General features: G+C 41.9%; 1 protein-coding gene across 3 annotated transcripts; it reads right to left on the reverse strand.

Annotated features, from left to right (window-relative positions):
* Positions 1–1,691: 1,691 nt before the first annotated feature.
* Positions 1,692–38,892, reverse strand: LOC121284456 (Krueppel-like factor 5). 3 transcript variants are annotated; one of them, XM_041199931.1, is made up of 4 exons: positions 38,533–38,892; positions 25,437–26,304; positions 19,450–19,509; positions 1,692–4,088 (listed from the first exon to the last, which is right to left on the reverse strand). In XM_041199931.1, exons 1-4 carry the CDS (start codon positions 38,710–38,712, stop codon positions 3,910–3,912), a joined length of 1,287 nt encoding a protein of 428 aa, XP_041055865.1. In that variant the 5' UTR covers positions 38,713–38,892; the 3' UTR covers positions 1,692–3,909. The 3 variants fall into 3 exon arrangements, with proteins under 3 accessions (XP_041055865.1, XP_041055867.1, XP_041055866.1); XM_041199933.1 differs by having other exon boundaries at positions 25,437–26,299; positions 38,533–38,670; XM_041199932.1 differs by lacking the exon at positions 38,533–38,892 and adding an exon at positions 37,070–37,203.
* Positions 38,893–72,089: the final 33,197 nt, after the last annotated feature.

Genomic DNA, 72,089 nt, shown 5'->3' on the forward strand with positions numbered 1-72,089 from the left:
CCTGGTCAACTTGAAGTCTCACTTACAAACATCCTTGTATCGCAGGCATGGGCGAGCTGTTGGTCTCCTGGCGATAGCAAGCTCACCTTAGAGCAGATTTCTGGGGATGCGGTCATTATGCATTCAGCTCACATCATCCAGCCATGGGAGTCGCTGCTAGATGGCTAACATGCTGTTTTGAATCTGCAAGTACACTTCCTATCCCCATAATCACCAAGCTTTAGGGGATGTATTCACTTTTTAAGGAGGCTACAGTTGGCCAGAAATGGCTAGTCCTCAACTACTGGCTGCTTTTAAAAACAATTTGCACTCTTATTTTTGGTTCCATTGCTCAAAAGACTGAACAGATTGGAAAACTACATGGGTGGGCCGGAGAAATTAGTCATTCACAGATCCAGGATACTTTGTGTTAAAAATCCCCCAGACTGACTTGCAGCAGCACGGTCCACTCCAGTGATCCTTCTTCCAACCATGCCGTGGTGAATCTTCCAGTGTTCTGAAATCTTTACGAAACCCAAGTCTTCAACCAGAGAACAAGCTCCCACCTGCATTCTGCCTGATGGCTGACAGAGAAAGTCTTTTCCTCTGCTATTTTCCTCTCTCTTTCTCTGGGACCCCCTCTCACTCACTCTGTCTGCCCAGGGTTTCTGAACCGGACTGCCTGAGGGTCTGTTAGTTTGCAAGCAGCAAGAAAGCTGCTCTTTCCTGTATTCAGGTGTGAAAGTTGGCACTTGGGTTTCAACAGGACTTGGCCTGGGCCCCCCATGTCCATGGCAATGAGTCACATCAGCCTATCGTTGTGCAGGGGGAGATCACATGCTCCATTTTACCTTGAATTAAAAGAGATAGTTTAAAACATAACCATTTTAGAAAACCTCACACTAGTAATATTATGAATGTGTCAAAGTACAAAGCTCCATTTCCTTTTGGATGCTTTTTTGACCAATTATTTTCCCCAATCAACCAGGACACACAAAAAGCAGCTCTGAGTTGCCTCCAGAAATCTTCGACTATTGGTCTTTAGCTGGCCATCAGGAGGAAGTTGGCAAGTGCCTAGTGACAACATTCTCTTCTGAATTCTGCCGTGAGAAGGTCAAGCAATGCTGCATCGTTCCACAGCGAGGTTCAGCAGTTCATGGGGAAATCATCCATTTCAGTGTGTCACTCCACCACCACTTTTCAATGAACTTGCAATCAGCATCGTTGGAACAGTAGTCCATTTAGCCCATTACACCTGTTCTGCCATTCAATAAAATAATGGTTGACCTGTGCTTTAAATCTATTAACCCACCTTTGACCAGTATCCCACTTTACCCTTACCTAACAAAAACTTATCAATCTCGGTCTTGAAAATTTCAATTCAACATACTACTCCTCTCACTGAGAAATAGATGGCATTGGACTAAAAACGTTAGCATTGTAACTAATTTCTTCTATGAGACAAAAAACAGTCATTATGCCAACTGAACATTGTATTTAAGGACCATGAAGGAAGGTAGACAAAAATCCTTAGTTCTTAGTTTGGCAGATGCACATGTAGCAAACTGGTTGTAGTGACCTGAACACCAGGGTTATAAAAAGACTTCCATTTCTATAGCCATTCCCAACTCCAAAGTGCTTTATAGCCAACTGCTTCAAGTTCTTTTTGAAGTGTATTTACTGTTGTAATGTAGGAAACATTGACAATGGTCTTTTTTGAAAAACATTTTATTACTGAAGTTTTTTTTTATTTACATTTAACCCCCTCAAACACAAACCTTCTCATTCTATTTAATGCAGGTTGTAGAAAGTAATATACAGCCACAACAACTTAAGGGAAATACAACATAACAAAGAAGGAAATCAAGCAGAAGCAAAAATGACGCAGCCACATTTGCCCCTTTGTTCAAAGTATAAACTTTGCAGCATCTTATAAAATTATATACATCTTTTAATGCTATTTACACATTCTTGCTGCCTTTTCTTGCCAAGCCATCACATTGAAGAACACTATAATTTAACAGGTTTGTAAACGATCCGGTTAGAAAGCCATTTTACGATTAGAAATAAATAAAACAAAATGATAATTATCTTAAACAGCATTTTCTCATCACAAAGTCAGACCCAAGTGGAGATTAGCTTTTGACTTCAAACACCTTCTTTAAATCAGCCAGCCCAAGCTTACACAGCCCATTATTAATAATTTCCACACCTCATAAATGCATAATATTCCCATTCAGCTAGAAAAGCACTTTATCAATTTGACAATACACATCAAGAATTACAGCATTATAGCACAACAGTTGAAATACAAATCGATGTCTTCTCCTCTCCAGTTTTCCCCCCAACCCCAGGAAATGGGGGGGGAAAAGGACCTTTGATCTGAGATCTGGAGCTCCTTGCAACAGAAAAATCGAAGGTTCCTTTAGATAGAACTGCCCACGTATGCAAACAAGAGATAACTGTTGCTTTGAAGCTTTCAGCATACAATGCTGATCCTGTGGCTAAGTGTGGTCAAACTACATCCTCAGCTTCCTGATCAGGCTTAATACACAATAAAGAGGTGCATCAGAAATAGAGTCATGTCAAATTGTTTTTAAAAAAGAAAAAAAATTATAAAAATCAAAAGAAGAATAATTCCACTATTTTTGAGTGCTGAATGAGACGTTCTACTCAGCAGCAGTGCCACTGTCTGTACAGTATATATATATCTATATATTTATATAAATATCTTTATTGCAGCAGTAGTTTCAAACTTGAATGGAGTGTTAAAACAACTATAAAAACTTTAAGAGTCAGCCTTTTGGAGAATTAATCCAATTCCACAGGGCACTGGGAATTTCCAGTACACGTAGAGGCTATTTTTGGCCACATTTACACACCAGCTTTAGCCTCACAGCGACGCTAAAACTGAAGTGTAAATATCAAGTCAGATAAGAAATTGCATTCCTAGTCGCACTTGGAATTGGAAGTGAAACCTCCAGTAACTTGGGGCTTCAACCCGTTAACTGCAGTTTCCTGACTGCAGCCCAAGTATGTTCTCCAGCAAACAGGGCCAAACCCCTCTTCCCTACTGCAGGCAGCCTTGTAACATCATGTCAGAATGTCACAGGGATGGAAAGCTAACTTCAGACACAGGACACAACAACAAGATTGGGCAAAGTCAGAGTAAATCAGCTTGCCAAAATCTCAAAAGTAATTTTGTTTCTGTTCACTAAATATAGAAAAGCACCCCAATTGTATGCTGATTCTGCAATATTGTCTTGTTAACTTCAGGTTAGCTGCCTTAGCCCAAGTAACCTTTTGTAGCTGTACAGTTAAATTCAACACCCGACATCCTGCTGATGAGATGAGAACTTCCATAAAGTGATTCGGTAACCTCAAGTATTAAGTAGGCTGAATTCCCTTTGTCTTCAGTAGAAAGAATTATCTGCATTAGTCCACACTGTGCCCTTTGTGGGATTTTTTTTCAATGTCTTTGGCTACATTTACTAAACACTGTCAAGACCATACAGTGCTTTGGTCAAAACATTAGAAAAAAGTTTAACCATGTGAACTCGGCAGATGTGAATGCCAGTACTAACCAACTACACTGTAGTGCAAGTGTGTCTATGAAATGGACTTGAGCTTAGTTTATACATAAAGCAAACCTAAAATAACCAAGAAAAATCCAAATCCCATTATAAATTTCATAAAGCTTCTCCATTAAACATAGCTCTTAATTCCCAGTGAATATGTACAAAATATAGGGTTCCAGTTTTAAAACCTTAAGTCAAGGTTATGTGTTTCATCAAAACTTCTTTGCTCTATACAGAGGTACAGAAGCCCTGGCAGCAAGGTTACCATATACACAATGGTCGTCTGGTATTTTGTTTGGGCAACAACGTCTTGTTTGCATAATGAACATCAGCCTCGGAGAGGATCCAGGTTCTAGTTCTGGTGTCTTTTCATGTGCAGGGCTAAATGATCGGAACGTGAAAAGCTGCGGCTACACACCGTGCACTGGAAGGGTTTTGCCCCGGTGTGTTTCCGGAAATGGCGAGTCAGTTCGTCGGAACGTGCAAATCTCCAGTCACAGCCTTCCCAGGTGCACTTGTAAGGCTTCTCTCCTAGAATGAAAGGATGCAGGCATTAATTACTTGATAGCAATGTTACCAATATTTTGCTTGGACAGCATCAAGATGCATACAGTCTCCATTTACACCACTTTATTAAAGGCAAGTCGACAGACCTAGATCACATCCATAAAAAGGCATTACTTGTCAAAAGCAAGTTCATGTCAAACAGCCTGGAGTTGAGGCAATAGGGAGTGATTTTAACTAGGAAACAAGTAATGCCTTCACCTTGAGATAAAACAGTCTGTGTGTACACAATTTAATGTTCTACAAAAACTGCATATGGGACTGTAAGCAAACCAACAGATCTAAAAGTGTACCAATGAGAGGACATGGCCAATTTCTTGGATCCCATTCCACAAAGAGCCACCCCTGCAAAATTATTAGCATTGCTGTCACTAATAGTTGGCCAAGAACCAAGGAGTGATCAATTGTTCAACAGTGTGTTAACAAAAGAAAATACAATCCAGTATTTATAGAGATGAAAAATAACGCTTTGAAACGGGTTCATCCTAGTTTATGGCATTTCTTTCCACACTTTGGAACATTCCCAAATGTGTTGTTCTTGCAATTTTCTCTACAAATTTAATGCAGAAATATAATCAAGTTTGCTTCTGGCTCAATTTACACACAAGATCACAGTTTCTTTTATAAACATGTCCAGTTACTTTGTGTTTACTCCCCTTTCGTCTTCAGGTCTCACCATGTCAACTGTAGACAAATTCATTAAGAGGGCAAGGAGCCACTTTACTTTTACCAATACCACTCTAAACTCAATACAGAAGAACAGCGTGGAGTGATTTTCCCACACTTCTCTTCAAGGATAAGGCAATGACCTTGGGACAGGTGAGTGAGATCCCTTGTTCTGTATTCAAGTATTAATACACAATGTCACCCAAATACCCCTAAATTTCCTTTCAAAAATAAACACTTAGTAACAAAATTGTGCTGCATAGTGTTACTTATGTTTCCTTTGTGGCTTTGAAGTACAAAGAAAGGGTGCATTGTTACTATAGTTTTACAGCACTTTGATAGGCAAATTATCATAACTTATTAAGGCAACCTAGTAACACATAATTGGATTGAAATCATGAAGTGCATACAATATTAGGAAGAAAGAATTGTATTTATACAGCATCTTATCATGAGCTTAAGACACTCCAAAGCTCTGCACAATCAACTAATTACTTTGGAAGTGAAGCCATTGTTATGTAGGCAAACACAGATGCCACTTACAGCAAATTAGCTGAATAATCAATAAATCCATTTTTGATGGTGTTGATCAAAGGCTGACCAAGTTACAAGGATAACTCCCTGCTCTTTAAATAGTGGCTTGAGATCCTTAGCCACCTGTTCAGATGAACGTATGAGTTTCAGCTTAAAAACTCTCAGACAAGAGAAGAACATCTCAGGAAAAGACCAAATGTTTCCCCACCATCCACAACCTGTCCCAATCAGAAACTCCTTTAATGTTAATCATTTTGGTGAATGCCAATGGAGAGAATTCTGGCTTTATTTTAAAAAATCTCAGAGGATGCAATGATCTCCCAGTGTTTCACATTTTTCAGCTACTAAATTATAGGCAATAACTTCTGTGGAAATCTTGAGATCGTAATTCATTCCAAGCGGAGTCACAAATCTAGGATAATGGGTCAGATTAGGGCAGTATGCTAAAGCTTGAAGTGTTCAATTGAATTGTTTATGCTTCACATTTGAAGGGTCCCAACTTAATAAGGCGAACAGATAACCTGCATAAACCGGCTGCAAACAAGACTGATTTTGAAGGTAGCATCCTTGAGTCACACTAAAAGTTTGTCACCAGGCAGACTTTTAGGGCTGGAGTTTTATCCTACAAATCAGAACAATGAGGCATCATTCTGAAAATGGAATGAGAATTGCTTCCATTTTAAGTGGCCAAGCAATCCCTATAAAATTATTTAGGATACCAATTTATCTCTGTCATCTGCTAAATTAGAAAAATAGTTTCATTTACAAAACTAAACAAATGTAAACAATAGAAGGTTTGGTTAATCTCACTGATGCGCAAAATGTCGTAAATACTTATAAATCATACAGAGAGAAGAAAAGTTACAGGTGAAGGGGATCATTGAGTCAATCTTGGTTCAATCACTCAAAGATTCAAAGTCTTAGAGTATCCAATTGCTTCATTAAAAAGCTGGGCTTATTGCTTCTAGTAATTTTCCTGGAATTTTTAATCCCCATTGAATGATCTCCCCTCCTGTAAAGAAAAGATTTGGCTAGTTCTACTGTTATCAGTCGACTCCAATGGAAATAAAAATCAGGAGATGTGAAAGATTTGCTATCACCCATTTTACACAATCATACAATGGGAAAATGGCAGAGGTCAAAAAATACAATTAAAGACAAAATGGTTTCTATAGATCATAATCTATTAATTTGCATGCTGGTTGACTAAAAGGACAGAATAGAAATACTTAATCCACAGTACACACACATTAGTCATGTGTTAACGAGATGGGGTAGGGACGGAAGATAACTTCCCTGCAAGAGGGCTGTTGTAGGGAGGCCAAATTGTACTATTAATGATAGAGCTGATCTGCCGACACTTCTTGGGTGGAAACATTAAGTTTAGTTACGATATACTATATTGTACTAGTACACTATACTAGTAGCAGCAACCACATGTGTACTTTCAACTCAAACTCTATCTCGACATTAACTGCTGAGGTAGCCTATGCTACTCTCCTATTGGTTACTACAGATCATGTGATCTGCCTTAACAAGAATTATTAAAAGGTACATTACAACTAAATAAAACCATACATTCACCCCACTCTCCCCTCTCCTTAACTCGGCTATACATATTATATTTACAAATGCTTTTTTCTCAAGACAACATAATATTTACACTGGGTAAGGAATTTACAAGTTCAAGTCTTTCAGGTGGTTTCCTGGTACATGTGGAATGTCGCAGCTCCAAAACTTCAGATTCTTTGTCAGGAACCTCCCTTTCTGACGTTGCCTGAACATCAGGTGCTTCGGTGGGCACTTGCAGCTTTGTATCCTCAACTCTTACAGGAACATCAGACATGTCAGTCCTGGGTTGGTGTATCCTCAACAGGAAATGCAGACCCAGTCTTGGTCACTGGTGGAACCAAATCTTGGCGATTTGTCTCTCTCTTCCTTAAATGGTCCACATGTTTATGGATGATCCAGTCTTCCACCTCCAAGTGGTATGATAGAGGTCCAGTCACTGCTCTTATTTCACCTGGTAACCACTTTGGTCCTTCCCCGAAGTTTATCACGTGCACTGGCTCTCCCACGGTAAATTTCCTCTCATGGCAATGCCAGTCACGTTTAGTTTTCTGGCTTCCCTGACTTCTTTCCACCTTCCCCCCCACCCCGCACCTCTGCTAAATTCAGCATTATTAAGCTCAATCTCATCCTGAGATGGGGTTTCAACAATAACTCGACAGCTGTGCAAGAGGTAGCTCTGTAATGAAAAAGAATGCATGCTAGTTTGATTACCAAGGAATCACCAGTTAGCATTTTCATGCCTGCCTTGAACATTTCAACCGCCCTTTTGGCCAGTCCATTTGAGGAAGGGTGGTATGGTGCAGCTTTCACATGAGTGATAACGTTCAGGCTGATAAACCGTTGAAACTCAGCACTCAAAGATGCCATGCCGTTATCGAAAACAAATACCTCTGATAGTTGGTGAATGGCAAAACTCTGAGTGGTTTCACAATTGTGGCGCCCAACGTCGGTGACTTCATCTCATGTACATCCAACCATTTTGAATGAGCACTGGCAACGTTTCTGCTCATTGTTCCCAGAAAAAGGTCCAACGTAGTCAAGGTGTAACCAGACCCAGGGTCCATCTGGCCCCTCCCATGGGTGTAACGGAGCTGTCACTGACAACTTTTGCAGTTGCTAACATTGCACAGTGCTTTACTAAACTCTCTATTTCGCCATCCATCCCAGGCCACCGTAGATAAGCTGCATGCTATGGTCTTCATTCGGGAAACTCCTGGTGGGCACTGTGTAGTTCAATTAAAAGCGACTCCCTTCCCTTTGGAAGAACTATCACTCGTGCTCCCCACAATAAGATGCCAGCCTGGCTCGTTATTTCAGGTCTTCTGTTGAAGTAGGTTTCTTTGCGTAAGATACAGGCTCCTGTGACTAAGCATGTAACACTTGTTCTCATACTTGTAACAGGACTGGGTCCCGACTTGTCCAGTCTCTGATCTTTCGAACACACACTGGCGAGGAATCTAAGAAATTTAATAACAAAACAAGTTGCTGTGGAACTGGGACATGCTTATCGTTTTCTGTAAAGGCAAACGACTAAGGGCATCGGCATTTGCGATTTGATCGCCAGGCCTATGTACAAAAGTGTATTCTTATGCTGCCAGAATTAAAGCCCATCATTTTATTCTTTGAGGTTATGGGTGGTAAAGCCTTGTCCTCACTAAACAATCCTAGCAATGGTTTGTGGTCAGAAACAATTGTAAGATGGTGGCCATGTATATACTGGTGAAATTTCTTGACACCAGAGATGATGGACAGGCCTTCTTTCTCTATCCCTTTTCTGCTGTGGTGAACTTTCTTGATACGTAACCTATTGGCTGTTCTGTGCTGTCGTCCATCCAATGAGAGAGCACTGCTCCCACTCCGTAGGGAGATGCATCACATGTCAGCGCCAATTCTTTTGTCTGGTCATAATGCACTAATAGATTGGACGAGTGCAACAATTGTTTCACCTTTATGAAAGCTTCTTTCTGGGATGCCTCCCAAGACCAACATTGGTTCTTTTTGAATAGAGAATGCAGGGGGGCCAGCACTGTAGACAAATTGGTTAAGAACTGCCCACAATAGTTGATCGTTCCTAGGAATGATTTGAGCTTTGAGGCATACTTTGACGCAGGTGCCACTCTTATGGCTCTCACTTTCTTCTCAACCGGGTGGAGGCCCTGTGAATCTACCCGGTGACCCATATAGATTACCTCCCTCGCTTGGAACTGCACTTTTTTTTAAAATGCACTCCAGCTTGCAAGCAACATTTTAAGACCTATTCCAAGTTTGCCAAATGCTCCTTTTTCAGTAAATCCTTTCACCAATACATCACCTAAATAGACTACAACCTGGGGCAGTCCCTGCAGTAAGCTTTCCATTGTTCTGTGAAAGATAGCCCAAACGGAGGAGGCAAAAGGTAATCATGTATATTGGTACAACCCTTTAATTAATTGAGACAAATTTCCAGGAGGCATTATCCAACTCTAGTTGTTGATAAGCATGACTCTCCTGCCAGCTTGGCATACAGGCCATCGATTTTTGGAAAGGAATGCCTGTCGAGCTTAACTACTTTATTAACAGCCAGTTTGTAGTCTCCACAAATTCAGATGCTTCGGTTGGGTTTAAGGACGGGGATTATGGGTGCTGCCCATTCTAAGAACTGAACAGTTTCTCTAGTCCATTCAGCTCAATGTCGATTTTTTCCTTGCAGAGCATATGGCACCGGTCTCACCTTCATGAAGCAAGGGGCTACTTCCGGATCCTCGTGAATCTTGGCCTATAGGCCCTGGAGTTTTCCCATTTTGTCCAAGATGGTAGCGTACTTTCTAAGTAGCTCAGGTAGCCCACTTGCTCTCAACTGGAAAATTTTAGACTATTCTATCTTAAATCTCCTTTAACCAATTTCAGCCCAGGAGGCTTGGCCCTTCATCTGTTACCACCATCAAGGGTAGCTTTGCCGATTGGCTTCCATAATGGACAGTTACTCTGCTTGTGCCTTTTACTTGAATGCCTTCCCCTGTATATGTATTTAGCTTAGCGGCTGTTTCTTCCAAATTTAGTTGATGTCCACCGTTATTCAAATATCTGAAGGCATGTTCCCCAATTACTGTAGTGGAAGCTCCTGTGTCCATTTCCATTCTCACAGGTTTGCTTTCACTGAGACAAATATTGGTTCTGTCTTTCCAACTTTCAGACTAAACAACGAATAAATGTCAGAATTTGTTTCAAGCTCGTCCACATTGTAGATTTCATTGGGCTTCTTCTTTTGTTCACAAGCCTGCTTGAATCTTTCCTTGCATCGCCTCATTATACCTCCATGTTTGTGACAATAGTAGCATTCGAATTCTCTAAACCGCCAAACGCTATCAGACTTATAAAAAACAAAAATACCTGGAAAAACTCAGCAGGTCTGGCAGCATCTGCGGAGAGGAACACAGTTAACGTTTCGAGTCTGTATGACTCTTCAACAAAACTAAGTGAAAATAGAAGAGAGGTGTGTTCGTTAACTGTGTTCCTCTCTGCAGATGCTGCCAGACCTGCTGAGTTTTTCCAGGTATTTTTATTTTTGTTTTGGATTTCCAGCATCCACAGTTTATTGCTTGTTACTATAAGACTGATTGTTTCCACCTCTTTTAAAATTATGCTTCAATTTCACTGCTAATTTATTTTTCTTTATTCTTCAGCTAGCAGGGGCTGTTCCCCACTTCTTGGCAGAGTCTTGTTTTTTGGGCCACTTTTGGCTGAGGTTTCCCGCCCAATGTGGAGGGCTGTGCCAATTTGCGCAACCTGTATTGCTTTTGAATTTCTTACTGTGCTTTCCATGGCCAATACTATGTCTAGCGCCTTTTTGAAATCCAGATTCACTTCAGACAATCTTTTCTGAATAGTGTCCTCTTTCACACCACACACTAAACGATCTCTGAGCATGTCATTCAGAGTCGTACCGAACTCTCAACATTCAGTTAGCGGTTTCAAATTTGCCACGCAGCATGCAATTGTCTCACCCGAGGTTCTATTTCACAAATTAAACCTGAACATCTGCATCATGACTGAGGGCTTTGGTTGAAAATGACCACACGGTCCACCAATTCATTGAAATTTTTCAAATCTGGGGCACTGCTTACCATCAAACTTAGAACCAAATCATAGGTTTTGCTCCCACAAATACTCAAGAGGATCACTTGCCTCTCTTCCACTGGAATCTCATTCACTTGAAAAAAGAATGTGAGGCATTCTATGTATTGAGGCTAATCGTCTGTGGCTGGCTCAAAAGGATCAATACTCTCAAATTGTGGCATTTTGAGGGGGGATAACTTCTTCAATTATAACGGAGCTTGCTACTTACAATCACGGGGTGAGGTACAGTGCTGATTTCTCTTTAACTCTATTTCCTTTGTTCAGTCCTGTTCTATCCTCGTCACCAGTTTGTTATAGGGTGGCCAAGCTGTACTATTAATGATAAAGTTGATCTGCAGACACTTCTTGGGTGGAAACATTGAATTTATTTACAAAATACTCAGCAGCATCTGCACGTGCTTTCAACACCAACTCTATCTCTACACTGGCTGCTGTGATAGCCCACATTACTCTCCTATTGGTTACTACAGATCATGTGATCTTCCTTAACAAGTATTATTCTTAAAGGTACATCACAACTAAATAAACCATAATTACTACAAGGGCCATTAGTAAAACAGTCACTATTCATTTTATTTTTCTGTGCTAGCCTAGAAATGACTGGTTTGGTAGAGTTCCATCCCCCAACTTGGTGGAGTTTCAACTTCCTACTCCTGAGTTGCAAAGACAGTATCGTAACCTATGTTATGGGACCTCTATGTGAAGCATCACAAACAAATGTAAGGATGACCACATTTCTTGTTGAAGCCTGGATGATTTTATGATTATATTGGCTGGAAGGAGCACCTGTAGCATTGTGAATACAAAACTCATGATTCAATAGCCACAGAAATACTCACCACACAACCTTGCCCCAATCCATTTATATGAGACTTCAGTCGAGAACAGATGTTCTCACCACAAATGGTAATGGGAGATAACCCAGTATCAGTAAACAAGAATGCTACAGAAGTTAGTTTATTAGATATTTTTAGATAAAACATTGTTTTTATTTGATGTCATTTTAAACCTCCATAAAGGAAACTCTGCAAGAACAAAAATTCCTGCCCAATCTTTCCTGGCCCTGCCAGAACTGTTTTGATTGATAAAAATGGTTTGCAACTCTAAAATCCCTGTACGATTTTCTAACAAAATGGATGAAACACTCCCATGACATTTCTGCACCATGTGATATCAGCTTTAGACATTGGCTTTCATTGCGCACACAGTCAGATCAGGTGGTGTTTTGTAAAACTCCTGTCAGAAGCCCCTTTAAATGTTATTCATTTTGGTGAATTCCAATGGATTGATTGAGAGAATTCTGGCTTTGTTTAAAAAAAAACTCATACCTTGCAATGACCTCCCAACACTTCATGTGATGATTTTTATGCTACTAAATTATAGGCAAACACTTCCAGTGGAAATCTCGCTACTCATTACAAACTGAGTCACAAATCTATACTGATGGAATCAGATTAGGGCAGTATGCTAAGGATTGAAGTGTTCAATTGAATTGCATATGCTTCACTTCATGTGCAACCACAAATGGTATTTCAGGAAAAATAAATTAATAGGTGTAACATGATGTAATCCGATAGGGCCGGATGGCAGTGCACTCACTGCAGGTGCTTTGCGCCTTGTAGAATATGGAAAGTGCCTTTGTTGTTTTAAACAGCAAACACCAAGAGGGAAATGTCTGACTTTGGAGTCGCCTCCTTCAATATCTCGCTGAAAACACACTACCCCCACAACCAAAATGTCAACTACTGCAGAGTCCAAGTTGCTGAGCACCAGCAGTGCTACTTGATTTTATTTAAACCCCAGATTTATTTAATTAACTGAATTTAAGTTTCCCAGAAGCTGTGGCAAGATTTGAATTCATTGCTTGTATAAAGCTAGTTACCCACATGTTGTGCTCCATTGCTTTCAATTTCTTACACTGAAGAGATTGAGAGTACAACCACAAGCATGCTTTTAAAAAAATACCACTATAGAAAGAATACAAATATAAAAGTAAAATCTATATTTAGCACATGTCCCATGGCATAGTGAGTCAGAGATTTTAGTTTTGTACTAATAGGAGCATTAGCAATAAAGTGTGAGGAGCATAGTATGTACTATAGCCAAGATTAGATACCGACGCACATAAATAAGACTATCCTACATTCTTATCATAGGATATTCCTTCAAGTATGAGGTTTAGTGTTGCTCTACAACATATTTAGAATTTGCAGAACAGAAAAGGCCATTTGACTTAACTGGTCGCTGCCAGTGCCTATGCTCCACACAAGCTTCCTCCAACCCTACTTCATTTTACTGTGGAAATTGTCACTGTTCCCAAAGCCTGTTGCTGCTCCATTAATAGTTAGGATGCCATCTGCCCAGTAAGTGAGGTAGCAGAAGCTGCTGGAAGCTATAGGTAGAGTGTTAAAGACAATCAGCTTCAGGAACGTGGCAGCAGCAATGTCCTGAAAGGATGTTAAGAGTAAGGTCTCCAAGAACATTGAACACCTATTGTGTTCCCGTTTAACATATTTAGATGCATCCATATTGTGAGCAAATACTTTTTCAAAGTGATAATGCCAAATTGTTGCCGAATCAGAGCCAATTTTGTGCTGTTAGCACACTCCTGCTGACAACTGGACTTACTGCTCATTTTGTAATCGGTGATTAGCACTGCTCATCTTTAATTATTCCTTGGGAAAACAGACCTCCCTAACATCTCTCTGTGCAATAATGGTTGAGTTTTTGGACTCACCATTAGGAGAACTGGTTATCTGACAGTATCCAAACACGGCCACACCATGCTACCCGACACATTGCATATTGCCTCGGAATTTCTTCTGCCGAGCATCATTTATTCCAAAAAAAATGAATTGGAGGAGCATACATCAACTTGGAATGATAGTGTAGTTTAAAATAAAAACAAAAACAAAAAGTGGCGTTGCAATCATTCAATATTAAGAAATATCACTCATGGCTTGACATGGTTGCATACTCTGGCAAACAAACACTGAACTAAATTTTTTTGTTGAAAGACAAATGCACTATTTCAAGTTTGTACTGACAGGTGAGTTATGGTTAAAGGTTACGTGAAACTATTACTTTTCTCTATGTGGAGAGGATGGAATGCAAAAACCAGATACTTAACAACACATATTAAAGACTGCTGACCTAACATACCTGCACGTAACTACCACCACAGAAACTCTTAAGTTGTCACGCACCCTCTCCATTTTCTACACCACCCTTTTAAAAGGTTTTGACAAGTTTTAAAAGTCTCTGTAAACCAAACATTAACAAGAGATTAGAAACTGCACCGGTCATTTTAAGTTCAGACTCATGTGACAGGACTCTATTTCCTCAAATGGACATCCACCACGCAAAAATATGCACTCAAGCTTTCCAATGAAATTAACCTGACCTTGTTCTCTAGATTTCAATCCCCTCCCTCAAAGTTGTGTGTCGCGCCTGTGATTCAGGCTGATTCATCAGCACTGTAAGAGCACCTGCCATGGAAGAGCACCACAGCATTCTTCTGCCTCTTGCTTCACAATCGGTTCCAGTCCAACATTCACTGTTGACCAGGTAATTCTAGAGAAGCTCCTATCTTGACAATGCCAAAGCTAAAAACCTGTCTGAACACTTTCAGAGACAAAAGCAGAGGCACGCAGACTGTTTAGACTGCCAGCAACTGCCTTAATGCCTTTTTCACAATACTATGAAAAACACGGCTCATCTCAGAAGACTCACAACACCACTTCAATAAAGACCTTCCAATGCTTACTTGCACTAAGAGCCTTAATTACTAGTGAACTGGTTTATATATAGAGGCTGTGCAGTGATTCCCAGAAATGGCTTGGCTTCAAATCCTCTGATGTATAAACTTGAGTTACAGTTTTAGCCACCTTACATTTTATGCTGAGGATAATATATCACCAAGGTTGAAAAGCATAGGCATTATAAAATGTCTCTATTGCAAGTATTATTTCCTCCCTGCCTCACTCCCAACATGATCAAAAAGCTGTACGTATCCTGACAGTTACTGAAGATTTCATGCTGGTGATCAGAGACTTTAGTTTTTTGTTTTAAAGACACTTTTCTCCTTTTCATTTCGCTAAGTTCGATTCAAAATTACTTCTAGCTGAAGGGCGTATCCTCCACCTTGTTTTTCTGGTTGCTACAAATCAAATGAAAGCCATAAACATGCCAGCAGGACCACACATGCCTTTCAAACCTACACAACAACATTTTCTCTTACACACTGCAGCTTTGTAGTAGAGGTAAAAAGGACAGCAAATAAAAATCAGATAGAAACAGGGAGAGAAATAAAAGGCCTTTTAAGTTGCAATGGTTAAACATGATACCCCGAGACTTGGCAATAAAAAAAAAGATCCCCCCCGCATTGATCTGAAAAAGCTTTTTTTTCCCCTACATTTTTCCACAAGGCCAGGTCATTTTCAGTATTTTATTGAGAATAAAAATTGTAGCCTCTCACAAGTCACTATGTGGACAGTGGACTTTGTGCAGAGCTGAAATTACATATAAGTTGGCATTTGTTTGAACTGAAGATTTTAAAAAGGTATGACAGGTAAGTTGCCTGTACTTATTTTGGACTTCAGCCAAGGTGCACAAAAAAGTGCTTCTCTTAGTATCATTAATAGAAATAAAAGCCAAACCTGCACAACACCAGCATGTGGATTTGTACGAAAGTTAAAAGTTGCCTAATGAAGTTACATGAGAGTCACAATAGGATTTTATTTACTCGCCCTCACTCAAGACACCAAACATGCACATATCAGTATGGAAGCTGGGTGCATGTCCATACCATAGACAACTTATTGTCCTACGCTTCAACAAGCAATGACTGGCTTTGTACAGACAATTCTAAATCCACCTGTCTTTTGTACTATTAACTTGCAGACCAGGTTACATAACTAATAACTACCCTATTTACCTGAACTTACATTTCCATAGTAATATCTACCCTAAGATGAAACACTCCACCATAATTCACCACTTCAAAGCACCACTAAAAGTTTTCAAATATTCATTCTACAGCTGGTCTCCCAGTTGCTTGCGCAACATATTGCATAATTCATTCCCATATATTCACCAAGTTTATTTTTGAATCTTCATTTTACAAAATGTGACAGGTATTTCCAGCAAATTGAGAAATAACTTCTTAATGCTGTTAAATCCCATAGCGACAATATAGACGTGAAAGTTGAAAATAAACTCTGCACCTTAGAGAAGCATGAAAACTGAAATTTAACGTTATAATTCGAAGTTGAAGGGTTTTACTATTTCAAATAATGACAAAAACTTACAAATTGAGCTTTTGTTTGGAGTTGAGCAGCTGCCGTTGCACTATGGCATTAAAAAGGACTGTTTTTCAGTCATCACTCAATTCAGTTCTTGTGCTTATTTCAAAATGTCAACATTTCAAGAGCATTAAAGTTGACAGTACTAATTTTTGCACATTAAATAAAAATGTTCAACGTGTGCACACCGTTTTAATTTTAGAAAGAATATCTCAAGTCATTTGCTGTCTCCATTGGTTTTGCGTTTCTATTATCCTAATTTCCTTATTTTCTTCTCCAGCGTATGGACAAGAGCAATACCCCATCCCATTGTGTAAGTCGTTTGGAAAAGCATGCTGTTTGGGCACCAATTCTGTATGAACATTTTGCATGAAGCAGAGGAGTGGTCAATCGCAGCAGTATGCAATCTCACAATTAATATAAAGTTGAATTTACTTTAAATTAACTTACAAGTTATTTACACCCACCCAGCCTGTAAACCAGTATCATACTAAGGGTAAAAGTACTTAAGTTGAACATTAAAATATCAGATTGTAGAAGCAAAATCAGGCCATGATAGCCATTTGATACTTGATCGTAATGATTGAAAAGAAATGTTTACACCTATGATTATTTTGTCGCTGTTTGTTCACAGCATCTACATCATTTTTTCGCTGCATGGCTCATGATGTTTTAGCTACAAAAGCTGTGGTTTATACAAATGCTCATGGCTACAGATAAACACACTACTGGGGCAAAAAAAAACTTAAGTCACTTCAATTTGTATTTGAGGTCAAGATCTTATGCAGAGGTATAGTTAATATACCGCAGATCTGATCCCAAGTTGATCAGGAACCTGGGGAGTTCATTTTTCACTTGCATCGACTTGGACTGTCATGTCAAGTTGAAACAATTATTCAGAGACAAGTGTAGTCGTCTATATTTGTGAATTAGCTAGGCGATTTGTTAACCGTTTTCCAATTTCGAGCATAATTGTTGAAAATGGGTTCAGCAACAATGTAACGTTTATCTGCAGACAAGCGTGTGGCTAATGTCATGTAGCAGTGGTTCAATGTCACCTCAGTGTGGTTGGGATAATAAGGTTTGCCACTGTCAATGGAAAGGAAAATCGGGCAGATTGTTAAAAAAAGGTTGTTGATTCACTATCGCCCATTTCACATTATGTCCAAAGCTACCCCATTCAGTATCATGGCAAAAGGTAAAAACATCAGTCGACCTTGAGCCAACGCTATTAATCTGCGCCAGTTACAGAAGGGACTGTCACTCATGAATTGGCCTTTACAGCCACAACAGACTATTCTCAATCCAGAAGTAACAGTCCATTGTCGAGACAGAAAGATGCCTACAATAGTTAAGGGTTGGACGGGGTCAATTTTAACTCTGCCCTTCAGCTTACCCACTCCTTCCCCGCCTGAATCTGACCAATGGCACTTTTAATTGCAGGTGACAAACAAAAAGAAACCTTTTTAAAAACTACAGATCGGACTCAGATGATGCGATTGGAACCAGACGGGCATTTTGGCCGGAGACCTGAGTGAGGGAGCAGCAATGGCTTACCTGCCAGGCAAAAATCAGGAACAGCAGCCTCTACCAGGGGAGGCTTACTGTCATTACATTTTTTTATTTACAGCTTTCCTTGTGCAGCAGGAAGAGCAGGAATTCAAGAGGTTCTCCCACCGTCAACTCTCCTCCTGGAGCCAGAGGCCTTCTACCACACGATTTGCAAGGCAGCTTTATTTTTCCTTTTATGGGATGTGGGCATCGCTGGCAAGCCCAGCATTTGTTGCCCATCCCCAATTGCCGAGTGACTTGTTAGGCAGTTAAGAGTCAACCACACTGCTGTGGATCTGGAGTCACATGTAGGCCAGGCCAAGTAAGGATGGCAGATCTCCTTCGCTAAAAGGACATTAGTGAACCTAATGGGTTTTTAAAACTTCATGGCTACCATTACTGAAACTAGCTTTATAATTCCAGATTTTATTAACTGACTTTAAAATTCTACCAGTTGCCATGGCGGGATTTGAACCAGTGCCCCAGAGCATTAGCCTGGGCCTCTGCATTACTAGTTACTACAATGGCATTACCACTATGCCACCATTACTAGTTACTACAATGGCATTACCACTATGTCACCATCACTAGTTACTACAATGGCATTACCACTATGCCACCATTACTAGTTACTACAATGGCATTACCACTATGCCACCATTACTAGTTACTACAATGGCATTACCACTATGCCACCATTACTAGTTACTACAATGGCATTACCACTATGCCACCATCACCCCAAAGATGCTTCATGCCAAATTCCCTGAAACGAGATTGGGCTCTTTACTCTAGAAAGGAAACAGCTGAGAGCGATCTGATAGAGGTCTTTAAAATTATGAAGGTGTTTGATAGGGTAGACGTAGAGAAATCAAGTCCAGTAGGTCATTCAGATCAGCCGTGATAAGAAACAACTGTATTAAAGCTTTCACTGAACCAAGAGAATTTAATAAACACACTTTCAATTGGTGAAAGTTGAATCTTTCAGCGAGATCCTTGCTGTTAAAAACAGCCAGGCTACACGCATACATTTCTCATGAACCATGCAGGTCTGGTGCTGTTTTCACTGCTTCCTCAACACTCTTGATATTGAAAATGCAGCATTATTAGATATTAATACCCGATGGAGTGCTATAAACAGAAACAGTCACAGTTGCTTTTTATTGCAAGTGCTTTCAGTTTAATTTGAGTTCAGACTACATTCTGTTAAATCTGCCACTTCATCCAATTTGTTCATTTCTTTATCTCCTCCCCACTCCCACCTAACACAATGAAATTCTGGGTAATGTGCATCCAACCAAAACCTTAAGAATTTCGTCTTACCACTAGCTACAAAAGGCCAATTCCAAAACAAAGTGAACTGCTGCTTCGATTACAGGCCTATACAGATCACACACATCAACATTTCTGGCATTGCTTCCAATTTCCTACTGTCACACTGGTGTCTATGAGTTCTGCCCTTAAATAACGTGCCAAACAAAATCAAAGCAATGTGCGTTCAGTTGTCAACTATTTCTATTTTAAACCCAAATACCCTTATTGAACATGTTAAAAACAGTAAACAGTATTGTAAAAAATGTTCTTACCAGTGTGAGTTCTCAGGTGTGCTTTTAAGTGGGAGCTTTTGGTGTATACTTTAGAGCAACCTAGAAAACAGAATGGCAGAAGGTTAAATGCATGTTTCAGATACATGCTAAAAATATGATGTACTTTTAACTATTAGAGCACCATCTTGATCACACAGCACCTGTTAACTTTCATCATGCACATCTATTGACTGCCCATTAACATTGTGTACATGAGCACCAAACAATATCCTTTCAGCGCTTTGATGGTGACCTACTGCATATATTCAAACAGTCTACTCTCCACGCATGCTAAATAGCACTCCATGGCCTGGTACAGTAAAATTACCAGAAACTCAACATAAAGTTTTTTTTGAGAGATTTTACCACATATCCCAACTAGGAAATATGGGAGAAACCACTTTTTAAAATTAAATTATGTGATTTTCTTCTTCACTGCAAGCACTAAGAATAAAAGAACAAGTTTGCATTTAAATAGTACCTTTCAAGACTTCAGGTGTCACCACTGTTTAATGCAGGCAAATGAAACAGACATTTACAAAGAATCTCTCACAACCTCAATGTCCCAAAGCACTTTACAGAGATATATGCTGGTCAGTGCACAAGTAAGAACTCCACTGTTCTTCTTTAAACAGTTCCATTGGATCTCTTACGATCTCCTATGAGGAGGGATGGATCAATAGCTTAATGTCTCACCTGAAAGATGGCACTTCCAACAGTGCAGCATTCTCTCAGTACTACTCTGAAATGTCAGCCTGGATTATGTGCTTAAGTGTCTGAAGTATGCAAATATACTCACAACCTTCTCCCTCAGAGCTAAGAATGCTACTACTGAGATTTAAGTCTTATCAAACAATCGCTCACATGTAGACTATATTATTCTTGTTTCTTGAGGAGATCTCCAATCTGTAAAGATCTTTAATTCAGAAAAACTTTTAGCTCTACTCAAAGGGAATTTCAGATCTAATAGCATACGATTTCCGGTTAGGATGTAGTTCAGTCATAATCAATATGGAAGAGGTCTATTTCTTTCATTATAACTAAATGGTAATGTGGTCAGAGGGTCAAAGACTTCTGATAAATCAACCTCAAATCTCTTTACTGATGTACATAAGTTGCTGATTATGTCCAGTAACAATGATTTTTTTAAAAAACATACAATTGATAATCCAACAAAAAGCAACAAAATGGAAACAAATCCAAGTCTACTATTCCCTTTCACTTTTTTCTGTGTGTAACTGCAAAAAGATGGGAAGCAACAAAGCAGCAAGACCTAGGACTGGCTCAGAGTCGTTGCAGCATTAGGTTTCCTCCTGTGAATGTTGCTCTGATAAAAGAGCAACTCCAAACTTCAATTCAACGATGCTAGCCCTTGCTTTGTAATCACATAATTCAAAGTGAAGGCTGTTCCTCTCTGCCACAAATACAATGGTAGCACAACACCTTTAAATTAGAGTCTACCAGCAAGTAAAGAATTTCCTGATTGGAGCAAAAGATTCCAATTAGAGGTACAGAACCACAAATCTGATTTGTATAACCAAACCCAGATCATTAGGACTAGAGCACATAATCACAAAGGTGTGTATGAGTTACAGTTCTGGCAACTAGTACATGCAAATAAATATTAAAACCAAATTCTATTTTTTGCAGCAATCTTGCCATTTAATTTATGTCAATGTTTGCAGTGATTCCTTACTCCTTGAAACAGAACTTCCTACACTTTTTATTTCTCTGTTACTCACAGAAACATTTCAAGGAGAGTGAGGGAGCGAGGGAGCCAGACTACACAGGTGCGCACCAGAGAGAGAAGGTGCACGCCACAGAGATCACGAGAGACAGAAAGCGAGGGCACAAGAGAGGGACAGAGCAAGAAAGGGAGAGAGAGTCACAGCCAAAAATGGAGAGAGGGGGAGAGTGCAAGAGCAAGAGAGGCACTAAAAGGAAGAGAGAATGCATATTTATCAGCAACATTATCATTTCACACTGGCCCCAGAAATATTCGGATGGAGGAGGGGGAAAGAGAGTGAAAACCCTATTATTGGAATAAAACATCATTAGAACTGAACAGAATGATTTGAGCTTTAATTTCCCTCTAAAGCTACAATGCCTCTATAGAAGCTAATGAGCTGAACTGAAAGTCAACATCACTTGAAAGATCTTGGCTACAAAACTAAAAGGAGGCATGCTTAGTGAGTGACCATTTCATACAAAAGCAAAACACTGCGGATGCTGGATGCCAAGGTAAAAGAGAGCTAACGGCATCCACAGAACCCAAGTTAGGAGTCATGTCTCCAGGAGAGATGAGAAGAGGAGAAAAAAATTTGGAAGAAACAAAAATATTTTACAATCCAAGTTCAGTCATGAGAAATTTAAATGCTTGGTTGCATCAATTATCACACACACGCACTTCGAGTCAGGTTACACCTTGAAATAGTACAAAAACATTTTAAGGTGATTATGTCAAGAAAATATAATAGTTCTCAATGTTATCAGAATTTATCGTAAAACAGAGTAATAGTGGGATGTGACTGTGTGTGCCTATGCATGAGACTTAATTGAAGTCTGGGTGCTTTGATCTCTAAGAAGAGGTTAGGTTTGAAATGTTAATTATGTAAACATGGGGAAGTTTAGAAACATAGGTGTCAAGGAAACATTTGCATTTTTTACATAAACCAGACTAGATTGTTTTCAAAGGAGGGGTGAAATGTGTCACGTATCCAGGTGAAGTTTAGCAAAAGTGCGTTTATTTTTCCCAAAGATTACTGGTAAAACTTAGTGCAATGAGAGGGTTTTATTATCAGGGAGATAAAGTCCAAAGACATAATGAAACAATGGGTATTTGCATTCAAAGAGGAAGATATGCATAAAGAAGACTGTTTGTAAGGGAAGGCATTTTTATAATCTTACACAAGCGTGTAAAAAGCCTTTAGCATCTATGGCTCACACTGCTGTCCTCAAAGTACTGAAGTTAAGAAAAGTCACTTGGAATTGGACTCATTCAGGGTATCATATTTCTTGACTGGTGGTCCTTTAAAATCTGTCTCTTACTGTTGCCTTAACGAAAATGTAACTGGGAGTTAGATTGATTGGGGGATTTAGAAGTTACCACAGTAGTAATTTGCAGATCTATGTATATATTTGAAATAATTTATCTTACTAATAAATGTTTAATCTAGTTGTATAAAAACCTATCAGACTTGGTGGTCTTATTACTACTGAATTCAAGGCACGCACCTCAAAATTTATACAAATTGAAAATTAGTTGCGATTGTTGTTTCAAGTTTCCCTCTGGGTTTTGAGCAGCTCAGCATTTACCATCAGCTGTGTGTAAAGAACATATCTTTTTATTTCTGTTGGGCTGTGGATTAAAATTACAGTGGCTGCAGTTTGAAAGACATGACTACTGGAACATTGTGAAGGATATGTAAAATGTTGCTGTCCTGAAACAGAGTGTGCCATGAAAGTCAGGATGGTGCTGAAGAGTCCAGTCTAATGGGGAACTGCCTGGCAGTTTACATTTTAATTGGTTCCTAACCAGGTGACCAGGGTTTGTGTGAGACCAGTGCTGCAGAAAAAAAAGCTTCTAGCCTGAAAAGAGAAAAGACCTAAAGCCTCTTTCCCGTGTGTAAGATTCCAGTAATTCTACAATAATAGCTAGCTGTTTTTTTCCCCCTCTTATCTCTATAGCCTGCTCTCGCTATAAAGAGTCCTTGTCAAGAGCAAAAGGGGAAATTCACCAATAGAGACATTGAACGGCAAGTGCTCAACCAGTGAACTAAAGATTGAAAGTGCTGGAAAGGTCACCTCATGTCGTCAACAAAAAACTGAAAGGAGTTTGGAAGACATCAGTCAAAATCAACCCATCGAATCCAGAACTGGTGCTATTAAACTGTTTTACCCCACGCTTAAAATGTTTATGTGTCTTATGTGTCTTGTATGTGTGTATAGGGATTTAAGAAGGGGTAGAATTTAGGTTATAGGGTTAGAAAATAGCAGTTCATATGTCTTTCTTTTGCCACTGGTTAAAGACAATTTGTCCAACAAACAGATATTTACTTATTAAGTTTGCAAACCTGGTGCTCATATTCTGTTAACCTAAATTAAACAATTAGGTGGCTTGATCAAACTTTTCACATTAAATAAAGAAATGTTCACCTTAAGAAATTAAATGAAGTAGTTCTAAGGCACTTGACTTCTGAAAAAAAACATTATTGTTCCATTTAATTCATAATCCAGATAAGTCACGTCCACTATAAGTGAAGATAACTGTACAAGATAACAAACCTGAAGGAACTCAATAACTCCTGGTATCAGAAAACTGTCCTTGTAGAATCTCATAGCCAAGTTCCACATTACTCAAAAAGTTTCTGCTCCCATGTTCATACTTCAAGATCCAAACTACTTCCAATTTCTGCCTAAAATGCAGTCTAAGCTAACACAATTAAATCTTGCTTGACTAGAACTACTTCCAGGTACCTCCTGCCTCTGCTCAACACTACTCCTGCATAATGCACATAAAGCTGCCATAAATCTTGGGAACAAGAGCTATAGCTGACTGGCATTGCCACCGTGCAGTTTGAAGAAGGACAAGCTCAAAATTCTTCATTCTTCATTGCTTATACCTTACTCCATACAGTACTACTCTGAATAACTCAAATCAATTCAAATCAGATCAATAGTGCAGCAACAGCGGAGAGGCAGTGGTGAAGTGGTATTGGCACTGGACTGGTAATCCAGAGACCCAGGGTAATGTTCTGCGGACCCAGGTCGAATCCCTCTATGGCAGAGGGTGGAATTTGAATTCAATAAAAACCTGGAATTAAAAGTCTGATGATGACCACAAAGCCATTATCGATAGTTGTAAAAACCCATCTGGTTCACTAATGACCTTTAGGGAAGGAAGGAAATCTGCTGTCCTTACCTGGTCTGACTTACATGTGACTCCAGGCCCACTCTGACATGGTTGACTCTTAAATGCCCTCTTGAATTAGGGATGGGCAATAAATGCTGCCCTAGCCAGTGACTTCCACATTTTATGAACGAATAAAGATAAACCCAAAACAAAAAGCTGGGGAAATTTTGAGAGGTGGGGTAGGGATAAATGGAAGTGGAAAAAAACCATAGGAAGAGGAAGGCTTTTGAAATGCTCTTTGAAAAGAATTGAGGTGGCCAGGGAATCGGCCTCTAGTTGGGGTGCAGACAGGCTGTTTAGTGCTGCACACAGATTTTGAATATAATTCTGTGAACAAATCATTTTCTAGTCAATATGTACAATCTACAATCAATGTGCAACCCACAAATTGTTTACAACACGATTCAGCCATACAGTGATTATGTTAAGCTAAATCCAAAGGATTTCCATTCCCATTCACTAATTGCCAAGAAACCACCCTTTTCAAAATAAAATAGAATTAAAATAAATCCATCCTTTTATTGATGAAAAATGCAACTGTTAAAGGAAATGCATCAATCTTTAAACAAGCAAGTTTCCAAGCAGCAGGTACTTTAATTATTATTTGGAAAAGCATTGCACAGGTGATCTTTCCTGTTTTAATTATTATGTTTTAACTTAATTTAAACAGCCTTTCTGAAATAAAAGCCAAAGACTATCGGCCATATCCTAAGGGAATATGTTTACACATGTGGGCGAGACCAAAACTCGAGTCATAAACATAAGCTAGTCACTAACAGGGAATTCAGGAGAAACCTCTTTACTCAGAAAGTAGTTAAGAATGTGGAGCTCGCTGGCACAAGGAGTAGTTTGGGTGAAGCTTATCGATGAATTTAAGGGGAAGCTAGAAAAAGCACATGAGGGAGAAAGGAATAGAAGGATCTGCTGCAAGGGTTAGATGAAGTAGGGTGGGAGGAGGCTCTTGTGGATAATGAACACTGGAAAAGACTAGTTGGGCCAAACAGCCTGTTTCTGTGCTGCACATTCAATGTAATTCTATGCACTATGTAATTCCTTTTAAAATTGTACCACAGACCTGGAAAGTCACAGTGATGAATCCTTCTCTTCTCCAGCTCTGGGTTGTTTCTCCGGTTGAACTTAGGTGGTGGCACATTCTGTTGCGTTACTTGCAGGGTTGCTGGGAGGGCATGGGCTCCAGTGGGCGACCCCAACTTGCAGGCAATAGAGGCGGCATATGATGGAGGTGGCGTCATGTTTTGCAGCAGTTCTGGTTGCCTGTCGGGGCTTCCAGGCTCAGAGTTTGGTGGTGAGGGTGGCAGGTAGGTAGGCTGCTGTGAGAAGAAAGGTGTTGACCCAGTAAACGTGCCCAATGAGATCGAATGGTAGCGTTTCAATGCTGTCTGTGGCTGCACCGTGGCGAGCGTGTTCATGCCAGTCATTCCTGTTGATACGGAAGCATTGGTAAGGTTGCCCATGCATGCCACGTTACTTTGTGCATGAGAAGCGTTACCAGGAATGTTTACCAAGTCTGGGGAGCTCAGTAGCTGGTACAACTGACCTTGTTGCGGGGATGCAGGGAGATGCATTTCAGGGGAAGGCAGCTCCTGCTTGATAAACGCAGTGCTGATGTCGGTCGACTGTGAAGTGTTAAACACACTGGTGAACTCTGGCAAGGCCTGGGTCGTCAGTGTTCTGTTTGCCTGGGTAAAAGCAGTAACCACCTCTGAATGGGGCTGAACCATGGACGGTCTCTGTGGCTTACAAAGGCCAGTTCGCAGATAAGTGATGTCAGGCAGAATCACATTGATGTTGACACTGTACGGTGAGGTCCGTTCGTCCTGGAAAAATTCATCCACCACCGAGGCACTGTCCCTTCTGTACTTCTTCACTTCTGGGACTGGCAGCGGCTGGGGAGACAGATACTTCTCCATCTCACACCTAGTCTGCATGAAAAGTAAAAGGCAGTACGGAATGAATATGAAAGCAAAAAAAAAAAAGGCACAAATTGAAAAAAAAAAGTACAAAAGCAAAGTGCATTCAAATTGATCTCGCTGAAGAACTGCCAATATAAAAATCTGTCAATATTTTTGTTTTTGTTTCAGATTTCCAGCATCCGCAGTATTTTGCTTTTATAATATTAAAATCAAGCACAGGCAAGACACAAATATCAATTCTTATAAGGTATGAGCATTTTAAACACCTGATTAAAAAAAAAGTGCTGACCCAGACAAAATATTTTAAAATTGCAGCCTTAAAGCAGCCACTGCTTTGAGGTACAGTCTCTCAGCCTCTCTGCTGAAATACTGGAAAGACAATCAGAACTGCACCAGCCGAGCCATAGTCAGTGATGTTGATTGACCAAGACTAAATTTCAAAATGAAACTGTTTAACTTGGACACCACTGTCCTATAAAGCCTAGTCTAGTCAATATTCAAAGTTTTTCCACTTAGATGTTTATAACATACATAGATTATTTACCAAATGATGTTAAACATTAATAAAACTGCAAGGAGATGAAAATGAACAATCATTGTTCGGTTTCAAGATGATTGCATTATTCCAGTTAACCTTGTTTAAAATGAAACTGATGATTTTATCTTAAATTTCCATCATTGAAGTTTAAGCGTTTTATCTATTTTTTAAAATTCTGAAAACTGTAAATTGAATGCCGAAGGGTTTTAGGACCTCAAGGTTGGCTGAATGTATATATTTGTGCCAAGCTCCCTGCCCCTTTTGAGCCTGGTCCTGGGAGCTTATCAAAGAGATGACATGAGAAATGGCATGTGCTAGGCAGCTGCTGCAAAAACGAATACGACGCACAATCTAAAGACAAGTAAAGGTAGTTGAATGTGGGGTCAAATTTCAGCCACTCCAAAGGGCAGCAAAAAAGTAGTTGGCAAAAAAATATGCAGAGGCAGGAAACGGGATCTCTGGGCAATTGATGGAAATGAAGCAGCACCCAATTTTCAACAGTTTGACAGCTGGCGCAGCTAGAGTTGCTGCTGCATGAAATGTGCATGAGGACTGCGTCACTTGAAACTTTGAGAGCCCTCCCAAGTGGATAGGAGGATCTGGTGACTGAAATGTTGAGGGAGGGAGAGATTTTCACCATCAGCAGAAGTGTTGTCCCTGCCCTAATGTCTCTCTAAATGGCTTAGGTGTCAAATGTTGCCTGATATCAATCCTATGAAACACCTTGGGATGTTTAACGAAGTTAAAGACACTATATAAATTCAAGTTGCTGATGCAAGTTGGCTACAGGTGTCTTTTCATCTACGATGAACTAAGTACTGTTCAGAAGCTCAAAGAGGTGGCTGTCCTTAGTCACTACAGATACTGTAATGGTGCTGGTGCCCGATGACTTATTTTATCTTGTACCGCTTATTTCCTATATTACAACAGTGACCACACTTCAAAGTACTTCATGGCCATAAAGTGCTTTCAGACATCTGGTGTTCACTATAAAATTACATGTCTTTATTTTCACTCAGCCAGGAAATAACATGACTAAGGCACTCTAAAACCAACCTCTATCATTGATTTGAACTAGCATCTTCCTGTAGAAATTGTATTGCTAGTTTTGCTATGTTCCTTCACACACCTCTCTTTGTTCTGCTGAAGTACAGTGCTATCACTTTGCCAGTGTATGAGCAAACAACATTCAGCTAAGTCAGCTTCCAATTAAACCAACAACAAAAACATTTCCGCAGAGTTAAAAAGCAAACTGGTCTGGACATTATTCGGAGTGCTTTAAAAAAAGCTTGTACTAAAAAAGCATGACAAAACAAAAACAAAGTCTAATAAACCTTGGCCACTAAGGGTTCTATCACTCCTTAGCTCCATCCCACTTGAGTAAAGTGTGCATCTAGCTCAATCACATTCGATGGACAATGGTGCCAACTGAAGCTCAGCTGAGCCAGTTCAGTTTGGTTTAAAGTGCCTACCATAAAAATATGTTCAGCACAAAAGTGGCATAGATTTGATTGTATGGCTCTTAGCCAGATTTTGTGGTCCGCTCACACCTATTGTGCTCAGGACAGAAAATCCACTCTGATTGAACTTGAGAATTCTAGGCCAAACTTTCAGTAATGTACAAATGTCCAATTATTAATCGTGGATTTCAGGTCACAAAATGTTTTATTTTCAATTTTTAAAAAAGCACAAAGGCAACTCAACTTCATTCCCAGACATAAAGGCACTGTCATAGAGTGGGAAGAATTTGATCTGTGCCTGTGGATCTCTGGACCGAGAGTCTCTAATCTCGATAAAGCCACCTTGGGGAAATGTCATACATAGGCTATATGAGAGAAAGAATAGAACGGTCAACCTTAGCTGATTTCACATAACATAGGGCTATATTAGGCCCCGATTGCAGGTTGGAGATCTGTGCATAACTGATTGCCTAGGAGTTAGATGGAGAAACTTTTTCCTCGGTCTTACCATTCAGTAAATGCTTTCTAATGGGTAAAATAATGTGTTTGGAGTGAAATGCAGTGTAGATTCAAATCTGAAGGTGCACTATACCAAAGTCTGGTAGAAAGCTTGTATTTTGCACAGCGTGTGTGTTACCACCTTTCTAAGTTAGCACTAGGGATTTGACTCACAGCAAGAGAGAGCAAAATATAAAATCATGGCAAACTGATCACTGTATGGGGTTTTAGAATAAAGCTTTTGCCTTAGTTGCAAATCAGGAATTTAACATCAGTATAATAGCGTTTGAAATTTGTGAATGTAAACCCCCCCAGCACATTTTATAAAAAATGCCATATGGTGATTGGCAATTTAATGCCATTGAATATGCCCCATATATAAAATGACTGGGTAGCTCTGACCTTAAACCCCCAAGGATCATTTCAACGATAAAGTCATTAAGACCTTAATGAGTGTAATCGGAGTTGTTTGCAAAATACAAGCAGACTTTAAGGAAAATAAATTTAGAACATTATTTTCCATAACAAAAAATAGAATCTTATATGAGTTTGGAGCTGAAGAGATATGTTTGATGCTTAAGTTGGTTCTTCAAGGTCATTACTGACACATTAGAAATTAAGACCATAAGACATAGGAGCAGAAGTAGGCCATTCAGCCTATCAAGTCTGCTCCACCATTAAATGAGATCATGCCTGACCTGATAATCCTCAACTCCACTTTCCTGCTTTTTCCCCAAATCCTTGATTCCCTTACTGATTAAAAATCTGCCTATCTCAGCCTTGAATATACTTAATGACCAAGCCTCTACAGCCTTCTACGGTAAAGAATTCCACAGATTGACTACCCTCAGAAAAGAAATTCCTCCTCATGTCTGTTTTAAATAGGCGACCCCTTACTCTGAGATTATGCCCTCTGGTCCTGGACTCTCCCACAAGAGAAAACAACCTCTCAGCATCTAGCCTGTCAAGCCCCTGAAGAATCTTATATGTTTCAATAAGGTTGCCTCTCATTCTTCTAAACTCCAATAAATATAGACCCAAATGACTCAACCTCTCCTCGTAAGAAAATCCCTCCACACCTGGGATCAACCTAGTGAACCTTCTCTGGGGTGCCTCCAATGCCAGTATATCTTTCCTGATATAAGGGGACCCAAACTGTTCACAGTATTCTGGGTGTGGTCTAACTAGTGCCTTGTACAATTTTAGTAAAACCTCCCTATTTTTTTACTTCATTCCCTTTGAAATAAAGGCCAACATTACATTTGCCTTACCTATTATCTGCTGAACTTGTATGTTAGCTTTTTTGGGATTCATGCACAAGGACTCGCAAATCACTCTGTGCTGCAGTTTTCTTCAGTCTTTCTCCATATAAGTAATATTCAGCTCCTCTATTCTTCCTGCCAAAGTGCATAACCTCACACTTTTCCACATTATATTCCATCTGTCACATTTTGGCCCATTCACTGTCTATATTCCTTTGTACGCTGTGTCATCCTCACCACTTGCCTTCTCACCTGTTTTGGCAATAGTACATTCATTTCCCTCACCCAAGTCATTCATAAATATTGTAAGTAATTGTGACCCCCAGGACTGATCGCTGTAGTACTCTACTCCATGTTACCATCTTGAAAATGCCCCCCCGTATCCCAATTCTCTGTTGTCTATTAGTTAGCCAGTCCTTATCCATGCTAATATACTACCCCCAACACCATGGGCTCTTATCTTATTAAGTAGCCCTATGTGTAGTACCTTATTGAATGCTTTTTGGAAATCCAAATATATTACATCTACTGATTCTCCTTTATCTATCCTGCTTGTTACCTCCTCAAAGAATTCTAATAAATTTGTCAGGCATGATTTCCCCTTTCATGAAGCCATTGCTGACTCTGCTTGATTAGATTAGGTAATTCTAAATCGCAGGTCCCTTCCCTTGCGAAGGGTTAAAAGAACCACATCACCGTTTGCACCTAACTTTTTTTTAAAATCACAACTTCAGAAAATATTTAAAGACTCTGTCACAAAACTTGGCATTGGGATGGGCTTTCAAAGCAAGCTATTTAGAAATTGAACATTTTCAAGTAAAACTTCTAAACACCCTTTATATAGTCATGGCTGTATCTAGACAACAGTCTATTTTAAAAATAAAACTATTGTACCCATTTAACAATGCTCACGTTCTCTTTATTTAAAAACTGACTGGAGGAACGCATCACGTGGAAGACTTCAATTTTAATTTTTTTTTCTGAAACAGTGAACTTTATCTGTACAATTTCCCAAAGATTAACAGGTAGGAATAAATAAATATTGTGTTTAGATTGCTCACCTTTCCAACATTTTCTCTTAAGATATACAGGTAACTGGAACAGAGCTGGGCTAATGTTAATTCTACAAACAATTCAGATTGGAGAATAAACTGTATCTGTCCAGGTGCAGAAACTTAAGAATGCCATGAACTGTATTTGAAATGTTACTGCATGTAAAGGTTAATGTTTAATGAAGCTGATACAGTTGCAGGAACAAAAACAATGAAAGAATAATTTAAAATGATGAATGTGCTATAATGGTTTGTAAACTCGGGTCACAAGGAAACATTTGGCTGCAGGTTCTCTTCAAACTTTAGAAGTATGTTCTGAATCTTAGAATCAAAGAATAGCAGCACAGAAAGAGGCCACTCGGCCCATCAAGTCTGAGCTAGCTGTTTAAAAAAGCAATGCAGTTTGTCCCATTCCCCCCCAGTTTTTGTCCCCATGTTATATCTTTCTTTACTTTTGAAGTCATGGAAACTTGAACAAACTTATAGTTTTAAATATTTCATTTGTGCTTTTTAAAATTGTACAGCGTCTGGAATGAGACAGAGATCAAAGGCAAGAAAGAAGGATGAAGGCAACACAAGAGAGCAAGTGAGAAACAGGAACAGGTACACATGGAGACAGCAAGAAATTTAAAAGTAAAAACATTATCCAGTTTTGACTGACTCAGATTTTTTAAACTAATTATGTCACAGATGGCATTAGAAAATCTCAAGCATTAATTTGTGCCCCAACTTAAACTAAACAGCAATGATTTCTTACTTTTTAAAACCGCTTAATGCTGTCTGGTGGCTTTATTATTGTGCTTTGGGTCGTTAATGGGCAACTAAGATTAGAAGACAAGGAAATGCCTGACCATCTTCCTTGTGTTTAATATGGCTAGAAGATTATTTAAAGACACAATGTTCAGTAGTGCCTGAACCACACATTTACTCACTGTCCTCTCCATCCCAAAAGTGAACCATATTTAAAAAGTATAAAAAAAACGCAAGCATATTAAAACCCAATGTGTCTAGCCATTCTCTGCATAACTGTCACTGAGAAAATTATGACTGACCTTTTACAGAACCAGAATTTAATTTGTGGATAGTGAACAGGAAAAAATAATTACACAGGTTATAAAATTAGTTTCTGTCAGTGTTGCTTTGCTATTTTGTGGAACAATCCATATTAGTACTGCATTCACACATATGTAACAGGTGTGATTAACACATAAGTGCGAGAGGAGCCCCTGCTCAATAGCGGATGCACACAAACTATTTCTGGAGTTACAAAAGCACTGGTTGTAGATACTAAACAGTCATGTTTGCTCTTCTGAATATTCCACCCATTCACCAATGTTACATTTAGAAGAAAAGGAAAGCATTAACTGCAACGGTGAGAAGGCTGAAATTATTCAGAGCACAGTCACACTCAGAATATCTAAATGTTGTTAAACTTGCTTGTGTGATCTTGAAGGGAATGTACAGCGAGTGGAGAAGACGGAAAGAAAGACAGCAAAGTGGAACAATATTTGGTGGACAAACATTTGAACGCCATTAATAAAACCGTTCCCTCAGTATGATTTCTTACCACCATGCCAATTAGATTAGTTTCTCCCTGTTGCTTTTTGTAAGTCATCAGCCAATCATCCTTTCACACAATTGTGTGAATGACCTTTGGTTAAATCTGTTAGTCACTTGAAAATCAATCACTGACTGTAATGTTTATTCATAACATCAGAATTCTAAGAGTAATCATGGCCGGTGAAAGATATATTTTCCCTTTGCTTACTTCAAACCAAAGCTTAATTTATCCTTGATAATCCTTTTTCTTAAATTAGAGGCTGGTAGTCCCTTCAAAGCCTAACCAACAGCTAATATCCCTTAGTCCTTCACTGATCAACAGTTTTAACCTCTCCTAACTTCTTTAGCCTCAACTGAAACCCTCATATGTCAGTGATTGTTCAATTTACTTTCCTGCTTCTTCTCAACATCTCTCTCCAGAGCCCAAGTTCTACCTAAAAGTGCTTTTATAGTTTTTTTCTTTTACTAAGCTTCTCATAGCCAGTTACTAAATGCTGTTAAACCAGTTTTCCATCACCCAATGACACACTTAAACGTTTTTTTCACCTTGGGTCTCCAAGTGTGCTGTTGAGCTAAGAAAACCAATTTAACAATATAAAATGTCAGGATGTAGCTCACGGACACGGGGCTCGTGGGATCAGAGTTGAAATAATAATGGAAAAGCAACTGAAGACTTCAAAACATGTTGATTTCTAGAAAGGCTCGAACACGCTCTTGGACAGAATGAAAGAAAAGGCTTATTTATTGACAGACAACCTCTTGCATCTAGCTTCCAACCTCATTCTCATTTATCTTTCTCAACTTTCTTCATTTGTCAATACTCCTAGAGACAGTGATCCTCTGAGCTTCACATGATTGTTCTTTCAAAGCTCCAATTATACCCTGTTACACCTCTCTTCCTGCTCCCTACATCCTATGATGCAGGAATAAAGAATCATCACACAGTCTCACCTACATTAGCTGAGTGTTCCTTAGGGCCTCAAAAACAATGAAATACTTTATCTTATCTTCAAAATATCCTTTTAAAACCTAGACACCTAGTCACTACATCCACATTTACTTTGTATACTTTGGGAACTTATCCTGCATTTGGTTTCTCTAAGAAAGTTTAAATACAATTTAAGCATACCACAATAACAGATTTTTAAAGACCTGGAATAGTACTGAAATAGAGCTGAATGACATACGAGGGAGGAACATTAACTAGTCAACTCTAACTAGGCTATGTTAAACAGAAAATATCCTTTACAACAATATGCATTTATATAGCACCTTGAGTGTAGCAAATCATCCAGTGCCCTTCACAGAAGCATTATCCAGCAACATTTTACTCCAAGCCACATAAAGTGATAATAGGACAGGTGTTTTAGTCAAAGAAATAGGTTTTAAGGAGAATTTTCAAGGAGGCAGAAGAGATGGCTGGATAGAGTGTTTTAGGAGAGAATTAGGGCTGCTAATATTGGGAAATGGAAATGGGGGGGGGGTGCACAAGAGGATAAAAGTGGTGGAGATGTTGGAGGGTGATAGGTCTGGAGGAAGTTAAAGGGATTGGAAGGGGTCAGGGTAGAACCGTGGAGAGAAATGAACATTAGGGTGAGAATTTTAAAATCGCACAAACACTAATCTTAACTCTACAGGTTGCCTGAAATGAACTTTTTAAAATGACCTTTGAGGGCCAGACGATAATTGCTTCCAGCAGTCAGTATCGGAAATTGGAAAGACTCAGGTTCCCACTCAGTACAGTAAGGGCTAACTGCTGAAAGCCACAATTTCCACCCTGAAGATGCATAAGCACATACCTGGAACTTCAAACGTTAGGAGAAAAGTTTATAAAGTATATAGAAAGGTTTATGGCAAGGAGGAGACGATTTGGATGACATCATGTCTGCACTGGCTGAGAAAGGCCTGTCCAATCTAATTCCAACTTCCAGCTCTTGGCCCATAACCCTGTGGGTTGTGACACCAAGTACATTCCATTTTTTAAAAAATGTGATGAGGGTTTCTGCCACCTTCCACCCTTTCAGACAGCGAGTTCCAGACCCCCATCACTCTCTTGATGAAATAATTACTCAACTCTCCTCTAACCTTTCTATCAATTACAATAAATCTGTGCCCCCAGTTAGTGCCATCTCTGCTAATGGAAATAGGTACTTCCTGTCCACTCTATGTAGGTCTCTCATAACTCCCTTAACTTCCTCTGTCCTAAAGGGAACAACCCCAACCGATCCAATCTTCCTTCAGATCTAAATTTCTCCATTCCTGGCAACATTTCTTTTATACTTTCATGGGATATGATCATTGCTGACAAGGCCAGCATTTCTTGCCCATTCTTAATTGCCCTTAAAAAGGGTGGTGAGCCACCTTCTTAAACTACTGCCATCCATCTGGTGTAGGTGCAGCCAGAGTGGTGTTGGGAAGCAAGTTCCAGGACTTTGACCGAACAACAGTGAAACAATAGCAATATGGTTCCAAATAAGGATCGTAAATCTCCTCTGTACCCTCTCTAATGTGATCATATCCTTTCAGTAATGCGGTGACCAGAACTGTTCGCACTCCTCCAGCTGTGCCCTAACTAATGTTTTATACCGTTCCAACTTACCCTCCCAGCTCTTATACTCGAGACCACAGCCAAGAAAGGAGAGTCATTCGTAACCCTTCTTGCAACATTTTCTACGGGTCCTGCTGCCTCAGGTTTTTAAAAACTCCTTTGCTCTTCTTTCCACCCCTCCTTACCCCCCACATACATTTATTTGCCCAGCGGCAGATTTATTTCCAACATCATTCATCAGGAGAAGTTAACTTCAAATTCACAATACGTACACACATGCCAATGTGCGCTCTTTGCTTTTCAATTTCTCGTAAATTCTGGAATGAGAAATCGGCAACGGCAACACGAGACAAAAATTATGCAACCCAAACCAAACTAAACTCTGTACCCTTGAACGATTTGTAATACATGGGAGAAATCTTAAAACCTAAAATTTTTAATGCAGCCAGAAGTTACAAGGTTAACCTTGGGACATCCACCTTCACAATTAAGATATATTTATAACCAAGTATATGAAGAAGCCGTGCACTGAGCAAACCTTGTACAACATTTAAATTGTTTGAAAGACAAGGCAGATATGCTAGTGACATCAGTGGAAGAGTTAAAACAAACCTGCTTCAGCTGATGGCGTGCAGCTAGGTGCCATCACAAGGATTTAGGTGCAATAATGGTGGGCGTGTATATTTTTATACTAAATCCACTTGCACTGCTCAAAACAAACTTAGCAGCATAATTACAGGTTGTATCAGGATATACACCAGCGTGAAGTACTGAGGGTTACTGGCCTTCCACTTTACATTTCACTTTCAATTTGAATCAAGTAATGAACTAACAGTACCACACAAACTTAATATGCATTGCCTTAAAAGCAGCTTTTCCTAAGCAACATTGTTCTCAATAGGTTAAACATGTCCAGTAACAATACTGCATACAGTTAACACGGGTGCACATCTTTCATTGGGATCTACCATCCAGATGAACTTTTGATAAGCTTGCAAATCCAGTCATTCCAGTTGTTTGGTATAGGATTGTACAGAGTCATCTGGAACTGGTACCAGGAATTAGCAGCCACCTCCAGCATACCAGAAACATTTCACTGCATTCGCACAACAGCAACCTAATCCAGTCGCTTCTTGTTCCTGTACTTATTTTGCTCTGATCTTCTGAACTACTTAAATACACAAACTTTAAAATGAGACGCTTAATCTTAAAATGTTTTACGGAACACATCCATATTGCTCAGCACTTTGAATATCCAATTGCAAAATATCGAAGGAATTCAGTCTGGGTTACCCATTGAGTATTGCTGAAAAAAAAGAGGGGGACTTGTTTTTTGCTGAAGCTTTTCGCCCACTTGCCAGCCAATCAGCATTCTCTTCTCATACGGGCAGAATTTTAGGGCCCCGTTTCGGCGGGGCGAGGGCCTTAAAATGCGGCGAGACATTCTAAACCCCATTGGCTTCAACGGGAACGCAAAATCCCGCTGCCGTAAAATTCTGCTCTAGACATGCTGTTTCCCTGGCAGTGGTATTTCCTTGCAAATTGTCCGGCTGAGTGCAAGATGAAAAGCTTTGACAGAAAATCTCTTTTTTCACCAATACTCGAGCAGTGAACTAGCAAACGACTACTTGTTACCGCCTGAGGTGAAACAGCACCTTTTTGTTACGTGGCACGGAATTTATTAAGTTTAAAATAAAACATTCCATTGAAACACATAAATACCATAACTTTTACAGCTTACAGGAGAAAACGTTTGTATAATTCATTGCGAGTCCAAAGAAAAGTCGCAGCAAAACTGCAAGACAGTTGCTCAAATGTTTTCCAAAACAGATCAAAATATCTGAAATAGAAAATACCATTGGGTAACGGCCTGACACTGATCAACACAGTCCGGGGGTGGTGAATGTTCACAGTCATCAGGGGCACATTCATCAAGCACACTGCCATTGAAGATACCAATGCTACATTCCCCCTTCATCTGTAAAAGCTTCACATAATGCCAAATATTTTGGAGCCATACCTCTCCACTACCCCACCCGCTGAGGACAATCAGCTGACTAATGGAAAATCTGATCAATGATTGGGCTTGAACAACTATGCTGTGAATTCCGATTCCATCAACCCCCTGAAAAAAGTTACAAAAGTTTGGTGCTGGCCACACATTTAGAGTCTTCTGATTATAGATCCTCCAGCTGTCGTCGGCATATTTTCAGTGCAGTGGCTCAGGGAGAATTTCAAAGTGCTGGGAAGTTTTTTCTCGTCTCAATGACTCGCTCCGTGGGCGAGGAGAGAGTCAGATGCTTGAATGCTGCATGGCAAGTGCTAAACCAGCTGCAGACCTCACCCAATGACCAAAAAAAAACATAATTCAAAAAATAAAAATACAACACATCTCACCCTCGCCTGATGCATACTCAACATTGTATAGTCTGAGGGAGTTTGAGAACATGTTGAGCCAAACACACTTCCCCATCACTTTAACCCCTTCCAACACAAGACTGAGTCACTCCCACCTGAAACTGGGGAACTAGAGATGCAGTCGATTGTCTGCCAAACTGTAGAGTATCTTCAAATCAGTATCCATTAAAATACAAACTAAACAATGCCCTGACTTTATATATAATCCCAGTGCACAAAAAAAACCAATGAGGTTCCCCTTTCTTAAAGCTTTTAAATCAAGGCGCGGTGAAGTCAATATTGAGAGGTTGCACTAAATCTCTCAACCAGTCACTTGTCCTGCAAGAGTTGGGATTTTGGGACCTGAAGCCTAACGCAAAGTGGGAGACACCCGGGATCACCACAGCAGCTTCCAGTTGCTGGTCATTCAGCCTCGCAGTGTTTACACACGTCTCCCTATCATCGCTTTCATTCACTTGCGTATCGCAAACTCCAATAAACACTATTAGAAGTGAAAAGGGCGGGGGACACTCTGTTCCCCACGACGTGTGGCGTTTACTCCTTTGTTTTTTTTTATATATATAACGTTTTCGGGACAACGGTAACTAGGGTTGTAAAATACAAAATTGGGAAACGTGTTGCAAATCAGAAGCAAAACATTCTTCCATTCCGATACTTCCTGGAAAAGAATCCTAACTTTTTTACAAACTCATTGAGGTAAAAACAAGATGGGGGGGAGGGGGAGGGAGAGAATAGCTTTTGCGATGGGATTATATAAATTTACAAAGTTGGATTTAAAGAACTTTTTTAAAAAAAAAGTTTGACTCGTGTTTGGGCGAGGTGCTGATTCTGTGTAGGTTAAAAAAAAAAGTGTCAGTCAGTGTTAAAGCTCCTCTCCTCTCTCCTCACTCTGGAGACATACCTGGGCCAGGTCGTCCGCCCCGAGCATCCTTACCGCCGGACTCTTCATGCCCTCGAACATCGCCGCCGCCGCCGCCGCCGCTTGCTCCTCCGACTGAAGACTCACCGATTTGAGTTGCGTGAAGACGGGCTCGTCCAAGCTGCCCCCACCCAAACTGCCCCTCAATACACCGCTAGCCATTTGCTTCACACAGTCACAGGGATATATATATATATATATATATGTGTGTGTGTGTCTATATATGTGTGTCTATGTGTGTGTGTGTGGTGGTGGCTGGATTTAATACAAGACCCCTATTTCTGTGCACAAGCCCAGCATCTGCCCAGGTTCCCGCAGCTTTCACTCGCGCCCAGCGACTGCCGACTGTCCAAACATTCTGGCACTTTTTGACACTCTCCCTTCCACTGCGGGATACCAGGCTCCCCCTTGACTGACATGCCAAGCCGCCAATCAGGAGCCCCGCCCCATCCCGGCGACGGGCGGACTCGCCAATCACGGGCAGGGAGAAGGGCGGGCTCTCCTCGAGGCTTGAGGCATCAGGTTACACGTTCACGGAGCAGGGATGCGCTGAGTTAAGACTCGACCTGGCGCATGTTCCAGATGGTTAGAAGAAACCCCCCCTTTTCCCTCCCAACTGTCCTAAGAGTGGAAATTTGCACTTGTTACTTTTGGAGTGGAAAGTTTCTCGGCGTGGCATAGATGTGGCAATTATACTTTTCATCCCCTCCAAAAATCATAAAATCTGTGAATACATTCCAAAACACTTCCAATTGAATGTTACAGAAAGTGCAATAGAATTAAACTTTTCCCCATTACAGCATGTCCCACCCTGAGGTGCCTCAGTACAATTTCAATACTCATGATATTTACAACATGCATTCCACATCAGGCATATAGCCCGAGAGCTTCTACACAGTTTCCAGGCATTTTGTGTAATATGACTGAAAAGCCTTAGACAGTGGCCTTTTTCCCATTGCGTCTCCACAGCAGCTGCCCCAAGCTTTAATAAGTCCCTCAGGACATAATGCAACTATACTTTTACCTTGATAACAAGAAAAAAAAAATGTTCATCAGGGCTTCTAGAAATGCCTTTGAATAAAAACGTATCATGGCGTTCTTTAAACTTTAAGTATATGTGCCTATTAATTGAGACACATCTCAAGTAACTGAAATTAATAGATTTTAAACGCTGGTGTAGGAATTATCCACAAATGAGGTCACAGTTCTAGGAAGACACCTCTATAAACACCCCACCCAAAATCAAAACAGGACAAACCAGGAAATAATACAGGGCCCGGTGAGTTCAATGGCCAGACCGTGCAGCAGCCCAAGGACCATATGTGGGCCACAAACTTCAGTTTAGACATCCTACTGTACATCTTATACATAAGTACAAGCTTCATTTTACAAGGGTGTAACATCTGAGAGATCACATGGTGTTGACAAAGGTCTTAAAGTTTAACTTTATCCCTATGCTCATCGGCCTACATTGGCTTCCAGTCCAACAACGCCTCATTTTTAATGTTTTCACCCTTGTTTTAAAATTCCTCCATGGCCTTGTCCTCCATGTCACTGTAACCTCCATCTGCTCTACAACTCTCTGAGATCTCTGCTTTCTCTAATTCTGGCATCTTGAGTATCCCCAATTTTGATCACTTTACCATGCCTGCAGCTGCCTAGGTACTAGGTACTAAGCTCTGGAATCCCTCCCTAAACCTCCTTACCTTTCTATCTCTCTCTCTCTCCTATTTTAAGAGACTCATTAAAAGCTACCTCTTTGTCATCATAATATCCCCTTATGTAGCTTGGTATCAAACTCTGTTTGATAATGCTCCTGTGATGATCCACTATATTAAAGGTACCACATAAATGCAAGAATGTTGTTGTAAACAGACTCCAATCAATGAGCAACATTACACAATGTGTAAAAGACTAATTTTTAGGGTTTTTGTTTAAACAAACCCAGTCCAAAGCAAGTAATTATTTTGTTTCAAAAAGTTGGTAGGTTCCCATACATAAAGTGCATAAAGAGATGTTATATTACACATGATTTATGTTGCAGTGCTATTGTGTGTAGTGGATCACGCTACATGGTGAGTACATTTTTGCTTCTTAGACCATTAACAGCGTGCCTTGCATGCATCATTATGTGTTTTTAAAAAGTTAGGATTGCTTATCTTGCTATAAAGTTTGTTTTGGCTTGGAACTTCCACTACTGTCTCCCATAGTCTGCCATAATTGGCAGGAATAATTTCGATTGGCATTTTGATCTATCAGGTGCCACTGATTGGACCTGGTAAATATGATCACATATTGCCCAAAGATAAAAGCTCTCCACATCATAACGTTGAAATATACATCATACATATTTGACTGGACTTTTTAATTCCACACAAATCAAAGGAATCCCTTTGCAATAAAACCCAAGTTTATATTTGCATTGTGTCTCGTTATGTTTTAAATATTTGAAAGTGTATCATAGAAATAACTTTGAAGTACCCTGACTTATGTGGCCAAACACAGTCACTATTTTGAGTATCACTAATCCCACAAATAAATCACCAACCAACCAATTTTTGATGGAATTTCTTGAGAGAGGAATTTTTAGCTAGGGTACTGGGACATGCAGGTTAAGTGATGCCATGGAATCTTTAATCTTCACACCACCAGCCACTTTAATCTTCATGCTTGTTTGAAAGTTCTGGCAATGAGTTATTCTTCCAAGCGACTTTGACAATCTGCTCAGACTGACAGAGACTCAAGGACGTTACATGTGGGCCACTGCTGAATGGAGTTGAGGTCAAAGGTATTTCACCGCATAAACTTCTCTACAAGGGATAGGTCATATGGCATGGTCCAATAGAATGAAGTGTTCCGTGGCAATATGGCTAAATCCATCCTTTGCAACACTGAGGACAGTTAACCCTCAACATATCATAATACTTGGTGTTTTGCATACTGAGGGTCTACACACAGATATATTTACTTACAACGAAAACCACTTTGGAAGCCACACTGTTTTAGAGAAGTAAATATTAAGCTTCCTAAAACCACATTATATTAAGACTATACAGAAGTAAGCATTTGCAATAATGGATCAGTTTCCTCAAGTGCGTAACATCCATTATGCATTTTAGGAGTTACAAGCTTTTCATACAAATGATAGTATTACAGTGTCTGCAATTCATGGATTAATTATGCTAATTTCTAAAGCTTCTATGGAATGTTTGTAATGGATCAACCATTTAATGAGTTTCTCTACATTAAATTACATACATAAAACCTATTGAAATATTTTAGTAAGATAAACACTTTCCGTGGTACAGATGTTTAGGGTTCTGTCTGCCTGCCTTGGCCCAAGGACGTATCTTCAATTGGTGATGCAAAGGTGAGCTTAAACAGGAGAGTATCTCTAACAACCTGATCATTTAAATAAAGATAAAATGCAGCAAAATAGTAACAAATAATTTATTTATGCATCTTGGATTGTATTGAATTTTCAATTGGTTGAAGGCATAATCCTAAAATAAATAGCAAGCAAGAAAGTCTTATTAAATGTTATTAATTGTTGTACCGGGAGTTTCACATACCGCCTTTGGATAATGTGTTTTCTGCAAAGGAAATGTGCTCCAAATTATGCAATTTTTAAACAGGAAAAGCAGTATATCTTATCTATGTGTTATGACCGATGCAGTTAGTAAAGCAGAGTTATTTTAAAAATCCCAGAGGGAAACTTTAAACAATTGTCATAACCAATAATTGTAAGTGTTATGTTTGAGTTGCTACTCTGAACTCAGGAATCAAACCACTAGTTCTCAAGGTTTTACATCAAACTAAAGGAAATATTTTATTAATTTACACAGGTTAAAATATATGTACACATGGCTACAAATTACTACAATCATAACTTTAAACAAATTCCCAAACTAATCGCCATTAAGGCAACAGCAACCCATAGACTTAACCAAACACCAGACAAAGCACTTTCACCTTACAAATTCAAAATGAGGTTCTTTTCACTGTGGAGCCAGTTGGAGGCTTGCAGCTGCCTTTTGATCTTACGTTGCCTCTCCCTGCACACCCGAAAACTACTGAAGTTATACCTACCAGCCTCATTGAATGTTAATTCTCATTGTATCAACAACCTCTTTGAACTTCAGCTTTTAATAATGAAACCCATTTCATAATAATAATAATAATAATTTCATAATAATAAAAAATAATGATAAAATAAGATAGGTTCTTGATTGGTAAGGGGATCAAAGGTTACGGGGCGAAGGCGGGAGAATGGGTTTGAGAAACTTATCAGCCATGATTGAATGATGGAGCAGACTCGATGTCCTATGTCTTATGGTCTTATAATACCAATTTTATTAGTAATATAAATATATTGCTTGGTAGCTGTTAGAAAGGTGTCAATTTTCACCCTACTTCTTGAATGCTCTATTCAAAAAATGCAAATACACGCTATTTCTCTTACATATCAAAACTAGTACATATCAAAGCATCCTGACTTGCTGGCTTTAATCCAATTAAGGCATACCCACAGACTAAACCTCTATTTTAAAAGAAAAATATTTTCCAAAATATTATATATATTAATAGCTTCATGACACCAAGGAAAGATATACTGGCATTGGAGGCAGTCCAGAGAAGGTTCACTAGGTTCATCCCAGATATGGAGCAATTTTCTTATGAGGAGAGATTGAGTAGGTTGGGCCTGTACTCATTCGAGTTTAGAAAAATGAGGGGAGACATTCTTGAAACATATAAGATTCTTAGGAGGGTTGACAGGGTAAATGCTGAGAGCTTGCTTCCCCTTGCAGGAGAGTCTGGGACCAGAGGCATAATCTCAGAGTAAGGGGGGCATCCACTTAAAACAGAGATGAGGAGGAATTTATTCTCTCAGAGGGTTGTCAACCACAGAGGCTGTAGACATTGGGTCATTAAGTATATTCAAGGCTGAGATAGACAGATTTTTAATCAGTAAGGTAACCAAGGGTTATGGGGAAAAGGCAGGAAAGTGGAGTTGAGGATTATCAGATCAGCCATAATTTTATTGAATGTCGGAGCAGACTCAATGAGCCAAATGGTCTACTTCTGCTCCTATGTCTTAAGGTCTTATTTCTCCAGTATACATCTTCATTTCATCCATACCAGAAAAGTAATTATAAAAGGAAAGAGCTGCACTTACTGGAACCAGCCATTAATTGCTTTGGAGAAATCATCTAAAACTGATATTTCATTTGTAAATGAAATAGCATGAATGCCTTGTGCTTTTGGTGTACATAATTGGAGTGGGGAGATTGATATAAACATTTTCACATCCTGGTAGCAGCATCAAAGTCTTCTCGTTTTCAACCTTTCATACTTTAAAATATGGCCCTGTAAGGAATAAACCCGCAAAGTTTGAATTTTGGTCATGTGTTTAATCTCCAGGATGATTGTTAAATCAAGGTTGTACAGTAGTATAATTTACTGATTAGCTGTTAAATCTGTTCACCACCAATAAACTGTTAAAACAAGGTGCTTCTCAGCAGGACTTTAAACATTTGAAAAGAAAGAACAACTTGGGGGCTGGATGTTATGGACCCCCGCCAGGCATTTTTTTCCAGTAGGGAGGCACATAAAATATGATGGGCAGGTAGCCCACTGCCTTCCCGCTCACCTTCTGACCCGATCCCCATAATACTCTAGGTATGTGGGCGCCAAAATTGGCAGATTGCCTGCTGTTTTTAAAAAGATAATTAACAGGCCATTGAGCCCATTAACACGCCAATTGGCCTGTATATTGTGCTGCCCACGCCGCAATATGGTTGATGTGGACAGGCGGGCAGGAGTGGACTGGCCATTTTTTTTATGTCTCACACCCAAAACCAGCATTTCCCATCTTTGCGGGGGTGGGAGCAGAGTCGGGCCAGGGTTTGAGTATTCGTGGAGGCAGCTGGCCATTTAAATCACCAGCTGCCTCCACTGAAATGGGATTTTGGTAGGCCAGGAATGTGAAGCCCAGAGTGTGCAGATTAGACCAGGTAAGAGGAGGTCTGAGCATGGTGGATTCATTTGGATAGCTAGGCTACCCCTTTGGAGAGGTAAGGCACCCTTTTGGATAGCGTCCCAGGACACCTTTGGGAGAGGTAAGGCACACTTTGGGATTGTTAAAAGTGAACATGATTATGCACTTTTTACGCACAAACTCATTGGAACTGTCAAGCTGTCAAGGAACTTTTGAAAGATACTAGGTGAGTTGGCTTGAAGAGGTAACAGCAAAAGCTGGTGGGTGAGGGCTTGAGTTGGCATGACTTGGCACCAAGTTGGCATGAGGTATTAGGGACATGGGTTGGCATGGAGGTATGAAGGGCTATGGGGTGTGGGTAGAGGGGCATGTGTTGGCATGGAGATATGAAGGGCCATGGGGTGTGGGTAGAGGGGCATGTGTTGGCATAGGGGTATGAGGGGCCATGTGGATAGGTAGAGGGGCATGGGGGCATGAGGGGCCATGGGGGTGGTTAGAGGGGAATAGGTTGGCATAGGGGTATGTGGGGCAATGGGAGTGGGTGGGGGCTGGGTTGGCATGGATGGGGCATAAGGAGTGTGTGTGGGGGTGAGGGAAATCAGGGGTGGAGGTTTTTTTTCAATTTCAACACAGTACCGGAGCACAGAGGCAGGCCTTCTGCCCAGCTCACCTCCACACCTAGGAGCCTCTGCACTCGTTCCAGGGTCACCCACACTGGCTCCTATTTCAGCACCCACCCCCAAACTGAAAATCCTACCTATGGGCAGATATTTTTTAAAGGTCGGGTTCGCCAAGCTGGGAAACACCCCGACTCTGCATACCTGACACATGAGCGGAAATCTGGGCCTTAGTTTAAGGTTTCAGGTGAAGCATAGAACGTGCTGCTTGCCCATTCCCATTGAAGAAATCATGCACAGGAAAAGGATATCTTAAACAGAAAAGAAGACAAAATATTAATTCACATATGTGATTCACAGGGAGGGCAAGCTAGATCAAATGGAGAATCATCAATAGTGCTTCCATTCTTTTGTCAAATGCAAATCTAATCAGTGAATGAGATCATGGCTATAGTTCTGAATTCACACCATGACCGTTCTGATATTTGCTTTTCTGATGTGCAAGCATTGTAAAATTACTCAATGCACATGCATCACAGAGTAAGGAAGAAAAAAGGCCTGTATCCAGTCTAAAACTAAACCAATGGCACTCTCAAAATATAAGGCTAAGTACTTTTAACTGTGAGTTGAGATGACACTTTATGTCCAATCCCGAAGTAAGCATAAAAATTTAATTCAAGAGAACCAAGCTCTCAGTTATCAGCATTATCAACACCCATCATTCATGTGATTGTTGCGAGTGCTTTTTATTGCTCATGATTCACTCAGGAAGTTCCCAGATATGGACAGCCATGGCTCAGTAGGTAGCACTCTTCCCTCTGAGTCAGAAGGTTGTGGCTTCAAGTCCCACTTCAGAAACTTTGTGGTGATAGTAGGAATTCACTGGTAGGTATTAGGAATGTAATCATCAGATTGGAACTTAGCTTGGTTTTATAATGTTAAAGAAACTACAAGGTCAGCAAAGGGTAACAGGCAATTTGCTGTAAGTGGTTGCTTGATTGAGTGGTAAATTCTGCCAACTAGAAGCTGAGTAAGCAGTAGTAACGTGTTTGACTCTCAAAAGACACAAATTAGGGCCTTGTTTGCAAAAGCACAGAGCCCAAGCTTAGAAATGGGTGAATCACAATTAGAGTGAATTACAAACAGAGTGGAAGCTGAGAATTTGGTGATAGTAGGAATATGAGAGAGAGGAGGAAGGTGCTTTCTCACACCCAACCCAAATGCAATGGAGTTGAAGAAACTGAGGATTTGGGGATAGAGCGGGAAGTTGAGGTATGCTAAAATCCTCACTGAGACTTGTAAAAGAGGTTTGAATTTCCCAGTGACCAAAACAAAGGATTGCACAACAGGAATTCACATTTTAAAACTTTTACTATAACAAGAAAACTAAAATCAACATCGATTAAACATTACTTGGTAGCAACTAACACACTAAACGACAAAAAAGGTATTTTACCTAATTAACTTCTTAACAGAATTGAAAACCTCACTGAACTTATACATCACACCACACTCTCAACAGAAATATAGCAGTCCCAAGCTCCTCCTGGCTTTAACGGAATCTATTCTCCTGCCCCACTAGAATCTTCTAGTGTTTGGCCTATCCTATCTTGAGGAACTGTGGTCTGATTCAGGTAGTTACATCAAATGGTTTATTTACATTACTTACACTATGTATATGGTGAGCTATTTGGTCGGCACATCTCTCTTGAGTGCAGACTGTTCCATCTGCCGTCCAGTCTCTAGCACATTTCTGCTGATGTCACTGATGTATCATGATCTATGTCACTAACTCGTTACCATAACTATTGTATTAACCTATAATACTACACCTTCACTCAATCTTCTGAGCATACAGAAATGGACTTCCAGTAGCAGGGCACCTTCTGGTAATTCCTGGGTATTTAATGCTTGACAAGCCTTAACCCGAAAACAGTCCTATTCCTCTGCCTGGCATAGCAGCACTGGCTGTGGGTTTTCTTCCTCATGTCTCTGTCTGGCCGACCCTGAGAGTGCTGTGGGTCTGTACGCAGCAGAACCAGCTGCTTCCTCCTTTGTGTCAAGGTGTTAAAACTTGCACCTTGCTTTTAATAAGTTTTGATTTGAGTTTCTGCTCCCAATTTTCGCCGAGTCGAGACAACTTGGGCACCCTTTAAAAATGGCAGGTGGAACTTGATTCCAGGATTCCCACCCCTATTCTCGTTTCTGACAATTTTCACCAGCGCAGGATAAGAGTGCTGGCAGTGACCCCACACGCAGGACTCCCGCTCTTGCCGGCTCAATTGGGGAGGGTGAGCAGTTTAAACCCCAACACAATTTTGGTGGACTCGGGCTCCTTCCATCAAGTAAGATGAAAAAAAAACCTTCATCTGCTTTCACTTAGAGAAAAAGCATCCACCTGAGTCTGGTGGACCCAGAAGGCAGGAGTGCAATTGTCCAATAGGTTTGAGGTTTTTTCAGCTTGTTTGGATGAGAGTGGGGTCTGCTGGGTGAATGAGCTAACTGGCCATGGCACTGTGGCACAGGAAGCCATTCAAGCAGAGGGAGTTACAAGGAATGTAGTGGTAGTAGGGGACAGTATAATCAGAGAGGTTGACATTGTTATCTGCAGCAGAGTGTGAGTCCAGACGACTGTTTTGCCCGCCCAGTGTCAGGGTTTGGGATATCTTCTTGGGGCTGGAGAGGAATTTGCAGTGGGAATGGGAGGACCCAGTCGCTGTGTTCCATGTTAGTACCAACAACATAGGCAGGACAAAGAAGAAGGTTCTGCATAGTCAGTATGAGTAGCATGGCACCACATTAAGAAACAGAACCTCAAAGGTCATAATCTCTGGAATATTACCTGAGCCACATGCAAATTGGCATAGGACAAATCAGATTAGGGAGATGAATGCATGGCTCAAAGAACGGTTCGTAGGGCACTGGCACCAATAATGGTGAAAGTGGGATCAGTACCATTGGGACAGCTTACACCTGCACCATGCCAGTTCTTGCAAGTTGCATGACTAGGGAAGTAGAGAGGGTTTTAAACTAAATAGTGGTGGCAAGGGTACAAATTTGAGGAGATGTACTAAATTGAAGAAGAGAGACAAGTCAAAAGAGAAAGGTATTATTGCAGGAAATAAAAACTAGACCACAATAGGAAGGGATAGAGAGTACAAATCAAACAGTAAATCAACAGATAAGACTAAAGGTTATAAAAATAATAAAATGATAAAACTAAAGGCTCTGTATCTGAAGGCATGAAGCATTCGAAATAAAAACAGATGAACTGAGAGTGCACATAGAAATAAATAAGTACGATTTGATAGCCATTACAGAGACCTGGCTGCAGGAGGACATGGGTTGGGATCTGAATATTAATAGGTAAAGGACATTTAGGAAGGACAGGAAGTGAGGGAAAGGTGGAGCGGTGGCTTTGTTAGATAATGATTGCATTCGCACAGAGATGGATGGCCTAAGTTCAGGAAACCAAGATATGGAAACGGTTTGGGTAGAGATGCGAAACAGCAAAGGCAAGAACTAACTTGTGGGAGTCTTGTACAGGCCCCCAAATAGTAACCACATGGTAGACTGGAGCATAAAGGAGGAAATAATGAGAGCTTGTCAGAAAGATATGGCGATAATCATGGACGATTTTAATCTACATATAGACTGGGAAAGTCAGATGGGCAAAGGTAGCCTAGATGAGGAGTTCATAGAATGTTTCCAGGATAGTTTCTTATAACAGCATGTTCTGGAGCTAACCAGAGAGCAGGCTATACTAGACCTGGTATTGTGCAACAAGATGGGATTAATTAATGATTTCATCGTGAAGGCACCCCTTGGTAGCAGCGACCATAATATGATTGAATTTTACATTCAGTTCGAGGGAGAGAGGAGTGGGTCTGAGACTATGTTTTGAAATTTAAGTTAGGGCAATTATGAGGGCATGAAAGAAGAGCTGGCTGAAATGAATTGGCAAATTAGGTTAAGGGATAGTCAATATAGATGCAGTGGCAAACATTTAAGGGGATACACAGAGTAGATACATTCCAAAGAGTAAGAAATAGTCCAAAGGATGGACATATCATTTGTGGTTAACGAAAAAGGTTAAAGATAGTAACAAACCTAAAAAAAAGTATATTATTGCGCAAAGATAGTTGGAAGGCCAGAAGATTGGATGGAATACAAGGAACAGCAAAGGATGACTAAAAGATTAATAAGGAGGGAAAAATTAGAGTACAAGAGAAAGCTAGCCAGAAATATACATATTATATAGATATAAATATTTAAAAAACAAATTAGTTAACAAAGTGAGCATTGGTCCAATAGAAAGTGAGTCTAGAGAATTGATAATGGAAAACAAGGAAGTGACAAATGAATTGAATATGTATTTTGTATCAGTCTTCACTATAGAGGATACAATTAACATCCCAGGAGCAGTTTTAAATCAGGAAATGGAAGGGCAGGAAGAACTCAGAAAAATTACAATCACCAGAGAAGTGGTACTGGGTAAATTGTTGGGGCTGAGGGCTAACAAGTGCATGGGTCCTGATGGACTTCATCTTAGGGTCTTAAAAGAAGTGGCTAGTGAGATAGTTGATGCATTGGTTTAATTTTCCGAAACTCACTAGATTCAGGGAAGGTCCCATTAGATTGAAAGATAGCAAATGTAACTCCATTATTCAAAAAAGGAGGGAGACAGAAAGCGGGCAACTACAGGCCAGTTAACTTAACATCTGTCATAGGGAAAATGTTGGAAACTATTATTAAAGAAGCTATAGCAGGGCACTTGAATAAGTTCAAGGTAAGCAGGCAGACTCAACATGATTTTGTGAAAGGGAAATCATGTTTAACAAACTTATTGGCATTCGTTGAGGAAGTAACATGTGCTGTGGATAAAGGGGAACTGTTGGATGTACTGTACTTAGATTTCTAGAAGGCATTCAGTAAAGTGCCACATCAAATATTATTGCAGAAAATAAAAGGTCAAGTTATAGGGGGTATCATATTGGCATGGATAGAAGATTGGCTGGCTAACAGGAAGCAGAGATCAGGCATAAATGGGTCTTTTTCAGGTTGGCGAGATGTAATGACTGGTGTGCATAGGGATCAGTGCTGGGACGTTAACTGTTTATAATTTATATAAATGATTTGGATGAAGGGCTGGTTACCAAATTTGCTGATGATACAAAGGTAGGTAGGAAAGCAAGTTGTGAGAGGACAGAAGGAGGCTACAAAAAGATATAGACAGGTTAAGTGAATGGGCATTGACCTGGCAAATGGAGTGTAATGTGGGAAAATGTGAAATTGTCCATTTTGACAGGAATAGTAAAAGAGAAGCATATTAGCTAAATAGTGAGAGATTGCAGAGCTCTGAGGTGCAGAGGGATCTGGGTGTCCTTGTGCATGAATCACAAAAGGCTTGTATGCAAGTAAAGTAAGTAATTAGGAAAGCTAATAGAATGTTATCATTTATTGTGAGAGAATTGAATACAAAAGTAGCAAAGTTATGCTTCAGTCGCACAGAACATTGGTGAGACCACATTTGGAGTACTGTGCACAGTATTGGTCACTTTATTTAAGGAAGGATGTAAATGTGTTGAAAGCATTTCAGAGAATGTTTACCACACTAATGCCTGGAATTAGTGGGTTGTCTTATGAGGAAAGGTTGGACTGGCTAGGCTTGAATCTGCTAGAGTTTAGAAGAGTAAAAGGTGACTTGCTTAAAACATATAAGATCCTGAGGGGTCTTGTCAGGTTTGATGTGGAGAGGATGTTTCCTCTTGTGGGAGAATCTAGAACTAGGGGGTCACTGTTTAAATATAAGGAATTGCCGTTTAAAACTGAGAATTTTTTCCCTCAGAGAGTTGTGAGTTTTTGGAACTCTCTTCCTGAAAAGTAAGTGGAAGCAGAGTCTTTGAATATTTTTAAGGCAGAGGTGCATAGATTCTTGGTAAGCAAGGACATGATAAGCTATGGGGGGTAGGTGGGATGCAGATTTTAAGTTACTATCAGATTGGCCATGATCTTATCAAATGGCTGAGCAGGCTCAATGGGCCGAATGGCCTACTCTTGCTCTTTGTTTGTATGTTTGTATGGACCAATTTGATTGACAGGACATCTGATGCAGCTTAGAAAAAAAATGGTCATCTAGTTTTTCAGTTTCAGTAGGCTCCATTGTTTATATTTCCAAGGGTTGTCATTACAACTCAGCCCATTATGAATGCTTGGCTGAGCATCCAATGCCACTTAACAGGGGATGGTGTTCAAATTTTGACTGTCAGTTTTAAGTGGATATTAAAGATTATTTTTTTGTTTGATGTGATAAGTGAAATAGATGTTAGTTTGTTTTTACAACAAGGGATTTAATCTTTTTAATGGGTTTTATGAATGAGAGGTTTTTTCAGTATGAATTGTGTTTGAGTGAGAGCTGTATTAGATTGTCAGAAGTTTATTTCTTTTAACTCCATTTCAAGGACATGGCTACTGAGGTCTTTCCACAGTGGATACTGGGTGTGCAGCTATGGAGGATATGTGGGGAAATAAAGACAGCATGCGGGTTATGAGGGTGTTTTGGTATATGGGAGGCATTGAGATGGCATGGGGAATATTAGGGAGCATGGGAGGCATGTGGAGTGGGTTGGGGAAGATGGGTTAGGGGTAATGGCCTAATGGTCTAACATCCTTAAAACTGGATCATTGTCCCAGTTAACAGAGGCGGGCAATTTAGCCTGCTGGCCTCACCATTGTCCCACCTCCTCAGGCTGGACTCCAAAGGCAACGGAATTGATTCCATCCAGACCCCACCTCCCCAGGACGAAAATAAGTGGAAGAGATCTTTTTAAAAATACAGTTCTGCCAAGTTGGAAAGTTTCCTGACTTGACCTTTCCGCCTTCTCCAAGAAAATCCAGCCTTCTGTATCCATAACAAGCAAGTCACATGGGTTTGTCTCCAGGAAGATTCAGTCTCAGGTCAAATGGACATGTCTGCAAACAGATCCAATAGGAAGTCACACCATCTCTCCAAACTATTCCATTTTACCTTGAATTCAAGGAGACAGTTTACAATAGTCTTATAAAGTTCAGCGTTCATGGCAGGTAGAAGATCGGCCATGCTTGTATTGGATGATGGCACAGGTTTGAAGAGCTGAATGGCCTACCAAGCTTCTATTTCTTAAGTTCTTAATATCTCAGTATTTTTTTGTTAAGCTTGAATAAATAATTTTGTCTTTGGGTAGTTCGCTTTGAGGAGTGAATAGAAAAAAAAGGTAAGTTAAACCTGGCAAACAGAAATCATATAAATAACCATCTCGTATCTCAAGAGTTTATCTTGTGTTTCTAATTAGAATGAATGGACAGTTGTGACCCATAGCCTACACCAAGCACCATCCTGTACCACGTGGGAACGTCAGAAAGTTTCATGGCCTGGATTTTCCATTTCCCTCAGAGGCCAGAACAAGAACAGGTGTGCTTTAAAAATAGCGCTCTTGGATGGCATGCCAGTGTCCTGAATACCTCCAGGATGTGTGGGATTCAAAGTGAGAGGAGCAATGAGGGAACCCACTTGCCTCCAGTTAACAGCCTCTTTGGCTCCTTGAGGAGCTTGTTAATGGGCCAGGGAAGGCAAGAAGACTATTTTCAATTTGTAAATCACCAAACCGGCACAGTATAGTGCACATTAGTGTACAGCCATTGAGTTCAATGTGGGCAGGAATTAAGGGTTTTTATATATGGAAAGCTTTTTGGGACCTGGGGCATCTGGCACTGGATCTGGCACAGTAACTTTCATCTGGCTATCTGGCCACTTCTGTGCAGAATGAGGCTGCTGGCCCTCCATTGTGCTGCCTCCTCTCTTCTGCAAGGCAGCAACAGGCCCCATCATGGCTGCCATCTGGCTCTTCCGCAGGCAGCTCCCGCCTCCTGGAGATGCTTGGTGCCATTAATAGCCCACAGGTCTCACTTCCGGTCCAATCAGGGCATTTCCATTTGAAGATTGCACCAGGTGAGTGATACTGACGTGACCTGGGGTCGGGACCCAAAAATTACCCAGGTATCGGGTTCCTGACCCCGAATTGAATATCAAGCTACTTGTGTCTCCGGAGGTCCATGTTTGCAGGAAGCGCACCCAGCTGCTCGAATGCATGGTGGAGCTTTCTGAGCGTGAGGGGCTGCTGGATATACTGCGAGTGACTGAATTTTTCTTGGATCACAGGTTCACCATAGCCAGCTAGAGTTCGGAAGAGCAAGCGGGTGGGCACCTGGAAAGGTAGGATGAGGCAGGCAGTGCAGGAATCCTCCGGGAGAGCGAGATCCTCAAAGAGACATTCAGCAGTAGATGCTGACAAGGTTGCCAGCGCCCTGAAGAATTGCAGTCCTGAACAGGTCGGTGAGGCAAAGAACAGAACAGGTGGGACAGCAAAATGCAGGAGCGCTGCAGTAATTGGGGATTTGATAGTTGACGACAGACAGGCACAATTTTTTGAAGGCATCAGGACAGATTGACAAAGCAGTTAATGAAGCAAATGGGATTCTGAGCGTTATACAGATTACAAAAGCCGGGAAGTTATGCTACACCAATATAAAAGACTAGTTCAGCCCCAGCTGGAGTATTGTGTACAATCCTGGATATCACATTTAAGGGAAGAATGTGAACACTCTGGGGAGGACCCAGAGGAGATTTACTGGAATGGTTCCAAGGGTGAGGGACGGAGAGACTGGCAAACCTCAGGCTGTTCTCCTTACAGCAAGGAAGGATAAGAGGAGATTTGATATAGTTGTTTAAAATTGTGAAGGGTTTAAATGGAGTAAATAATGAAGAAAAAGGCCGGGATTTACCACACTAGGCCTGAGCCCTGTAGCGGGGGTGTGAAGCGAGAGTATGTTGTCTGCCATGGATCCCAAAGGGAAATCATGTAATGCTGGAATCATTAATTATGCAGCCGGATGTTTCCCAACATTGTTCATGGTGGGCAGGAAGGAAGTCACACACCTTGCCGCCATATTTGGGTGCCATTTTTAAAAGGCATCTGAACACACACAGCTTTATTGCGTTCTTAACTGTGGACTAGGACATGGAACCCAGGACCCAAGGAGTACCAGCACCCAGATTCAGCGATGCTTCGCTGGAAGAGAGACATCCTCTACTCCAGGGATGGAAGGAGGAGGCCGCCTCTGACTCACCAACCTTGCATGGGGCTGCAATCACCAGGGTGGTGAGCGCCGACTGCATTCGCCAGAGGACAGCCTCCTGCAGTGCAGGAAAAGGATGAATGGCCTCATCCATGTCACCAGGGTAAGTGAACCCTCTACTCTCCATACTCACCTCACTGAATGGAAACAGGGATGTGGGCCTCAGTGGCAAGGCCACCTTCTGAGCTGCCCATGCATAAAAGCACGTCTCTACATGATGCGGTGATGCCTTCTAGCCCCAGTGCAGTCCATGCAGTCTGCAGGTAGAGAGGCAACTGCAGGCCTTTGACCTGTATTGTGTGTGGTTGGGGCTGAGGGGTAGGGGACAGGTTGGCATTGAGGGCAGCAGCATTTGCTGCAGATGCCATGTCTCTCTTGGCCTTATCCTTCTATCCCTATGTGTTCACCATTCTGGAAGGATCTGCTAACTAGCTGCAGTGAATCTTTCACATGGCACACTGTGACTAGTGGGTTGTTGGCGACTGGCATCATGTAAATGCCATCTGCATCCAAATTGCTCTCAAACCATCTTCTCTCCTTGCTTAGGACAAGTTAATGCACAACAAGTGTGAGTGAGGACGGGACGGGGCACAGCTGAACTCGGGCACCTCACGCCATTCGAAGAGCGGAAAGTGACAGGGGAGGTTCAGGGCCATTGGTGTGCCGATGGTGAGGTCAGTGCCCAGCTTTCATCCAGTAAGGAACCATGCTTACTGTCTCGACATAGAAACCTAAGGGGCATGCTCGGTGCCATGTTGGGGGAAGCCCATGCAGTCACTCCCCTCTCTCGTCTTTTCGATTACTAGTTTAGGCAGGGTCTCACACTCTGGTGGTCACCTCATAGGCATGTGTCCGCAGCAGGAGGAGGCAGGGACAGCCAAGGTTACCGACATTTGGAGGACTGATGGGGAAGAGGATTCAGCTAAGTCTGAGTCAGATGATGAGCCTCTGGGAGTGGTCCTAGACAAGATGCTGGAGATGCAGTAAGAGGTGGGGGAACATCAGGCAGAGGTGTCTGAGCCCTCAACCGAGTGGCACCCAAGGTGGAGGAGCCTATCTGCCTGCTGGCTGATGAAGTGGTACCGACATGTGCGTGCATCGAGGTATCCATGGGGAGGATGGCGAACACCATGGAGAATCTGGTCCAGCAGCCCTGTTTCTGTTGAAGATGCGCGCAGACCTGCACGCTATCGCTGTAACCGTGAGTGAGCTTTTGCAGTGGCTACACAAGAGGGGGGTGCGGGGCACCTTGACCTCCCTACAGGTACCCTTTCCTTCAAGAGGTCAGGGAGGGGCCCTTGGGCACCCAGAAGGAGGAGGAGCATCAGACAGACACTCCTGGGACACCCACTCAGGATTCTTTGAGGGTGCTTGGCCGTTCCAATTCCCCTTTGTCTGGGACCCCATCAGCTCCGGCCTCTGGGACTGCAGAGGGTGCACCTGCCCCAGAGCAGGAGACCCAAACTAAGCCAGGGCCCTCCAAGCCTTGAGGCTCCAGAGGACGCCTGCCAAAGTAATCAAAAACCAGGGGGCATGAGCAGGCGGCCTCCACCCCTGCTGCAGATGTCAGGGGAGATGCAGTGGCAGGAAATGTAAAATAAAGAAGTATAGATCTCACTGTGGTGGTACGTGTGCACTATCATGGCTCATTGTTGATGCACACTTGTTAATATATATCCAGTTGCACTTTAAGGAGGTCTGGTGTCCTTTCATTGTGGCTGTACATCCCTCCGGAATCATGCATGTGTAGGGAGGCATTGATCTTTGCCATGGCCCTTGCAAGCATGTGTGAGGAGCCTCCCACATACTCTGTTCCTTTGCCCTTCACAGCCTTTTCGATACAATTTCCTTTGCCTAGTCAGGACGACATGTTGGGGTTTCCCCTTTAGTTGTCCAGTTGCGCTGATCAGCAGCTCTGCCCACTTGATGACCCTACTCCCATCCAGCATTTCCATATCTGGAATTCGAGGCACTGCATAGGTCTGAAGCAGACATGATGCGCATGTCCCTCGATGTTCGCTCCATCACATTTTATCCTCCCCCCAATACCCATGCCCTCACCCCCATCATCATTGATGCCCCCAGTGTCACTGCCAACCTCCCCACAGTCACCCTTGAGCCAATTAATTGAACGTCCAAGTCACCTCCCTCCCCCACAAGCGCACATCAGTCACCGTTCCAAGGCCTCCCCTTGAACTTCCGACCCCAAAGATCCACATTCATTTCAAATCCGCTCTAACAACCATAACCGCCCTTCACGCCTTCACTCTCCTACCCTACTGCAGACCATAGCCCCCTTTAACTGTAACTGCTCCATCATACCACCAATTCCCTCACTTTGCCCCCAAAGATTCTTCAATTGATACAACAGACCCCTCACCACACCCCACCCCACCCCCCACCACACACACACACACACACACACACACCCCCGTGGTCCCATTCTTCTCTCATTGTCCTTCCTTTGCTCCTGCTCCATTTCCCCACCACATCCATCCAAGACTTCCGGAGGACTTACATCATTCCCTCCCCCTTTTGGCATCCAAACTCACCCCACCTCTATGTAACTCTCCTCCACGTCTTCTCCCCCACCCCCATTGCTACACCGCCCCCCACCCCACCCCTACCACCCCAAAGGCCTATGTCATGCACCATTAACTGTTGCAGCCATACACATGCTGCTGGATGCTCCACTTGGTTGAGGTTCAACTGGCTGCGCGAGACTCCACCTGCAGCTCCTGCTAAAACATCCCGAAGCTCCACCTGCAACGCCTGCCCCAACATCGAGAGGCTCCACCTGCAACTCCTGCCCCAACATCGAGAGGCTCCACCTGCAACTCCTGCCCCAACATCGAGAGGCTCCACCTGCAGCTTCTGTTCCAACATTGAGAGGCTCCACCTGCAGCTTCTGTTCCAACATCGAGAGGCTCCACCTGCAACTCCTGCCCCAACATTGAGAGGCTCCACCTGCAACTCCTGCCCCAACATCGAGAGGCTCCACCTGCAACTCCTGCCCCAACATCGAGAGGCTCCACCTGCAGCTTCTGCCCCAACATTGAGAGGCTCCACCTGCAACTCCTGCCCCAACATCGAGAGGCTCCACCTGCAACTCCTGCCCCAACATTGAGAGGCTCCACCTGCAGCTTCTGCCCCAACATTGAGAGGCTCCACCTGCAGCTCCTGCCCCAACATCGAGAGGCTCTACCTGCAGCTCCTGCCCCAACATTGAGAGGCTCCACCTGCAGCTTCTGCCCCAACATCGAGAGGCTCCACCTGCAGCTTCTGTTCCAACATCGAGAGGCTCCATCTGCAGCTTCTGCCCCAACATCGAGAGGCTCCACCTGCAGCTCCTGCCCCAACATCGAGAGGCTCCACCTGCAACTTCTGTTCCAACATCGAGAGGCTCCATCTGCAGCTTCTGCCCCAACATTGAGAGGCTCCATCTGCAGCTTCTGCCCCAACATTGAGAGGCTCCACCTGCAGCTTCTGCTAAAACATCCCGAAGATCCACCTGCAGCTCCTGCCCAACATCGAGAGGCTCCACCTGCAGCTTCTGTTCCAACATCGAGAGGCTCCACCTGCAACTCCTGCCCCAACATCGAGAGGCTCCACCTGCAGCTTCTGCCCCAACATCGAGAGGTTCCACCTGCAACTCCTGCCCCAACATCGAGAGGCTCCACCTGCAGCTCCTGCCCCAACATCGAGAGGCTCCACCTGCAGCTCCTGCCCCAACATTGAGAGGTTCCACCTGCAGCTCCTGCCCCAACATCGAGAGGCTCCACCTGCAACTCCTGCCCCAACATCGAGAGGCTCCACCTGCAGCTTCTGCCCCAACATCGAGAGGTTCCACCTGCAACTCCTGCCCCAACATCGAGAGGCTCCACCTGCAGCTCCTGCCCCAACATCGAGAGGCTCCACCTGCAGCTCCTGCCCCAACATTGAGAGGCTCCACCTGCAGCTCCTGCCCCAACATCGAGAGGCTCCACCTGCAGCTCCTGTTAAAACATCCCTAAGCTCCACCTGCAGATCCTGTCTCCGACATCGACTCCAGGCTCCCCAAGCTCCTTCAGTCGATTGGATAGGGAGGGGGAAATTCCGGTCATTTGAATCCCAACCATGAGATGCCTCTGGCAGGAATGGTGACCTGCCGTGATGGTCAGGAATGCTAGTTCCCGGCATAATTTCATGCCGTCGGGAAACTGATTTTTCAGCTCCTGGCGTATCGTTTGCCACTGCCCACCATGAACCCCACCACTGGCGGGAGCTGAAAATCCCGACCACACTATTTCTAGTGGTTGATTGGTTGATTAACCAGAGGGATTCTGATTTAAGATGATTGGCAAAAGAACCCTGAGGAATGAGTCAGCGAACGGCTGTCCCTTATTTTGTTTAGCTGAAACAGGGCAATGCCTTGACCAATCAGGATCAAGTTGCCTGGTTTAAATATCAAATAATGCTTGGCAGTTAACTGTCAGTCACCATCATTGGTGCATCTCCATGGCAAGGCAACTTGCCAACCAATCAGCACTCTCTTCACATACAGTATAATTGTTATATCCCCCCCTTATAGTGGTATTCTTGCGAGTGCAAGACAAAAAGCTTAGACGTTTCTCTTTTTTCAGCAATGCTCAAATATTATCTAGGGCAATGGTACTAATAGCCTCGTAAACAGAAAAAATATGTTCCATTTGTGTAGCACATTTTTATTTAATTTACTGTTTCCATCTTTGAGCCAATACTGGGAAGACATAGCCACTGACAGATCACATTTGCGTCATGTCTAGCAGGTCAGTTTGCATTAGTTTGAGGTTGTGAGATTTGGTTGCACAGCATCTGGAATACCAGAGCAACTCACCCAATATCTCATCTGGCTTCCAGTGCAATATGTGTAGCTGCATGTGTGTGTCCAGAGTTGACCTCCTATCCCACATCAGCGTACAACCGAGGTGATCGACCATCCTCTGAGGGCTCCTGAGTTATTTAGACGTAACTCTATAATGGAGTATTTTTTTCTGTAAACCATGAAAGCAAAAGTCTAATCCCTAGTGTCAAACATCTGAGCTAAGGAGGAAAGACTAGAGCAATGTAGACCACTCAAGCATGAAAGGAGTCTGAGAGACAATCTGAAGAAATACGGAAGACAATTTGAGGAAGGTGTAGGTAAATCCAGAAAAACCGCAGGATCTAACAACACACCTGAATTTATATGGGAAAAGTACCTTCCTCTCTACAGATTTCTCATATTTCAGGAAGTCAGGGATGTAGGAAGGTATACAACATTGCATAGACGTTTACTCCAATACTTGGGGTGTATTCCGAGAATGGAAAGCAGACTGCAATATCTACAGCGTTGGCAGATGTCTCACGACCAGAACTACGAGGGTCAGCGGGGGAGGGGAAAAGAGACAAAATCCATAGGGACATGTACAAATTTCAGATTTTTAAAAAATTATTCATTCATGGGATGTGGGCCTCGCTGGCTGGGCCAGCATTTATTGTCCATCCCTAGTTGCCCTTGAGAAGGTGGTGGTGAGCTGCCTTCTTGAACCACTGCAGTCCATGTGGTATAGGTACACCCAGAGTGCTGTTAGCGAGGGAGTTCCAGGATTTTGACCCAGCAACAGTGAAGGAATGGCGATATATTTCCAAGTCGGGATGGTGAGTGACTTGGAGGGGAACTTCCAGGTGGTGGTGTTCCCATCTATCTGCTGCCCTTGTTCTTCTAGGTGGTAGTGGTCGTGGGTTTGGAAGATGCTTCTAACGAGCCTTGTTGAATTCCTGCAGTGCATCTTGTAGATGGTACACACTGCTGCTACTGTGCATTCGTGGTGAAGGGAGTGAATGTTTGTAGATGGGGTGCCAGACAAGCGGACTGCTTTGTCTTGGATGGTGTCAAGCTTCTTGAGTGTTGTAGGAGCTGCACTCATCTAGGCAAGTGGGGAGTTTTCCATCACACTCCTGACTTGTGCATTGTAAAGGGTGGACAGGCTTTGGGGAGTCAGGAGGTGAGTTACTCGTCGCACGATTCCTGCTTTTGCAGCCACAATATTTATATGGCTAGTCCAGTTCAGGTTCTGGTCAATGGTAACCCCCAGGATTTTGATAGAGGGGGATTCAATGATGGTAATGCCATTGAACATCAAAGGGCGATGGTTGGATTCTCTCTTGTTGGAGATGGTCATTGCCTGGCACTTGTGTGGCACGAATGTTACTTGCCACTTGTCAGCCCAAGTCTGGATATTGTCCAGGTCTTGTTGCACTTGGACATGGGCTGCTTCAGTATCTGAGGAGTCGTGAATGGTGCTGAACATTGTGCAATCATCAGCAAACATCCCCACTTCTGACTTTATGATGCAAGGAAGGTCATAGAGGAAGCAGCTGAAGATGGTTGGGCCTAGGACACTACCCTGAGGAACTCCTGAATTGATGTCCTGGAGCTGAGATGACTGACCTCCAACAACCACAACCCTCTTCCTTTGTACTAGGTATGACTCCAACCGACAGTTTTCCCCCTGATTCCCATTAACTCCAGTTTTGCTAGGACTCCTTGATGCCACAGTCAGTCAAATGTTGCCTTGATGTCACTCACCTCACCTTGGAACTTCAGCTCTTTTGTTCATGTTTGAACCAAGGCTGTAACGAGGTCAGGAGCTGAGTGGCCCTGGCGGAACCCAAACAGGGCATCAGTGAGCAGGTTATTGCTAAGCAAGTGCTGCTTGATAGCACTGTTGATGACCATTTCTATCACTTTACTGCTGATGGAGAGTAGACAGGTGGAGCAGTAATTGATCGAATTGGATTTGTCCTGCTTTTTGTGTGCAGGACTTACCTGGGCAATTTTCCACATAGCTGGGTAGATGCCAGTGTTGTAGCTACACTGGAACAGCTTGGCTAGGGGCGCGGCAAGTTCTGGAGCACAAGCCTTGAGTACTATTGACGGAATGTTGTCAGGGCCCATAGTCTTTGCAGTATCCAGTGCCTTCAGCTGTGTCTTGATATCACATGAAGTGAATCGATTTGGCTGAAGACTGGCATCTGTGATGCTGGGGACCTACTGAGGAGGCCGAGATGAATCATCCACTCAGCACTTCTGGATTAAAGATTGTTGCGAATGCTTCAGCCTTATCTTTTGCGCTGTTTTGCTGGGCTCCTCCTTCATTGAGGATGGGGATATTTGTGGACCCACCTCCTCCAGTGAGGAGGTGTTCAATTGTCCACCACTATTCTCAACTGGATATGGCAGGACTGCAGAGCTTAGATCTGATCCGTTGGTTGTAGGATCACTTAGCTCTGTCTATCACTTGCTGCTTATGCTGTTTGACACACAAGTAGTCCTCTGTTACAGCTTCACCAAGTTGACACCTCATTTTTAGGTATGCCTGGTGCTGCTCCTGGCATGCCCTCCTGCACTCTTCATTGAACCAGTGTTGATTCTCTGGCTTGATGGTAATGGTAGAGTGGGGTATATGCCAGGCCATGAGGTTACAGATTGTGTTCGAGTACAATTCTGCTACTGTTGATGACCCACAGCGCCTCATGGATGCCCTGTGTTGAGTTGCTACATCTATTCGAAATCAATCCCATTTAGCATGGTGATAATGCTACAGAACACAATGGAGGGTATCCTCAATGTGAAGGTGGGACTTTGTCTCCACAATGACTGTGCGGTGGTCGCTCCTGTCAATAGTGTCATGGACAGATGCATCTACAGCAGGCAGGTTGGTGAGAATAAGGTCAAGTATGTTTTTCCCTCTCGTTGGTTCCCTCACTGCCTGCTGCAAACCCAGTCTAGCAGCTATGTCAGTCAATAGTGGTGCTACTGAGCCACTGTTGGTGATAAACATTGAAGTCCCTCACCCAAAATACATTCTGCACCCTTGCCACCATCAGTGCTTCCTCTATGCGATGTTCAACATGGTGGAGCACTGATCCATCAGCTGAGGGAGGGTGGTATGTGGTAATCAGCAGGAGGTTCCCTTGCCCATGTTTGACCTAATGCCATGAGACTTCATAGGCTCCAGAGTCAATGTTGAGGACTCCCAGGGCAACTCCCTCCTGACTGTAAACCACTGTGCTGCCACCTCTGCTGGGCCTGTCCTGTCGGTGGGACAGGACATACCAAGGATGGTGATGGTGGAGTCTGGAACATTATCTGTTAGGTATGATTCCATGAGGATGACTATGTCAGGCTGTTGCTTGACTAGTCTGTGAGACAGCTCTCCCAATTTTGGCACTAGCCCCCAGATGTTAGTAAGGAGGACTTAGCAGGGTCGACAGGTCTGCAATAGCTATTGTCGTTTCCGGTGCCTAGGTCGACGCCAGATGGTCCGTCCAGTTTCATTCCTTTTCTGTGTCTTTGTAGCGGTTTGTTACAACGAGTGGTTGGCTTGGACATTTCAGAGGGCATTTAAGAGTCTACCACATTGCTGTGGGTCTGGAGTCACATGTAGGCCAGACCAGCTAAGGACAGCAGATTTCCTTCCCTAAAGGGCATTAGTGAACCAGATGTGTATTTACATCAATCAACAATGGTCATCATTGGACTTATAATTCCAGATTTTTATTAAATTCAAAATCCACCATCTACCATCTATCATGGCAGGATTCAAACCCAGGTCCCCAGAGCATTACCCTGGGTCTCTAGATTACTAGTCCAGCGCCAATACCACTACACCATCAACTCCCCCTGTCACAACCAATATCCTTGGTTCAGGTTTCTTCCATGGAAAACATGTTTTGATCACGTATCTACTTTAGACTTTGGGTGACAACATTAGAATTTTAATTTGAATTGCTATCAAGTACTCTAATCTAATGTCAAACAGAAACAAATTAGGAGAGTCATTAGAATGAGAATTTGTAATCCCTGGGAACAGTGAGATGTCTATCCAATCCAACAGTTCTTCTTAATTAAACAAAGAACCCCTCCTGAGCAAATTAATATACATTACCGCCCAAACATCCCTGTCTAACAGGCACATGTTTGCATGTCTTCATTGCCAAAGACATTACAGAATCACAGAATTTTAACAGCTCAGGAGGAGGCCATTCAGCCCATCGTGTCAGCACCAGCTCTCCAAATGTGCATTTTGACCTAGTGCCATTGCCCTGCCTTTTCCCCGTACGCCTGCACATTTTTGCTATTCAAATAATCATCTAATGTCCTGAGATTAAGATTAAGACAGAATATTATATTCTGAGGGGATGCCGATCTGCAGTTGCACGTTTGAGGTGTTTGGCCGTCTCAGTTGGAAAGTAGAAGCCTAAGAGTTGGAATAAAGCATTCATTCACTGATTGGCAGGATGTGGCAAGTGGGTGTTCCCCAGGGATATATATTAAGGACTCAGCTTTTCACCATATGAATTTCTGCAGTGGATGAAGCCATGAAGTTATAGTTAAGAGGTACAACATGTTTGAATGAGAGAGTTGGTAGTTAGAAAGGAACAGCAAGACTATTGAGTGGTTATAGCTATGACAGAGGGTGTTCAGTGTGGGGAACATTGAGGCTATCTACTTATGATCTGAGAAAGACAAATCACAACATTTTCTTAATAGTGAAAGACTCAGAGCTGTGCAGGGTCAAAGTACTATAGATGTTCATTTACACAAATCAATAAAGGCTAGTGAACAAGTGCAAAAAATACCCAAAAGACTAATGGAATATTTACCTCTATTTCAAGGAGATTAGAATTGAAAAGGGAGTAAGTCATCCCTGTACAGAACCTTTGTCAGGCCCCATCTGCAGTATTACATTTAGTTTTGAGCACTAGCCTACAGGAAAGATATATTGATGTTGGAAATGGAACAGTACAGATTTGGCAAAATAATACCAGAGTTTAAAGGATTAAATTAAGAAGCCAGGTTGCATAAACATGAATACAGAAAATATCTAATCATAGTGTTTATAATTATAGTAATTTAATAAGGTAAAGAGAGAGAAAAATTATTTAATCTAATGTAAGAATCCAGACCCAAGAGGGCATCATTTTAAAATAAGAGCTGGGCCATTTAGGAGTACAATCCTGAAACATTTTTTCACAAAAGGGAGTGTAAATCTGGAACTTGGTCCCTAAACGGCAGGGGATACTGCAGGGGTCAATTAAAATTTTCAAGATGGAGATTAACAGTTTTGATCAAATATCAAGCGATATGGAAAAAGGCAGGTAAATGGTAATATATGGATCAGCCATGATCCACTTGAATGGCAGAACACATTTGATGGGTTAAATGGCTTACTCCTGTTCCTCTGCTCCTCAGGTGTACTTGAAAACAGACTTTCAACAGACCAAATTGTGATATAAGATTACAATTCGAACCATAAAATGTTGACTAGGTACTGTGTAGTTTCTTGCCAAGCGAAGTCTGGTGAAAGACACAAAAGATTAGCAGTGATAAAATGGAATACAATTACAGGGAAAGTGCATGTAATAGAAGGTTCACACTGGAAGAGAAGTAGCTTTAAAAGGGCACTAAATACTTTCTAATCTGCCATGACCCATTTGCATTTTGCTTAGCTTTTCCACACTCTTTGGATTCCTCTCTGTCATTTCTAAGCAGTAGATTCTGTCCTCAAAATAAACACAGCTTGTGAAGGTAAAAAAAAAATTTAAAAAAACCATATGAAATAACGGTAATTGAAAATGTTTGCATGACTAATGGAATGCTATCCTTCATTACAAGGGGAATTGAACAAAAAAGTAAGGGCGTTATGCTTCAGTTATACAGGGCATTGGTGAGACTGCATTTCAAATATTGTGCGCAGTTTTGGTGATCTTATTCAAGGAAGGATGTAGATGTGTTGGAGGCAATTCAGAGGAAGTTTACTAGATTGATACCTGGAATGAACGGGTTGTCTTATGAGGAAAGGTTGGACAGACTGGGTTTGTTTCCACTGGAGTTTAGAAGGGTGAGGGGTGACTTGATTGAAGTATATAAGATCCTGAATGGTCTTGATAAGGTGGATGTGGAAAGGATGTTTCCTCTTGTGTGTGAGTCCAGAACTGGGGGCACTGTTTTAAAATTAGGGGTCACCCTTTTAGGACAGAGGTGAGGAGAAATATATTTTCTCAGTGGGTTGTGCAACTTTGGAACTCTGTCTCAGAAGGCGGTGGAGTTGGGGTCATTGAATATTTTTAAGGCAGAGCTAGTTAGATTTTTGTTAGGCAAGGGAATCAAAGGTTATTGGGGGTAGATGGGAATGTGGAATTCAAAACACAAACAGATCAACATGATCTTATTGAATGGCAATGCAGGTTTGAGGGGCCGAATGGTCTACCTATTTTGTATGGCTCATACATTTAGATGAGGGTGAGGGAGCTGTTTGTGTAATGGAAAAAAATAAATGTCTTATAGTAATGATAGCATGTTGATAATGTGTTGGGGGTTAGAGTGAACTTCTGTCAGTACCTAACATTCTATCTAAGGGTGAATTTCTCATTCTGCATTCACTGTTTATTCCATGACCTTGTGCCATATTCCAGGCTCAGAATGAATCCAGGAGTACGGATTGAATAGAGTTGCCCAGACTATACTGCTACTTCTCAGTTCTATGACCATAATTTTTATTTACTTTTATGCATGCGGGACATAAAGGATTGAAAATGTAGCAAGATCCGTATTTTCACCAGGCTCAGTTTATGTATTTTTAAAAATTTCTTACACAGAAAGAAAAGCACAAAACTTACTCCAATATTGCTCTTGAACTTATGTCAGAGCCAACTCAGAAAGCATGATCTGATGCTCTTATACCCCTGTATTCAAACATCTGATTGGGAATACTACCTACATTGGCCACCATGTGGCATTTTTATTTCAGTTCCTTCATAAAGCTATTTCATTTTTACCCACGTGATTTTCTTGTTATTCACTCTCTGCACTTCTTCAGCTCTTAACTTGTCCTGGGTGTCTTTTTCCAAGTTTCCATTCCCAAGTTGCACGAGCCACAAATCTTCTCTAAAGCCCAATGCCTTGTTACCTTCCTGTTGCTGAAATACAAAACCAAAATGAAATTAAAGATACAAGTATGTAAACAGTATTGACAGAGCGTCATGCCTCTTTGGCCAACATTACATTGCCTATGTTAACAAGGAAAAGCTAACAAAATGCAATCTTAAAATCTTAAATTAGCAAGATTTCAATCGGTGACCCCAATTTGATTGCCAAAAAGAATCAATTTACTTTTAGATTTTGAAATGATAAAACACAATCTAATTTTATTTATGGACTAACTGGTTGTTCCAGTCCTGGATGAATGGGCAAAAGCATAATTTTACATCAGGCCTAAAAGTGGTCATATGGTGAAAGGTGACCCTTCAATACACATTTTTTTTACATCTATTTCGTTTCTGAGCCGTTAGGTAACATTTCATTTTGCAATTTCCAGGACGTGTACAATCAAAGAGTGGTAACTTTATTTTAAAATCTTGTCATTATCCCTAATCCTCAGCATAACAAAAACACCAGACAAACCAAGGACAGTGTCACTAGACAAGCCCAGAAGATATGTTTCTTCTATGGAGTGGGAGTCCTTCAGAATCTTTGCTGAAAAGACGAGTTGAAACAGATGCAAAATTCTCTCATTATTTCAGCTCGAGTCCAAGTGGTAGCTTTTGTTGAATTATGCACGTCAACAAAAGCCCTAGTCTGCACAGCAGTTGTTGTCACCACACTCCTGTACTGCAGTGAGACCTGGATTGTGTCTCAGTGACACATGAGAGTGCTAGAGACATTCCATCAGCAATACCTCTGCCACATCTTCTTGCTCCAATTGGAGGGCCATCCTTTTTGAAGCCAGTTCTGCAAACATTCAGGCAAAACGTTTGCAAAGTTAACTTTGATGGACTGGACACTTTGTCCAGATGAATGAAAACTATCTCCCCCCATCAAGTCCTGTTCTCTCAACTCTCAAATGGCCAGTGTTCCAGGGGATGACAAAGAAAGCCCTGCAAGGACACTCTGAAGCTCTCCCTGAAGTGTGGCGGCATAGACCTTAATGACTGGGAAGAGGTTGCTAGCAATCATTCAGAATGGTGACAACTTGTCCATCAAGCTGCATCCCACTTTGAGTCACAGCTTTCCCCAGGAGGAAAAAACAGTTCGGACCAGTACTCTTATTTCCCAGTTTTTACTGGTGTTCCATTTTAAGGTATACAAGTCCAGTTCGGACCAGCATTCTTATTTCCCAGTTTTTACTGTTTTTTTCCTTCTGGGTAATGATGAGGCAGAGCAGTGACAGAGAAGGAAAGACAAGGAAGCAAATCCTGCAGTACCTCATGGGACACCCTGCCTCACACGCCCAAAGATCTGCAGGTCAATAATCTGCCTGTTCAATCAAATAAAAACCCATGGCCAAAACTCACGACCATGAGTAGACGTTATCCTCGACTCGAGGGACAGCCAATGACTGTGATTGTGGTAGCTCATTGGTTTCTGAGCAACGACATACCAAGGAGAAAATTGGAATTATCATTCCTACATTGCACATAGCTAAGTTCAACTTTAGAAAACTGATTTCCTGTCATTAACAACAAAATAAAGAATTCAAATTTAAGGGACATGATGGAGACATAATGAGCTTGTGCTCCAACGCATTTTGCCACATGGCAGTAAAAATTGGGTTAATTATACACAATTCAGCACATTGAGTTTTCTTTCTTAGCCATGACATCATAGGAAAACAAAAAAAAAGTTAGGTAGAACTGAAAGGTGAAAAGGAGGAAATAAGCACTGTGATAACCTTGTGGTTTTTGTACTGGACATGTTATCAGAAGATCCACACAATATGGTGGATTCTTAATGCCCTCAGAACAAGTAGGGGTGGGGAATGACTTTTATTTTTCTGGCTGTTCACATTCCAAAAATATATCTTTCTAAAGTCACAGAGGCAGACTCATCCATTGTGAAGGAAATTAATGATATTGATAAAGGATTAGGAAAAGATCACTCACTGGCCCGCCTCAATGTGATACATGTAAAAAATGTGATTGGCTTTTTACTCTCTGCTTCTACTTATTTTTAAATAACCTTTTTTTAAAGGAAAGTGAAGAACATTATTTGATAGGAAGGCTTTTAAAACAATGCAGAAATCTCAAGTAAGCACCGTAATGATAAGGTCGGATATTGCTGCTTTGGTCGAGATCACACAGCTCAGCGCAAACTTAGGATCAAGTTTGGCTTATGGCCTGTGCAGCCAGATTACACAGTGCAGTTACCCGCTGAGTCATCAGGGTGCTCTATCATTGCTCATTTTCAAAACATTTTTGTAGGTCTTAGTTACAGAGAGGAGCATGAGGGAATCTGTTAGGAAAGAAAGGAGGAGAATGTCAGTTTTAAAAGTATTAGGTGGAATTTTCCGCTCCTGCCAGCAGAGGGAGTTGTGGCGGGCGGGGGGGGGGAACTTAATTTGGCCGGGGGGTGCAAAAAGCCGGTTTCCCGACAGCAGGATGAATTGTTGGAATTTTGTTTTCCCGACTTTCAAGATGTGTTAAAGGGGGGTTGAGCTTCCTGGCGAACAATGTTGGGAAGCCCTTATGCATGTGTCAGCATCTCATGCATGCTCATTAGAAGGCCACCTAACCCGAATTAAACTCCCCACCACCCCCCCCACGCCCCCAGGTGAGAATTTAGAACATTTTATTTCACCGGACTTAGTCTCCAGAAAGGAAAATTCCTCCCATAATCATTGCATTATTGCTCAGAAAATAGCAGAGGTGGAGCATATCAGCGTAGGATTACAATATGTGTGAGCAATAAGCAACTGAGTAGTGTCACATTGGTCTCATAGGGCAACATTCTCCCCCTGCCGTCGGTGGGGTTGTGCTGGACCGGGTGGGCGGGTTCCCGATCGGCAACCCCGGTCAGGGACGCACCGCTATTTTACGTGGGCAGGCCAATTAAGGCCCGCCAAGCGTGACGTTCGGCAGGAAGCGCTATACGCTCCCTGTGCAGGCGGATGGCGGGGGGGGGGGTGGATTCCCTGAGCCGGGAGTGTTGCCTCAGGGAGATCAGCTCAGATTTGAAACTTCAAATAAGGATGAGAGAAAAATTTTGCTGCCATGTCCCCTCTCCTCCTCCCCCTTCTTGAACAGATTTTATTGGGTGTTGACTTCAGCGGCAATTGCAGTCATATGTTTTTTCACTAAAGTACTTAAAATAAATTGTAACAATAGTAAACAGTTTGAAAAGACAAGAATAATTTCCAGATGGGACAACGTTCTGCAAGTACATCAAGTTACAAAGACATCCAGTGCAATAAATCTAGCAGAACAGGTTCAAATTCAAAATATTTGTGTTCTTCAACCATAATTGCAAATCCTGGGGGAATGATGGGGTAATGTCAAGTCTCAGGCAATGCAGATCAACTTACAAATAACTCTCACACTTTGGAGATCCTTTCTTCGCTTGTCTTCTAAGTGTTCACCCTTGGAAGAGCACATATGCAATGATAAGATAAAATGGTGACAATCAATATTTTCTATTCAATGTAAATTTGCTGCCCAATTCCTACTCTGAGCGAGTTAATTAAGGGAAAATGAACAGTTCAGGGACGGGATATAAATATATTACAGCAAGTTGAGTGGACACAGGGGAGCTGGTTTGGAAAGTGTATGATTGTGGTTAGTGAAAACCACAACAAGATAGAGAATGCCTTCCTTATGTCCTAAATGTAGGAGCCGTTCAAACTCCCTGTAACTTGGGAGCAATTTGTTGCCAAATTCATTCTAGGTTTTGTAGCCCCATTTAACCCCTTATTGAACATGAGGATTAGGTTGATACGATACAACATGGGGTCCAACAGCTGTTTTTTGTTGCTCTTTTAAAACAAAATCCCAATGGTTTAATTAAGATTTACTTTTTTCCCTCCTTTTGGCCTCCAATATTTCATGTGGGTTTCTGTATTTAGTATTTCTTCACAATACATTCCTTGCAAGTCATGCCTTTTATGGTTAAATTCATAAAAAAGACTCCGACATTCACTCCATGACCAAATTGTGTTGTATAAAATGCCATGGGTGGCTCTGATTCTTCAACAGCAGTGGGGCAATTGACCTTGATGCCCCAAAGATGGAGTGAAAAGAAATCCAGGGGTTTCCTAATGGCAGTTTGAACAGGGGATTGCAGATGTTGTGGAGACAGGACCAGGTTTGGATGTGATGGGCACATGATTTGAATAGCTTGAAGCTTGCCCATGAAGAAGTCTCAAACTTGCGCATGAAAATGGTGACTTGGGGCAGAATTTTACCAGTGACAGGGTTTCCTGCCCCGCCACCTGAAGACTTGGTGGGGAATGCACCCCACTGATGCCAGCTGGCCCGCAGTCCTTCAAAGCTCTAAGGAGTGTTAATTGGCTGGAGACGGGACTTCTGTCCCTCACTTATGAGGACGTCATGCCTCAGAGAGCTGCAGGCCAATCTGACTGGGTGGGAGGGGAGGCCCGGGTGTAGTTGGGAGACGGGGGGTGATGGTCTCCATGAAGACACTGGGGTGCAGGGGGGTAGTACCCAATGGGAAACCTTGAGGGGTGGTGGCAAGGGGTGGGGTGGGATGGGTGCTATGCTCCGAACTGGAAAGGATGGGAGGCAGCCTTCACTTTCCCACCTGAGGCCTCAGCAATGTGATCTGCCAAGCCTTCCCCCCACCGGCACACCCATCCCTGAATTCCTCCAGCTGGCTGAAAAATTGCAGCCAGGCAGTAAGCGGCCGTCAATTGGCCAATGAATGGCCACTTAAGGGCCTCAGCTGGAGTGAAGGCATGCAGGCCAGCTTGGCCTCACCCACCTCCTATAAAATTGCAGGCAGTTCGGGGACGGGTGGGAAGGCAGCAGGAAGGTCACTCAGGGTATTTTACAGGCCCCCCCACCACCTGCAAACCTGGCAGACGGGACCATAAAGTTCTACCCTTGAATAAGGTTATGGGAAGTAGTCAGCGGGCATGCTATTGTATTCCTGTAAGAGTTATTATCTTCAAGGGGAAAGAAAATCTAAGGGGGTGGGGAGGAGGACTATGACATTTTTTTCCTGAAGTTTATTATTCAGTACTAATTTTATCTGTTTATTGAAAGGGCGCAACCTTTGAACACGGACACAAAGTAACAAATGAATTCACGGGGCAGAATTTTTCCGTCGGCGAGTTGGGGGCGGGGCCCGCTCGCCGAGGCAAAAATGACATGGGATGACATTGAGAGGAACCCCCGATGTCATTCCGCCCCATTTAAGTATTCAGGAAGGCGGGGGCACAGCGAAATCAGCTGGCCAATTGTGGCCATTGACAGGATAATTAAGCCAATTAAAGGCCCTGCCCGTCCAAACTTAAGGTTGGCGGGATGAGGTTTCATGTCTGTTTTAAAAAAGTTTCATAAACTTTATGTGATATTGTCACATGAGGGGGGACATGTTAATAATTTTTCTATTCTTCAACTTTCAAAAGCTTTCAGCGCTCTCCCTGTGACAGCACTTAGTCTCAGGGAGATGTGCGCTCTTTTGTGCGCATGCGTGAAAGAGCGCACTCTGACAGTTGGCTCTTCCCCTCGGGCGGCCCGCCCACTCAAAATGGCGGGGCCCGTTTCGGCGGCGGCAATCGGCTTCCTGCCCGCCGCCGAGCTGGTGGGGCCCACCCGCCCGCCCATCAAGGGCAAAATTCTGCCTCTGGTGTTTCCTCAGGTTATTAAAACTTCAGCATTTCGTTCAAAACTGTGCAGCCAGTACAATTTCTCAAAATCAACTAAAACATTATATTATAACCAACATCCAT

This window comes from Carcharodon carcharias, chromosome 11 (genome assembly GCF_017639515.1).
Source record: "Carcharodon carcharias isolate sCarCar2 chromosome 11, sCarCar2.pri, whole genome shotgun sequence".
In the NCBI taxonomy this organism is placed as follows: Eukaryota; Metazoa; Chordata; class Chondrichthyes; order Lamniformes; family Lamnidae; genus Carcharodon; species Carcharodon carcharias.

Excerpts from the sequence above, each read along its gene's own strand:
- LOC121284456 (XM_041199931.1), bottom strand. The coding sequence starts at position 38,712 with ATGGCTAGCGGTGTATTGAGGGGCAGTTTGGGTGGGGGCAGCTTGGAC. Across the intron at positions 19,510-25,436 it reads TCATCACTGTGACTTTCCAG|GTTGCTCTAAAGTATACACC; the intron begins GTCTGTGGTACA and ends TCTGTTTTCTAG. Across the intron at positions 4,089-19,449 it reads ACACCTGAGAACTCACACTG|GAGAGAAGCCTTACAAGTGC; the intron begins GTAAGAACATTT and ends CTTTCATTCTAG.